Source organism: Ruditapes philippinarum, unplaced genomic scaffold (genome assembly GCF_026571515.1).
Source record: "Ruditapes philippinarum isolate M1 unplaced genomic scaffold, ASM2657151v2 ctg10661_1_1_1_1, whole genome shotgun sequence".
NCBI lineage: Eukaryota > Metazoa > Mollusca > Bivalvia > Venerida > Veneridae > Ruditapes > Ruditapes philippinarum.
The window spans coordinates 1-66705 of NW_026864135.1; the positions used below are offsets into that span (position 1 = coordinate 1).

Sequence of the window (66705 nt, forward strand, 5' to 3'; positions counted from 1 at the left end):
GCACCAAGGGAAAAAACGACCTTAATTATGATGCAGAAAAAAAAAAAAAACTTTTATGATGAACATCTCTATTTTTATTTTTTTATATTAATTGGATTTAAAGGTTAGAGGAGGATTTTAATGTTTTTATGTACGTCTATTTTTCGATATAAAATTGCACAAATTTAGTCTTTATTTGTATTTATTATACCGGTATGTGACCATACAGGGCATAATCATATGTCAACAGCATTTATTTAAACTAGGAGATGTACTGAATGATTTTCCGATATTTACATGTGCGTGATGCGGAAATACTAGTTAATGGGAGGTAACTCTTGCTTTATAAAATATTCAAGTCATCTTTATTACTCCTCTTGCAAAAGAGCCACATCTTGTTGGTGTCATTCATAATTTTCAAATACATACATTGTACATGTATATGAAACAACAAGAACAAAAAACTTCAACATTATCCAGCATTTTGCACATCGTGTATCTGAACACAACTCTGTAAGATATAAACACCGGTCTTCTCTTTTTATTCAACGTTACACGTGCATTATATTATAATATACAATGTACATGCTTGTATATATTTCGCTAAATTTACTGCCAGCATGAATCACGTACACAAATACGTCCTGTATAAAATATTAGTCCGTATAAAATACCTGACCACGAAACATTATTACATTGTAATTTATGGTAAATAAGAGTTTTATAATACAATGGGTCTTTTATGTCCGTTATTTATTTTACTAAATGTATCTATATTTAATCAGTTTAATGAAAAACAAACGTTTTTCTTTCGCTTTCTTCTTTTACTAAATGTATCTCACACACTCACTCTTTCTTAAGATTTGGCCTTGCAAAAAGCAGCGTGTCAAAGGTTTAAAAAATATATAATTTTTCTCATAACGTACAAGAACCGTATTTTATCATATACTTGTGTAAATATTCTGCTACAAAAAACTCTAGCATTTCATTGTCACAAACGACTCTTTGGGATATTATTCGGTATAACACGTAACGCGAAAACGTTCTTTAATGTTACGGAAGTAAATTCAAGAGTGTATGTATAATGTTCTATAAGAATTCCGTCTGTTGTCTTGGTTGATACTGGAGGTAAAACTAACATCTGCTAAGATCTTTGTTTTAATGACATAACATGTCATCCCCTTTTTTAATAACGTTAATAAAAAGAATATTAACATTTCAATTGGCAAGACATTAGTATAACTATGTGCCTTTCATTAGGAAACAGTTATCGATTTTACTTTCAGTTGTGAATGCCGTTATAGTAAATGAATTACCAGCTCGGTATAACCTATATAATTATGATCTTCCTATAGTGCTAGATTGGTAAGCTGACCGGTCAAGGTAGGAGCTACAAAAAGTTCGAATCCGCGGCAGTGGCTTGTAACTCAGTTACCAGTATATTACAAACACAAACGACATTGCAGTAAGAAACAATTCTGTTGTTGTTTTTGTTGTTGTTGTTGAGGAGGAGGAGGATGATTCGCTGTTGTTTTTCGTTTAAAAGTAATTATATCATATAAAGATTTTGTTAAGAAAAAAAAACAACGATACATTTGCAAGGAAAATATTTTTATTTAGTAACAAGATTAAAAATTTGTACAAAACAAGTTTACATAAAGGAAACAAAACAATATTTACTTCGTATATAGAAATGACTAACGAATTTATGTCATATTATTCTTTTCCTTAACAAAATAATTATTTACAGCTTAAACATATTCATAATACCTTCTATGAAATAATAAAACTATTATGCTATGACAAACAAAAACAGTGATGAAAATAAGGACAATATACATTAAAGTTTTCATTATCAAAATAATATTGTGTAATCCAATGTATTTTCATATTTATTTCTACTTTAATATTTGTATTGACTAAATTAATTCTAGTTTTACATCTTAAACTTATTCAAAATTGACTAATTTAAATTACATTCCTGTATTAATATTAAATTTTTTCCCTTTTCTTCATAAAATACATTCTTCAATCAGTATCTATTTACACAAAGTTCAAATCCTATAGAATACGATTATATATCATTATATCCATAAAGACTACAGTCACTTACTGTGGACTTTGACCATCTTCCTCCTCCGTAAATGGTACCACCTGTCGGTCTTTTCTAGTGTCCCTTTTAAGATGCTCAATTGGAATCAAATGTTCTTTTGGTGCAATAACTGTGCTCGGAACAGGAGCCTCGATTTGAAGAACGCCATCCTCGGTGAGACATGAACTTTAGCGTTTTCTGGATCAAACATTTTCCGGAAGTAACGCACTCCCTATAAAACTCTTGATACACTTTGCGATTCATATCTTCTTCGTGCACGTGTTTTGCGTGCACGCGAAGTCGGCCGTCATGTGTCTTCACGCTTATTTCGTCCGGCTTGAACTGACTGCAGTCAAAACGAAGGGTGAATTTGTGCTGACCTTCGGGATCTATAAAAAATGAATTAAAATCATATATGTACTTAGATATTTTGCGGCAAAGTATATACATAAAGCTATGTGTGTAATTTTCATTTTGAAAGAAAGGACACTTTAAAAATGAAAGAAATAGGTATGAGCAAATTGCGCATGCACGTCATCATTGCTTACTTAAGAGAGAGAGAGCACTGATATAATTATTTTGCTCCAGGACATTTCATTCGTTAGCATATCAACTCATGAAGACCATAAAATTATCGAAACAACATAACTTTACTGTTCATACAGTGAAACGTAAGATATTCCATATCGATTTATTCATGAAAATATACATAAACACATAGACCTACAATATTTACCATACTGTCACCTCTATAAACATGCATTTTACTATATTATATATCTTCCATTGAGTGAGGACCTAGACTTAAATAAAATATAGATCTATTAATATGAACAAAAAAACAGTAAAAAAATCTATGGATCAACTTACCTGTTATAAACGGATTTCGTAAATCCATGTTGATAGGCTGGACGTCCATTCTCTCCATTTCCCGTCGGACTTTTTCCAGCAGACGACCGAACCGAAGCCGAGAGTCCGTGTAATTTGCCATGCGCCAGTCATTATTAAACAAATGCACCCAGTCCGGAAATAAGTCCATCTGTCGGTCAAAATATCCAAAATTCAACCTCGAATGCGGTAGCATAGACATTATTACTTTTATTTTGTGCAATTTTATTTAGTTTTTGGCGAAAATCAACTGTTTTGAATTTAGTTTGACTTCCGTGCGCATGATCGCGGTCTATTTATATATATCGGCGAAAAGACGGAAAATACCTAGTTAAAAATAGAACATTCGCGAACATTCAAGGACGTTAAACATGTACAGCATATTGGATGCTTCTAGAGAATTCTCTCTGACGCAGTATCCGTGTTACGTAAACTAGTGAATCAGAAAAATTTAGCCATTTTATCGATCTATCTTTCCTTTAATGTGACAGCATCAAAATTATTGAAAATTAATTGTTTTATATGGCTAAATGATAAGTTTTTGCAATCATTTTTTTATTTTTGAGATAAATTTAGCGACGGCGAATGCGCATGCTCATTTTTTTGTTAAAGGTGAACAATCTATACTAAATATTGCTTCAGACAACCGGGCTGCCTTCGATTGCTAACGCGGGTTTAACACTTTCGACACGGGTAACAATCGAACAAGGTAGAGTTGAGTAATACGTCATCAGTTTTGCGTACCCGAGTAACGCGGGTTGGACACTGCCTATCAGCTGGGTCAGAAGTGTTAAAAATGGCGGCCAACAACGTTGGAAAGGAGTAAGTGAGAGGATTTTTTATAGTTTTTCTGCTTTTGTTTGTTAATAGAATCTAATATAGCCTTTGAATTTATCTTTACTTTATTTATATAAAATAGTTAAAGTAATTCAAGCATTATTTCCTCCGCCCAAAGGTATTGAATGCCAACCGCATGTTAGTAAATTAAGAAACAGTTCGTCATCAAAATTATTCGTACTAAATAATATGAATTTAGGTAAAGCCAATGGAATGGGGAAGTCATACAATAACAAAATATGAGTTTTCTTGTATTTTTAGTACAAATAATTGAGATAGAAATGCATATTATATTTTCAAAGCTAGAATTAAAAACTTGATCACTGAATATTGTTTGACTTTGTGTCAGAGATTTCAATCCAATATGGCGCCCCCATGAATGGCAAAATGACATTGAAAAATTTTCTGATGGGTATATACAGTATATTTTTTCATTAAATTTATGTTTCTTTTAAAATACACTTAGTCTATGTCTATACCCGGGCAAGTCAGTCCAGGATGCCCGGTCTTTGACTTCCCTGTTTAATTAATTCGCTATATTTTTCAAAGCAATTTGATCAAATGTTGCGACAGACTTACATAAATAAGTAGATATGATTAAAGTAATATTTCCTTGATGTTAATTTTATTAGGTACAAGAGGGTGTTCATGGTGATGGAAAATGGGAAGCAAGACTGTGTAGCTTTAGAGGAACCACTTGTTCAGCAAATTTCAAATGGAGGTAAGGCCTAAAAAATGTTGTGGTTAGGGTAACTTGACACTACTGTAATATTATGTGGTTTTGTATATGAGTTTAACAAGTATATAACATATAACTCTAGTGAGAAATAAGAGACACAAGTGTGTTCTATGACTTCAAGTTAAATACAGGAGATTAACTCCTAACAAGACCTGTTGTACTACTTTCTAAGCATGCGCATGTACACATTGATATAATCAGTATCATGTTACAACTAGTCTACCTGGCAAAACCTTCCGACCCTAAATTTTTTATGTTTATTTTTCATCTGTAGACATGCATTTGAAATGATGCAACATATACTATATATAAAAATTTTATTGATATAAAGATACATTGCTGTATATCATCATGGAAATAAAGTACTATAACTGGGTTAAATTATGGCATTTAGATATGTCAGTATGAATACCTTTGTAAGCATCTTGAATGATTTAAAAAAAAACCTACCTACCCTACCTATTTCAAATGGGCATGTAACCCTAACCACAAGATGTTTTTTTCTTGTCCTAATTAATACATGTTTGTAATACTAGTAATCACCAATCTGTACTACATAGGAAAATCAAATGTTGTACATACATATAGTGTGTGCAAAACAGGAAAGTAATTCTATTACTTTGAAATGAATACGTCTGGTTGCAAGTTTGATCCCTGGTTACATCTGATGTAAATTGATTATCATAAAGTATACATTCTACTGTATGTAAGTCGTATTCCCTACATGACTTGTAATACCGAACTAAGGCGGTGATATATGTAACTGAAACTATCGGGGGTCTGCTTTACCTGAAGACTTAAAATGACACTTGTTCAAATTTGAATGTTACTTTTATTCATCATTTGATCATTAAAACTATTAGAATAAGCATAATGACCAAATTTTTAAACACGGGTTGAAGTAAATTGTGTAAAAAAATGCCTGTCAAATGCTTTGTTTCAGATCAAGAGCTGGCTTTGAAAATCATGAAGGCCTACAATGAAAACGCACGACCTGCTGGAGGTAAAATTTTAATAAGCTTACAGTTATGGACATTATTTGGCATATTTACTTGTTAAATGTGTTTTTGTTAAAATACACAAAAATTGATGTGTAACAGGAAAGGAAAATGTATCCCAACCTCTTGCTTGCAGGTAAGGGGCTAACCGGACATGTATCACAGACATTATTTGCACATAAATGTGCACTATTACATTTCTCCCTTCAGGTTTTTAGTGTTTTTTTTTAATTATGTTATTATACAGGTAATTAAACAAGGTAATTGTACCACCAAAGACACCTTAGGCTAATCAGCCATTGCTTCATCAATGCGGATTTCAAAGCCAGGTACTAATCACTCGTATGGCACCAATGTAACAGGAGAAGAAAATGTGTCGCCTAGCAAGGCACTCGAACTGGCAACCTTCTGCTTGCAAGTTTTATTCTCTATTATTTTAAACCAACTGAGCTAACTGGGCATATATCACAGACATCATTAGATAGACTGTTATGTGACAATAGAGTTGTAAATGAATATTACTGTGTAAAACTGACATGTTTTAAGAGACTCCCTGTCTATTCCTGAATGTGAAAAAAGTTCAACTGACTTTGACACTTGTACCATAGTATAATCTAAGTTCCTCACATCACAAGACAAACATGCTTCTACTTAATTATTATTTTTCATTTTTCAGAGAGTTTGGTTGTGTCAATTATTGTGCCAGAAGTAGGGCCACTACCAGCCAGTAGTCCCACTCCCACACTCTCAGGTATTGCAGAATAAATATTATATATTTTGTACAACTTTCTGGGAATTATACCTTTACAATTCATATTTTACTGCCATCATGATGGAGTGATTAAGACTATTGATTGATCTTTTAAGGGTCATATGTTCAAGGAGTTCCACAGACCAACTTTTCATGCATGAATGTACACAGTTTTAAGGGATTGGTGTTGCCTGGTTCTGGTTTAATTCTAGGAATAGTAATGAGTAGCCAAGTAATATGCTGGCCTTTTCACAACTATTATATTTTCAAAGTAGATGCTAGACCCTCCCAGGATTTTTTTTATTTTTGTTACTTGTCTGTTCCACTACAGACTGGTGTGTAGGCTAGAAGCCGCAGAGTAAATTGGGTATGGTAATAGGCCAGTATTTAAATGGCTGTTAAGTACTGTTAAATACAATTGACAAAATGATAAATGATAAATAACTTATTTTCAGCTACAGTCTGTGACACCAGCAGTGAAGAAAGCCAATGTAAAAGCAACCAGAGTCAAGTCCATCAGTGGAAAGAAAGTGAGGAAAGGTTACTAATAGATAAAAGAGCATCACTTGATGACAAATTCAACCAAACCAAGTCTCATAATGTTCTTTGGAACCAGATTCAGACAGAAATGGAAAAGGAAGGAGTGCAGGTTTCTGCACAGCAAATAAAGGATAAATGGAAAAACTTAAAACGAAAGTACATGGAAATTGTAGATTTAAATGGTAAAACTGGAAATTGTAGAAACACCTGTAAATATTTTGACATTTTCAGTCAATTGTATGGCACTAAAGCTTCAACAAAACCCAGTTTTGTGCTCGACACATCAAACACAGAGAGTGCAGCTTCAGAAGTGAATGTTGAAAATGAGGTAAATTGTGTTCCTTGTAATTCAAATGGGTCTGTACCAAAAGTAGTTCAAAGCAAGGAAAATGTCAATAAACGAAAAGTGACATCAAAAACTGTCAACTCTCCACGAAACAAAGTTGTCAAGCTTTTGGAATGTATTGAAAAGAAAAATGAGGATTTCAATGAATTTGTGAAAAAACAAGAGGAACAGAAAATGAAAAGATTTGACAGATTTTTGGACTTATTTGAAAAGTCACTTGACTCAAAGTAGACATAACTTAATCATGTTATGGTCACTAAGGCCATTCTCAGATATTTTAGGTTACTTTTAAAGATTTTTGTAAACAGTATTGGCAAGAAGAGATTACTTTTTCTGGCAATTTGATTTTTTTTTCAACATAGGGTTTTTTTTATGCCCCCACAGAGTGGGAGCATATAGCGTTGCACTTGTCCGTCCGTCCGTACGTCCCGAATTCTTGTGAACGCAACTCCTCTTAAACCGGATGGCAGATTTTGCTTAAACTTCTAGGGATGAACAACCTTAATGTGTAGATGGTAGTAAAGGAAGGAATTTTTGCTGCGACCAAATTTAACAGAATGATGGCCCTTTGTTGATTTTTAGTTTTCAACTTGTGGCACATGTAGTCCAAAAAATATTTGACCTAGAGTCATAAGATTGACAGAACAGTGGCGTGTGGGGGCATCCGTGTCCTATGGACACATTTCTAGTTATAAATTGTATCAATTAAAATATTTAACCTTAATAGCTATTGCTTAGATGCATATAGTGTTTAGACATTCTTAGTTGAAAATAATTACTGCAGAAAGATTTCCAATTTTTATTCTGAGAAGAAAAAAAAACAGTGTTTTCATATGTAAGGTAATGCTCTTGTATTTGTTCAGTGTAGTTAAAGGAATTTCAGGAGAAAAGCAGTTCTGGACTGAATTGAGAGAGTTAAAATTTCCTTGGTAGTCTGTAGTGAAACCCAATAACCTGTCACAAGCCTATTTCTTTTTCAGGTGCAGTTGTCAGGGTGCTACTTGGATACACTTCCAAATGACATTTTATTGCACATTCTTGTATTTTTGAATGTGACAGACTTGATAAGGTTGCAGTTTGTAAGCAAACGATTTTATCATCTGTGTGTAACAAAGTATATCTGGCAATTTTTCACAAATATTTCACTAAATTTAAGTAGCAGGTTAAGAAATGCTGAAAGATATCTTCAGCTTGCTACCAATTTACAAGCTCTGTACTTGCAAGGTGCATTATGTAGTAGTTTGGTCTTCATTTCTAGGTTGACAAAACTTAAAATTTTAGTCATTCATGGCTATTACACTAGATTTGATGGTTTTGATTTGTTAAAAGTTTTATATCACACAAATCTTATAGGACTTGACATTAGTGGATTCAAGGTAAATTTAGTCTGTTTGTTTGAAATAAGCAGGAAACTGCCACAACTACAAGCTTTACGGGCAGTTGACTTAGGCCAGTCTGTTGAACCATACATACTGGAAGCAGTTTTACTAAACTGCTCTTTACTTAAGTCTGTAGATCTGGAACCATGTGGTAGTTCTCTTATGTGGGCAGATATTGTAGACAGATACAGTGACATTAACTTTAGTCATTTAATACTGGACTATATCCCCGCGCTCTACCTTAAGTTTGCAAGATGCTTTTATGTTTTTCCTAGAGTTGGTGCTCCAGATCTTAAGTGGAAATAACTGAGAAGCATCTAAGAAATGGGATACGTTGCTGACATATAGGCCTGTTTTTAATACCTGAAATGTATTTTTTGTGTCATTCCATTTTGGTGATTCCAATAAAAGATAAATGCGACTGTAAACCAGATGTTGGAAGTCTGTTTGATATTTGTTTCGTTTTTATTTTTTTGTATAAAATGTTTTTGCTGTGATTAAATTTAGAATATACTTTTGTTAGCTCACCTGTCACAAAGTGACAGGGTGAGCTTTTGTGATCGCTTTTCGTCCGGCGTCCGTCCGGCGTCCGTCCGTTAACTTTTGCTTTAAATGACATCTCCTCATAAACCACTGAGCCAATTTCATCCAAACTTCACAGGAATGTTTCTTTGGTGGTCACCTTTAAAAATTGTTCAAAGAATTTAATTCCTTGCAGAACTCTGGTTGCCATGGCAACCGAAAGAAAAATTTTAAATATCTTCTTTTAAACAACCCTAAGAGCTAGAGCTTAGATATTTGGCATGAAACATCTTCTAGTGAGTGTCTACCAAGTTTGTTCAAATAAAAGCCCTGGGGTCAAAATTGGCCCCGCCCCAGGGGGTCATTGATTTTCCCTATATGCATATAGTAAAAACTTAAAAAATCTTCTTTTAAAGAACCCAAAGAGCTAGAGCTTAGATATTTGGCATGAAACATCTTCTAGTGAGTGTCTACCAAGTTTGTTCAAATAAAAGTCCTGGGGTCAAAATTGGCCCCGCCTGGGGGGTCATTGATTTTCCCAATATGCATATAGTAAAAACTTAAAAAATCTTCTTTTAAAGAACCGTAAGAGCTAGAGCTTAGATATTTGGCATGAAACATCTTCTAGTGAGTGTCTACCAAGTTTGTTCAAATAAAAGCCCTGGGGTCAAAATTGGCCCCCCTAAGGGGGTCATTGATTTTCCCTATATGCATATAGTAAAAACTTAAAAAATCTTCTTTTAAAGAACCCAAAGAGCTAGAGCTAAGATATTTAGCATGAAACATCTTGTAATGAGTGTCTACCAAGTTTGTTCAAATAAAAGCCCTGGGGTCAAAATTGGCCCCGCCCCAGGGGGTCATTGATTTTCCCTATATGCATAAAGTAAAAACTTAAAAATTCTTCTTTTAAAGAACTCAATAAGCTAGAGCTAAGATATTTAGCATGAAACATGTTCTAATGGGTGTCTACCAAGTATGTTCAAATAAAAGCCCTGGGGTCAAAACTGGCCCGCCCGGGGGGGGGGGGCAGTCATTGATTTTCCTTATATGTGTATAGCAAAAACTTAAAAATCTTCTTTGAAAAAACCCAAATAGCTAGAGTTTAGATATTAAGCATGAAACATCTTTAAGTAAATATCTACAAAGTTTGTTCAAATAAAAGCCCGCGGGTCAAAACTGGCCCTGCCCCAGGGCTGTCATTGTTTTTAGCTCTATGTATCTTTTAAAAAACCCAATGAGCTAGAACTTAGATGTTTAGCATGAAACATCCTCTTATGGGTGTCTACCAAGTCTGTTCAAATAAACAAATAAAAGCCCTTGGGTAAAAATTGGCCCGGGGAGGGGGGGGGGGGGGCTATATACAGGTGAGCGACCTCAGGGCCATCATGGCCTCTTGTTTTTTTTAGCTCACCTGTGCATTAAAATAAGTGTCAAGTTGACACCCATAAAATTGCATCATGTTTGATAAGTTTCATGTTTTGCTTTCATATGTAATGTACCCGTATATATGTAAGAATTGTAATTACCAGTGTTCCAAGACTAGTTTATGTACTTTCACATTATGCAATGGCAAAACAAATGTTTGTGTTGTTCACATTGCCTTACTGATAAGGTCAGCTGAAACTATACATTTTGTACAATCAAGTTTTTTTCTTAAAAGCTTGTACCCGCTTCCAGCAAACAAACTTTGGTTCACATGTAACTTAAATTACACTTTTTGATTAGGCATAGCCAACCTAATTGTATTGCTGTCAGTGTTATACTGTCAGTGTTTCTATGGTGCTAGTTTGATTAATAGACCTTGGCCTGTACGTGCTCACAGATTTTTTAGAAATTACATGCACTTTTTGTTGTGTGAATGTGATCTAATTGAGATATTTTTTTAGAAATGTTGGGTCATTTTTAGCTCTATTTTTCAAAGAAAAAGTCTAGATATCATAGGTTGGTGGTCGTCTGCATCAGTGTATGCGTTGGTTAAATTTTTCTATGGTGTCCATTACTCAAAAACTATCAAAGGTATTTACTTGGAATAAATGTTCAAAGAGGAACACATACTCCTTTTTCGACTTAGAAAATTCACTGAATTTCAAGAATTTGTCTCTTATAGAACTATTATGAGAGATATTCTCTTCAGACTCGGAATACTTCTTCACTATGAACATGGGAACACATACCAGCAAGGGAGATAATCCTAAAAATATTTTGATTTAAAGAGTTCTCTGGGTGATGTGATGTTGATTTATTTTATCCGGAGTAACAATATCAGTCTCAATGATTGTGTAAAATTAAAGCAGATGTTGCAAATTCTTGATACTGCAATAGGGTAAATGAAATTTGATGGTGTTGTATATGAAACATAGGGGCAATTACACAAACTAGAAACAAAATTGAGTGAAAAGGTATAATAATACTATTCCAAATTGAATCAAGGTAGCACCAGTAGGGGACGTGTGTTGTGAACAACACCAGTTACTTGTTTTATTTTGTGTATAATTTATTTTATTGCACAAGTAAAGACTTGTTTATTTTGTGTATAATTTATTTTATTGCACAAGTAAAGACTTGTTCATTTTGTGTATTATTTATTTTATTGCACAAGTAAAGATTTGTTCATTTTGTGTATTATTTATTTTATTGCAGATCTAGTCAAGATTTATTCATTTTTTGTATAATTAATTTTATTGCAGATCTAGTCAAGATTTGTTCATTTTGTGTATTATTTATTTTATTGCAGATCTAGTCAAGATTTGTTCATTTTGAGTATTATTTATTTTATTGCACAAGTAAAGATTTGTTCATTTTGTGTATTATTTATTTATTGCAGATCTAGTCAAGATTTGTTCATTTTGTGTATTATTTATTTTATTGCACAAGTAAAGATTTGTTCATTTTGTGTATTATTTATTTTATTGCAGATCTAGTCAAGATTTATTCATTTTGAGTATTACATGTATTAATTTTGTTGTGTATCGAGTAAAAGTTGCTCATTTTAGTTAAGTGTTATACTATCACACTGCAGTAGCAGTTGACATTTTATAATTTATGTTGATTAAAATCATTAAACTTTCTTATTGTTTATCTCTTCTCCTTAATTAGTTCAGCTTTTGAGATGAATATCAGTTTTGCCCCCTTACAACATAGAACTTTCTTTTCAATATGAAATTTATATGTTACTGTCGAGGTGTTTAATTTGGAAACAATCAACAGAACTCTGATTATATATTCGATTGTATAATGCCTGTTCTACTTTTCTACAAAGCTTTCAATTAGACTTGAGCATTGAGAAAAGTCTTACGGATAGTTTTTATGTGATTCTAGAACGTTTGAGCACTTTCAAGTCATAGGAAAGATATCTTGAATGGGAAGCATCACAATTTTATTGTGGTGAGGAAAAATTTAAATACTTAGTAATAAACTTCAGGAAATTTAATGAGTAGAACCTTTAAGTTGAGAATTAATATAAAACAAATTCATATAACAAGTGAAAGTTATACAAGATGGAACATTCAACTGTTTCCATCCTCTGCATTTATTCTACAGTAGTCTTGAAGAATAGGTTACTGTTCAGTGGGAGCACTTTTCAAATTAATTGCACAAGAGTGACTTCCGTCAAACACTAATTACGTTTAAGGTATCAACTGAAGAAGTCTTTGTCGTTTAGCATCACCTCCAATTGCATTTCTGAAAACATTAGGATACCGATTGGGGTTTCCATTCAAATCGTTCGCATTGTCTAGAAACTGATCAATGTCATCATGATTTATGATACAAAGATTATGAAGTGCGCAGGCAGCCATTATAAAGTAACAAACACCTTCCATGGTATATAATGATATTTCTCGTAATCGGCGAAAACGTCCTTTTAAATGACCAATGGCTCTTTCCACATTTTGTCTACAGGAGGAGAGCATTCGATTGAATCTTTTCTGTCTGCCAGTTAAATGACCATTGTCTCGGTAAGGTGTCACCAGCCATGTGCGTAAAGGATATGCAGAATCTCCAATTATATGCCTCTCAGGATTTACAAGGTTGCCAGCATTTGCTTTGTCATAGATACCTGAATTACGTAGTACCCTTGCATCGTGCGTGCATCCTGGCCAACCGGTTTGAGCACTTGTGATGAGCATTTCATGATCAACAACCAACTGAAAGGAAATAAATGAGACAAATATTTGCCAATATGAAAAATATAAACTAAAACTTATAAAGACTTCTCAAAATCATCCCATAAGGTATGATTGGCCTGTGTAGTATATATTTTTGATGTTAATTTATTGTTCAGAACATTGATGATTATTTTGATTCTACACTTAAGTTACCTTATCTGTGTACCAACTAACATATGGTATTCAGTACAACAAAAAAAGTTTAGCAATCAGTATAAAGCGAGACATGCATGCACATGTATGCACACAATGTACTATGTAATAGATTTTGATATGCTCCTAACCGTCACAATAACAAAGGAAAAATTAATAAATAGTCCATTTACAAAATTCAGCATAATAAGGGTAACTATTGCAGCAGATTCTCACCTGCAACTGAACTGAAGGATATGACTTTCTATTGACATAATCCTGATCCCCATTTGGAACATGTGAAAGCTGAATGTGGGTACCATCAATGATGCCAACAATATGTGGTATTCCACTTTGAAGTTGGAATTCTCTTTCGATTTCCACTTGTCTGTTCTCGTCAGGCCATTGTATAACCTTAAATATAATTTCATGAGATAAAGTTGTAAAATATATCACTGTAAATTGAGTCTCAAGTTAGCAAGTATTAACTACAACTCCTTGAAAGAAAGGAATATAATTTACTTGATTATTATAAATCGTCTTATAATAGAAGGGATTCTCATACAGCTTTTAGTATCAACAACATAATAAAGATCTTTCAACAATTACAGTATTTTTTTTCATATAATTGCCAACAGAGACAGATAACATCATCTATGTCTCTGGTGCCAATGACAAGGAAATGATTGCTAATGCCTTGATTTTTACTATGATATAAAAACTATCTAGCAAAAAAAGTTGTTTACCGTTTTAAGCACCCTGTAGATAATTTTGCTGACTCTAGTTATTATTGCATGGACGGTAGATATTGAAACCTTGAACAGCACACACAATTCTCTCATTGATTCCTGATTGGCCATGTACCACAGAAATAACAAAAGCTGTTTTTCTGGGTTACTGGAGCCTTTCCTCCAATGTGATTAAAGACCAGATGTGGACGGATCCTTTCCAAAATAATCTCATAAGTCATTCTTTCAATTCTAAAATGGCTTTTAAAGTCAAATGCAGACATAGCTGGAACAATATCCTCTGCAAAAAAATCCACCTTAGGCACGGCATCCCTTGGAGAACAAAGATAAACAGATATACAGGCATGTAGCATTGTTAGCGTCCGATTTCTTTGAATAACCAGTTCTTTTTGTCCAGATTCAACAAAGTACTGCCTTAGAAATTCTAATAACGCAAATAATTCCCTGGGCGCAGCCATATTTGTTTACAACCCGATCAACTCGTGCTTGTTCGATTGCTATTAAAGGTACGCATGCGCATATGAGCTTTTCCGGTATCGACACTACTTACACGGGTTAGGCAATCGAAGGCAGCCCCGGAGTAAAAGATAGATTGGTAAGTACTGTTTATTTATTTGCTCTCAAAATCATGCAGACATGTAACAAAATATGTTTAACATAAAATAAAATCATTCATATAAATTTGGATTTGTGATTACACACCATAGAAAGAAAGATCAATCCATCTGTCGAGATAGTTAACCTTTAAAAAGTATTGCTGTCTAAAAATAGAACTACTGTTTTCTACTTTTTTTCACCTCGATGGTAGAACCCGCACGAGAGGTAAAATCACCGTACAACATCGAGTGAACATCCTGCAAAAACATGTCCTGGGATATTGTGCCGCTATCAAAGTGGGATTTTGGATACTTTGACCGACAGCGAGATTTGTTCTCGGAATGGCTGCATCTTTTTGACGATGACTGGCGAATGGGGAGTTTTGAAGAGTCCCGAATCCGGTTTGATAAGGAACTGGACAAGATTCGGAGAGAAATGCTTCGGATGGACGAACAACCAGTGAATCTGGATTTACGACAGCCTTTCATTACAGGTAGGCTTAATGCATTATGTCAGAATGATTTAAATTCACAATGATTTACATATAGAAAACAGCATCTGTTAATACAATTACGATAAGAAAATGAAATTTAATATCTTCATTGTTTGCATCTGATCTGTAAATAGCGCACAGTTGTGCCAATGTTTATTCAAAATTGTGTTTCAGAATTTTTTGCATGGCATATATTATTCGTTCAAATATGAAACGGTTCTACTGTACGTACGTGCGTACGTACGTACGTACTTAATATAGGTCAAGGACTGCGTGGGGTATATACATGATCTTCTAATATCATAACAAGATGTACATGTCACGTATCCATCTTTCATGGTAGATTCTATTATGAAATTATTAGTGAAATACACAAGTCATGTTTTCAATATGCATAAATTATGTCGGGTTTTAGTGCAAGCGAACTCACTTTCATGTTTTACTTCACTAATAAGACATTTCATTGTTATTCATGTAAACACGATTTTGAGAAAAGATATATTGGTTCATTGCCTTTAAGCATTTAACTACATTTTAATATCTTATCAATCAATGATTTGATTCTTTAAAAGATTTATTTGTTTTCTATTTGGTGTTTTAATAATAGATCTATGGCTGCAGAACAAATATATGACAACACATTAAAAAAAATGGTGTTGCTCTTGTTATTTACATTTTGTGTAATATTTGAATAGACTTGTGTATACAGTACAGTTTAACCTGTGTTAAGGACTACCTCTGGATAAAGATCTCAAATAAAGACCACTTCGTCTTGTGTATAAAGGCCATGTTTTTTCTCACCTTAAGATGACTTTTCACAGGTTCGATATATTTATACAACAATGAACATGAATTAGGATTTATTTAATTATTTTTTTTGCATTTTACCATTGATGATATTTAAAAAAGTTAAACTCACACATTATAAAGTAATTGGTGGAGAGTTTTTGAATCAATATCTTGATTTAAAAGGTTGCGCCCGGTCATTGACCCTGACCTTGATATAGCTGTTTATCTACACACCTAAAAACTTAAAAAATCATTGACTTGAAATGTACACACTTCAACAAAAATGTACGCTAAGTTTACCAGTATATTCAATTGGTAGATATGTTTTGAACTTTTGATGTATTGTTTTAGTGGCTACTACATTGTACTATTAATTAAATTGGCTTTTATGGCCCACTGTTTCCGTGGTTCATGGCACATTATTTTCTAAACTAATCGATGATTATTTATACTTAATTATGTCTTTTGTGTAAATAAATCTGGGCGTTCCGAAATTTTACTGTGCGCCCTATACAACATGGACGGTCTAAAATATCCTTTCCCGTGCAGTGTTCTAGTTAACGGACGTATGTGCGTGATTTACGCATATAGCACAACTTGCATGTAGAAGAAAAACTTAATAAGAACTAAATTTTGCGCTTATTTATCTAGGGGTATTTCCGTTCTGATAAATAAGCATTACAAAATTACTGTCCGACAAGGATTTTTGGCATACCTAACTGTAGTCCAATAGATTAGACGTTACAGGCTTGTTATAGCCTGACGTCTAATAGTTATTGCTCATAAACGCGTAGCATTTTGAAAATTTTTAAAAATGTCGGTTGACTTGCCTTTCAAGCTTTATTCAAAAGCCTATCTTCTGTTCTTTCAATTGCATGGTCTATCATTAACAAAAACTTTCAAACAATGTACTTATCAATTAAAAATAAAATAAAATATCCAACTACTGTAGCTCATCGCCTACTGATCTAATTAAGATGCCGAGTTCCTGGTATACCAAGATTGATCCCATTATATGAAACGGAAAAGAGTATCGAGCGCAACCTAACTGACGTGCAATTGAGCAATTTTCTAAATTCGAATATGAAATATTAATCATAATGCCGCGCCATTTGTAAACATCGGTGCCTGCCACAGAGCGAGTTTAACAAAGTGAGAGATTGAGATCTCATGATATTTTACGGATAGTGACTAATGGTATTCAGAATACGTTGTAAACAGAAATATTTGTAATATTTTTAAGTCTATGTTCATTACAAAATAGGGCAACAACTCTAATCGTATATATTACATCGCTGAGCTTTACATGTTTTAATCTAGTAGAATGTAACTCGAGCATGTACTAGATGATCAGTTTTTTATAGCTATACTACGAATTTGCAAAAGATCTTTAATTGGAGGTAAAAAAGATGACCAGATGTGAATGAAAAAGATTATTGTATGATAGACCAAATGACAATATGATAAGAAAAGATGATACAGAATGATCAGATCTAATGAATGAGATAAATTAAAGATCATGTAATACAGGGGCGTCCTACTGTAGTCATATATAATATGAGTGACGCGTAAAACCTACATTCTTACATGAAGTAACTTCGAATGTCAAAAATATTGATCTATAGGGTCTTTCGTACGCCTTGTAATTTAACTCATGATTTCTTCATTAGATATGAATGATCAATGTAGATCACTCTAAAGGTCCATAATACGTATAGCTACCTGAATAAGTTGAAGCAAGTTAAAGCTATACTTATCTAACTGATCGAATGCCTAATCTTAGTCTTAGAACTATTTGTATGACTTATATACCTATGCTGCATTGCCCTTTGATGGAGCGTACTAGTTAGTCAATGGATTGATATTAGCTCTTGGAAGTTAAGAAATAAACTTCAGAAACCAAGACGACAAACATATCGAAGTATTTCTGTCAGTGTTTGATTATTTTTCAGCATCTATTATGTCAGATTACTTGTCTAGTCAATATACCCTTATATGGGGGTCAACCTAGAACTAATTACAAAAGATTTACATTAGATGTCATAATGATTTAATTTTTGGACAAAGTTATGGATGTGCAAAAAAATACTATGCATGATCGTGATTCGTTGCCCGCAGTTATTTCGCCCCACTCAGTTATCAAGAACTTTAAAAACGCCGTCTCAGAGAAAAAATCTCAATTTATTAGTAATATTAAAAAGGTAATTATTTTTTGAATTATCGAAATTAAATCTTGTAAACGTCTGTCCTGACACATAAACATGTATTCTACGAGGCCTCTTGGAAATTTAATGAACGGAAAATGTGTAAATTTATATTACTGATGCGGGTATTTAGTTATTTGCCTGGTATTTTGTAAAATAATAGAAAAGGCTGATTAATTAGTTCAACATTCGAAATTTCATCGCCGGAACACACGGTACAAATTCCGTAGTCTATTTTACCGATATCAATAATACCCGAGGCTGTTGAAATGATTGTTCAGAAAACCTTCATCGTGTTACTGTGTAATTGGCTTATATATTGTTTAGTTTACAATTTAATTATATATAAAGCAATTTAATTTTAATGATTGTTGATGCACTGAAAGGTGTGCAGAATCCAACTTTTTATGTTAATAAAAATTGACACAGAGGTCACGGTCAAAATTCGACGATAAAAGAAAACGCCGCTCTTTGTCGCTCAGAACAGCTTACGATATGAATTTATTTGTGGACAATCATTAAAACTTGCGAACTGGCTTTGTGTAAAACAAATGTATTTTGTTTACTTCAGATCCAAAAGGGCAACATAAATTTAGCCTGAGGTTTAACTGCAGCAAGTTCAAGCCAAATGAAATCACCGTGCAGACCCAAGACAACACATTGAAAGTCCATGCAAGACACGCTCACGAAGAAGATGGCCGTAAGTTTTACCAAGAATTCTTCAGGGAGTGCACGCTTCCGGAAAACGTGGATCCGAAAAAGCTGCAGTCCAGTCTAACCAATGATGGCGTTCTCCAAATCGAGGCTCCAGTCCAGCCGACGGTTGTTGCCCCTAAGGAGCATCTAATACCGATAGATCATCTGAAAAAGGATTTGAAAAAAGATAAACAAGTTGTGGCAGTTGAAAAAGAAAGGGGAGATGGGAAATAAGACCCTATCAGTGTTAAAGAAGTTTTGTCAATGGTATTAAAATCTGCAATTTTGAAGTAATGAAAGATAACTCCTGACATCATGAAATTATTCTGTAATGAATACGTAAGCAAACGTTTATAAATATGTTTGAAGTTATTGAAATAATATTACACCACATGAAGAAACAAAAAAAAGTCTGTTATAAGACAAACCATAAAGAATGAAGAGCTGAGTTAAGATTCTGTTTGCAGTGAATGTGTATTAGCAAGAGGCAAACCATTGACATATAGAAGACCAAATGCAAGATTACGCTATCATAAGAGATCTAAAAAAACAATGGGGGAAGTTTTGTTTTGTTCATTAAAGACATATATGTTCCATGTTAACAAACATTTTTTTTTCTTCTAGTTTTTCATGTTTTAGAAATTCTGATTTAATTTTCCAGTAAGCTTCATTTGTCTGGCCTATCCACATTTTGGCTATTGCTGCAGAAAATGATCGCTTCTTGATACTACAGGTGATAAGGTGAAAGAGAAGTATGTTAACAATGGCATCACTAACTACTTTTTATCTTGTCTGGCAGTTATTAATCATTCATTTATTGTTGGCCACAATTAGAACAGGAGCTAACTATCCACAACCATTGTGCATGAATAGGTCGAGCGAGAAGTAGAAATAGTTAAAACAGCGGCAGATTCATCAGCCTTTAGTACTTATTACATTAATATTTAATAAAATAATTTTTCAATTTAGTAAGATGGACATCTGAAGATATAAAGTGCCATTTTTCAGCCATAGATCTTTCAACCTGTATTAGGGTTTTACAAAAAGCTGCCATAATATAATACATTATGCTACTACTACATGTATATTTAAACATTGACATAATATTTAATTATATTCACTTTATGCAACCAATGAAAATACCTGTTTGATTATGATAGAAGCAAGTGGCAAGATTGTAAATATCAGTTTGATTTTTTTATAAAGTTTATTACTGTTAGAAAGACGGTGTTTAAAGGCCCAATACTACAACATTATTATATCACTTCTTAATATTTATAATTCATGATTGAAGGCATGAAAGACTGGCAACTCATGTAAATCAAAATTATTCCTGTTTTTTAGCTCACCTGAGCTTGCTCAGGGTGAGCTTTTAGGATCGGTGAATGTCCGTCGTCCGTCGTCCGTCGTCCGTCCGGCCGTCCACAATTTCTTGTGAACACTCTAGCGGTCGCATTTTTGCCTCAATCATCATCAAACTTGGTCAGGATGCTTATCTAGTTGAAAGCTCGGATGAGTTCGAACATGGGTCATCTCGGATGAAAAACTAGGTCACAAGAGCTAAAAATAGAAAAACCTTGTGAACACTCTAGAGGTCACATTTTTGACCCAATCATCATCAAACTTGGTCAGGATGTTTGTCTAGGTGATAGCTCGGATGAGTTCGAACATGGGTCATCTCGGATGAAAAAAGTAGGTCACAGGAGCTATAAATAGAAAAACCTTGTGAACACTCTAGTGGTCACATTTTTGAACCAATCATCATCAAACTTGGTCAGAATGCTTGTCTAGTCAATTGCTTGGATGAGTTCGAACATGGGTCATCTCTGATGAAAAACTAGGTCACAGGAGCTAAAAATAGAAAAACCTTGTGAACACTCTAGTGGTCACATTTTTGACCCAATCATCATCAAACTTTGTCAGGATGCTTGTTTAGATAATAGCTCAGATGAGTTCGAATATGGGTCATCTCGGATGAAAAACTAGGTCACCGGAGCTATAAATAGAAAAACCTTGTTAACACTTTAGCGGTCACATTTTTGCATCAATCATCATCAAACTTGATCAAGATGCTTGTCTAGGTGATAGCTCGGATGAGTTCGAACATGGGTCATCTCGATGAAAAACTAGGTCACAGGAGCTAAAAATAGAAAAACCTTGTTAACACTCTAGTGGTCACAATTTTGACTCAATTGTCATCAAACTTGGTCAGGAAACTTGAATAGGTCATTGCTTGGAATAAATCGAACATGGGACATCTCGGATGAAAAACTAGGTCACATGAGCTAAAAAATAGAAAAATCTTGTTAACACTCTAGTGGCTACTGTTGTGATCCAAATATTCTGTTAATTGGTCTGAAAGTTTTTTTTTGATGATTTCTAAGTCAAGATCAAACATGGGTCATCTTGGATGAAAAACTAGGTCACACCGCCCCAAATATGGAAAAACCTTGTTAACATTCTAGTGGTCACATTTTCGACTCGATTATCATCAAACTTGGTCAGGATGCTTGTCTAGGTAATTGCTTGGATTAGTTCGAAATCGCATGTGAAACTAGGTCACCGGAGCTAAAAATAGAAAAAATCTTGTTAACACTCTAGTTGCTACTGTTTTGATCCAAGTATCCTGGAAATTGGTCTGAAAGTTTGTTTTGATGATTTCTAGGTCAAGTTTGAATATGTGTCACCTGGGTAAAAAACTAGGTCGCACTGCTCAAATATGGATAATCCTTGTTAACACTGTAGTGGTCACATTTTTGACTCACCTGTCATGAGACTTGGTCAGAATGCTTGTCTAGGTAATTGTTTGGATGAGTTTGATAATTCAGGTGAGCGATCTAGGGCCATCATGGCCCTCTTGTTTAACAAATGTTATTTGATCATTTATTACAAGTATTTTCTTATGTAGAAATTGAAGATTATTTTCATTTTAATTAAATGATGTTTGTGTCTTAAGATATTTCGGTATGGGCCTTTAAAATAATTTTGTATACTGATTTTATTCCCTACATTTGTGTTTTTGTTAAAGGATATCACAGTTTGTGTTCTTCAGAATATAATTTTGATTTACACATTTGTTCAGGAGGTTGTTAGCTTTTTACCGAGAGAATGTATACATGTAAAAAAGGCTTTTACAACAACTGATTAGTATATTTTATTTAAGATATCTTAATATTTAAATATATTCAGAGGAAATTAAAATACAGGCATTTAATATATTACTTAGTAAGAGGAATTTGCTTACTTGATTTTCAAGATCATGTCAAATATTTGAAATGTTAAGAACACTTTTTTTCGCCTTGCTATATCATTATCAAGTAATCAATAAAAATCAGTTTGCTTTAAAACAAGTTGTTGCTCATTTAACCACATCGTTTTAACCAGTGGACATCTTACCATTTATAAGAACACATGCACTTTTTAGCTCGACTTTTCTATGAAAAGGGGAGCTATCCTACTCGCCCCGGCGTCGGCGTCGGCGTCACACCTTGGTTAAGTTTTTCGTACCACCCCACTTTATTTCAGAAGTATTACAAGTATGGCTTTGAAACTTACCATACTTGTTCACCATCATAACCTCCATCTACAGACAAGAGTACATAACTCTGTCAAGGTTTTTGACAGAATTATGGCCCTTTTTTGACTTAGAAAGTGTATTGAGCTTGGTTAAGTTTTTTGTACCACCTCACTTTATTTCAAAACCATTGGAGGTATTGCTTTGAAACTGACCATACTTGTTTACCATCACGACCTTCATCAACAGACAAGAGGACATAACTCTGTCAAGGTTTTTGACAGAATTATGCCCCTTTTTGACTTAGAAAATACATTGAATATGGGTAAAAATCCACTTATTGCCTTAACCCTTTGAGATATTGCTTTGAAACTTTTAATGCTATTTCACATCATTACCCCCATCTGTACGCAAGAGAAGGTAACTCTGTCAGGGATTTGTTTTAAAAATTAAGGCCTTTTATCGACTTAGAATCTTGGTTAAGTTTTTTGTACCAGTCAACTTTTTTGACTGAACTGGTTGAGATATTAAATTGAAAGTTGGAATACTTGTTTACCATCATGGTCCCAAACATGGGCAGGAGAAGGTAATTCTGTTAAGGATTTTATTTGAATTATGGCCCTTTTTGACTTAGAAACTCAGTTAAAATTTTCATTCTTGTCCACTTGTTGACCTAACCATTTGAGATATTACTTTGGAAGTTGGAGTTCTTATGTGCCATCATGAGACCTATCTGTAAGCAAGAGAAGATAACTCTGTGAAAATGTTTCTTGATTTGTACTTAGAAATTCCTAGTTAAAGTCTTGTGTGCCCTTAACTGTCAAAGTTTTGTTTTATAGGCAAGCACTAAAAAAAGTCGAGCGCGCTGTCCTTCTGACAGCTCTTGTTAGTGACTCCACTGAGGTTTGCTTACTATTTGATGTCTTTACTCGAGTGCAAGATTTCAGATCATTTGCACACTCGAGTTTTTTTTTCAAATTCGCGCACATACTCGCTTAAAAAATCGGTTACTACAATCATGCTTTTTGACAATACAGTACAGATGCGGTTTTATCTGAAATATATAAAAACTGATTTATCATAATTGCAGCCTTCAACTCCGTCTCTCCCGTCAATGTATGCTGCAAAACTCAATCATCATCTTGGTTAACAGTTGACCAGAAACCTTAATTTAAATACCCGGCCCCCACACCCCAACATACTCGAACCAGCTTCAAATTTCTAAGCCTTCCCACGGACTTAAAGACTTGAGCCCCAGTCTCGGAATTTTCTCTGAGAGACTTGTGGTGGGTGCCCTGTATATCTATATTTGCTTTTATTCGCTGAACTTCCTTCTTGTCGGTATTCAAAATGTTCTCCAACTTTACAAGGTCTTTAAAATTCTATTTCTAAACAAGCACCAGCCAGTATAATCAATTGTAACATCTGCATGGATGTGGAAATTTAAAGGATCAAATCGATCAAAACTACAATTCTAGCAAGCCTTCGGTTTCGGTGGAATTGTGATACATTCTCGTGTCTGAAACAAACCCCCATCATCGGCAAAACAACTTTGAGCAAGAATCTTTAAATTCATTGCTTAGTACTGGTAGGTTCCAGGAGGGGTTCGGAAGTGTATCTATAAGCTTATTGCTTCCAGCCAACATGAAGGTTCCCGGCCAAAGTAAAAAGACAACCAAAAACAAACTATACTTAAATTTAGTAATAATAACAGCGAGACCGATAGCTTAAAAACATACAATTGTACCTTTTAGTTTTAATTTCAGGTACATGGACTTCTAATATATTTGTTATCAAAACGGGAGTCAGGGGAGGTAACCGCTGCGGGGATTTAGTTAAAGTTCATATTGAATAGTTGTGTATAGTTGAATATCTTTAATTATGTTTAATATGCTCGCTGAAAATTTCGAAGTAAATAAAGGAGATGTAAGGCCGTGTAATATATGCTTGCATTGTGATTGCAGTAAGAGGCTTCCATTTGATCACATTTATACGGAAGCGTAAAAAGATAACTCCTACGTAGGACTTTGTACATAAATTCTACGTAGGACTTTATAACTCCTAAGTAGGAGATAAAAATAGCCTAATTAGGACTTCATAAGTCCTACGTAGGACTTCAAAACTCCTATGTAGGACTTTTTTTATAGATACGTAGGACTTTCTAACTCCTACGTAGGAGATAGAAAAACCTTATTAGGACTTTATAACTCCTACGCAGCGGAACACATATAAAGTCCTACGTAGGAGTTATAAACTCCTACGTAGGACTTTTAAACTCCTACGTAGGACTCCTAATCAGGCTTTTTTAACTCCTACGTAGGAGATATAAAGTCCTACATAGGAGTTTGTAAGTCCTACGTAGGACTCCTAATTAAGTTTTCTTTTTATCTCCTACGTAGAAGTTACAAAGTCCTACGTAGGAGTTATCTTTTTTTATAGAACATATTAAAGTGGCACCAGGACGCTTCCGTACATTTAGCATTTCTTTAACTATCATTAAAAATACACACACAATTTTCCGTAAGAGGATCTAAGATTTACATATAGCCGCAGACGACACGGTCTGTTCTATAATTATCCAGGAGCATCTAATGATTACTTACATGTGATGTCATACTTACATTGTTTTATGTAACCTGATAATATAAATACAAAATGTTATGAAATAGGTCTTTAATGAGGACATTATATTGTAATGAATCGTGAGGCGTCACATGACCAATACCGTCTACAAGATCTCTGTCCTGACAGAGATGACAAAACCACGTGATGAATTAATTTATCTCTAACACGTTGAAATACCATTTGCTGATGAATCTCAAATACAATATATTGCTTCTACCTAACTCATTTTCATAGACTATACGGATAAAAAATAAGTTTAATATTACATGTATTTGCCGATTGTTGTTTTGCGACGTTACCCGTACTCCCCAAGTGTGTTTGGTTCCTTATTAGTAAAAAAAAAAGTAAACAAGTTATATGCACGTGTTGCTGTTGTTTATCCTGCTACCATAATAGTTTAAATATTACATACTGCCTCACGCGAAGGTTGTTCTTATATGATTTTTATAAAAAAAAACATGAAACAAAAATGATATTTTAGTCGATTTCGGAAGATTTCGTTACGTTAATTATTCATCGTCATACGACGAATTATAAACTATAGTGCATGTATGTTAACGTATGTTCCAACATGATGTCTTATCTTTAGGTCAGGGCAATGACCTTGATTTGATAAAGCAGTGCAGTCGTAAGTTCCTTTCAAAGTGAACACTTGGCACAGTGACACGAACAGCCGGCATCATGATTAAAATATTCATCGGAATAATTCTTTCTTTCCATTTCCTAGCCGCAAGTGCCAAGTTTACATGGACGAATTGTGGTAAGATTCTAATTTAAACATTCTTAATAATATGTATAAACTAATTCACGTGAAGTAGGCAAAATAACTATTAGCTCTAACACATTGGTAATGAGTTTGAATATGTTGACTTGCTAAAGCTTGTACAACAAAATGATTAAGGCCTACTTGAAGACTTCTATTTTCAATTTAACAAGTCATGTTGATCACTCGAAAATTCTCATTTATTGTCGTTGGTTCGACTTAAGCCATGATTCATAATTATGACGATGATCCTAAGGTCATAATTTTTTGCAACAAAATACATGTCCTGTTAAAGGGAGACACAGGCAAAATTTTCATTTCTTTGTTTTGATTTTTTCATTCATTATTCCGCAAATGCCTTAAAAATGAATATATTAGACAGTCAAAGGAACAAAACTTTTCTCCATATAAAGAATGAAATAATGATTTCCTAAAAGAACATGTCAAATAGAATGACTTAGACTTGTTTCAATCATACAATATCCACAATATCTGTTATTGTAACTTCAAGGGTTTGTTCAAGTCATGTGACTTGTTTTAAAAATATTTGGTGATTCTATTCTAAATTTTGTTCAACCTTTATACCTCAAACCCAAAATATAAAGAATTTAAACAGAAATTCATGCTTAAACTTCAAGAAATGTTATTTAGCGTGATTTGAGTACATAAATATCATTTTTGTAATTCTTTTTTTTTTTTTTTTTTTTTTTTTATTGGGGGGGGGGGGGGGGGGGGGGGGGGGGGGGGGAGGAGAGAGCAGTAAAGGTCTTACTCTACAAAATGAATAAAGTCGATATGAATTGGAATCTGCCAAAATAATTAAAACACTATAGATAACTACATGTATATTACCGGTCATGGCACACTTTAATTTTATACATGTATATAATAGTACTAATTTAAGTAATATAAAAATAGCTATTACCCAACATACGATAAATATCATTGTCAAAATGAAGAGCATAATTATACCCCTGAAACGAAGTTGGGGGGATATATAGGAGTCACTCGGTGGTATAGGAGTCACTCGGTGGTTGGTCGTTCGGGTGGTCGGTCGGTCAAGCAGTCCGTTGCATTTTCCTTTTGCGGAGCATAACTTGAAGACTAATGATTGGAATTCAATAATACTTCTTATAATGATCAAGCACAATGAGAGGAAGTGCAGTGCACAAGAAACATAACTCTATCTTGATTGATTACAGAGTTATTGTCCTTCGTTACTTTCCCTTTTCTGGAGCATATCTTGAGAATTCAAATCAACTTCATACAATGGTCAAACACAATAAGGGGAAATACAGTGCACAAAAAACATAACTCTATCTAAAGTAATTACAGAGTTATTGCCCTTTGTTACTTTTCCATAGCTTTCTTTTGTCCGTACCATAAATTCAAGAGTTATGGTTGGAATTCAATATAACTACATACAATGGTCAATCACATTGAGAACAAATGCAGTACACAAGAATCATAACCTCATCTTGACTAATTAAAGAGTTATTGCCCTTTGTTTCTTTTCATTGTCTGGAGCATAACTTGAAAATTATTCGTTGGAATTCAATACAACTTCATACAATCATCAAGCTAATTAAGAAGAAGTGCAGTATATAAAAACCATAACTATATCTTGACTAATTACAGAGTTATTGTCCTTTGATACTTTTCCTTGTCCGGAGCATTACTTGAAAAATACTGCTTGGATTTCAAAACAACTTCATACAATAGTCAAGCACAGTAAGAGGAAGTGCAGTGCTTAAGAACCTTAACTCTGTCCAGAGTAATTATAGAGTTATTGCCCTTTGTTACTTTTCCATTGCCTTTTTCTTGTCCAGAGTATAACTTGAAAACTACAAGTTGGTATTCAATACAATTTCATACAAAGGTCAAGTATTTTGAGAGAAAGCGCAGTGCACAGAAAGTGCACAGAAACCATAACTCTTTCTTGACTCATTTAAGAGTTTTGCCTTTTGTTACATTTTATTGTCTAGTGCATTACTTGAAAATTAGTGTTTGAAATTCAATGAAACTTCATACAATGGTCAAGGGCAGTGAGATGAAGTGCAGTGCACAAGTACCATAACTCTTTTTGGACAAATTAAAGTTATTGCCCTTTGTTACTGTTTTGTCTAGTGTATAACTTGAAATCTAATTGTTGGAATTAAATACAACTTCATTCAATGATCAAGGGCAATGAGAGGAAGTGCAGTGTACAATTACCATAACTCAATCTTCAGTACTTGTAGATTTATTGCCCTTTGTTCTTTTTCCTTGTCCGGTGCACAGCTTAAAAACTTATGTTTAGAATTCAATGCAATTTCATACAATGGTCAAGCACAATTAGAGGAAGTGCAGTGATCAAGAAGCGTAACTCTTTATGGACTTCTTACATTGGAGTAATTCAATTAAATTTCATAAATGGTCAACCACATTTAAAGAAAATGCAACATACAATAACCACAATTATCTTTAATTGCCCACATCCCTAACTCTATTTCAGTTCTTTGTTACAAGTAACTTCCTCATTTCCGAAACAGTCTTGTTGCGAGGGTATCACATTTAGTGATAATTCTATTTTGCAATGTTTTGAATACAGTCATGTTAATATCTTTTCCAGCCCCGCCAGACGCTATCCTGAAAGTAAGCAATGTGGAGATAGGGCCGGACCCTGTTGTTATACCAGGTGATTTGGTGATGACAATGGCAGCCAACAGTACCGCCCCTCTTGGAAGTTCAACTCTTAACCTGTCAGTCAAGAGGAAAACATTTCTTGTAGATATCCCAATACCGTGCATAAGCCACATTGGATCTTGGTAAATCAACCATTACGGGTTAATTTAAAGTGTGTTTGCCTGAATGTATATGAGGCGGGACATGTTTGCCTGCGTGTGTGTGTGTGAGGCGAGGCGAGGCATGTTTACCTGCGTGTATGTGAGGCGGGGCATGTTTGCCTGTGTGTGAGGCGGGGGCATGTTTGCGTTGGTGTGAGGTAGGCCTGTAGATATCCAATACCGTGCATAAGCCACATTGGATCTTGGTTAAATCAACCATTACGGGTTAATTTAAAGTGTGTTTGCCTGAGTGTATATGAGGCGGACATGTTTGCCTGCGTGTGTGTGTGAGGCGAGGCGAGGCATGTTTACTTGGCGTGTATGTGAGGCGGGGCATGTTTGCCTGTGTGTGAGGCGGACATGTTCACGTGCGTTTATGTGAGGCGGGGCATGTTTGCCTGTGTGTGAGGCAGGGGCATGTTTGCGTGGTGTGAGGTAAGCCTGTAGATATCCCAGTACCGTGCATAACCCACATTGGATCTTGGTAAATCAACCATTACGGGTTAATTTAAAGTGTGCTTGCCTGAGTGTTTATGAGGTGGGACATGTTTGCCTGCGTGTGTGTGTGAGGCGAGGCGATGCCTGTTTGCCTGCGTGTATGTGAGGCGGGGCATGTGTACCTGAGTGTGTGTGAGGCGGGGGCATGTTTGCCTGCGTGTGTGTGAGGCGGGGGCATGTTTGAATGCGTGTGTGTGAGGTTGGGCATGTGAAATTGGGATGTGTTAATGTTAGTTGGGGACAGACTTTGGTTAAGGGAAGTTGGATGTCTTGTCGCGATTATCTGGATGACTTTCGTATTCAGTTTTTTAAGTTGTCAGGTTGAGCACTGACTAGTAATATCAAGGACAAAAAACTGTTTTGTTTAACAATAATAAAACATCGCTAATTCACTCGCAAGTTCGCAAATTGCATTCTTTAAACACAGTGTCTTACTGTTTCAGCTCATATCCAGACTTATGTACCCTAGTTGATCAGATGATTAACGAAAATTGGCTGGGTGTCACTTCCGGTATTGCTACACAGCTCAAGACCATCCTTGCCAACAGTGGTATAGATGCATCCCGATGCCCTCAACCTGCACAGACCCTCAAGATTGACCACCAGTCTATCCATCTTCCGGAAATACCATCAGCACTTTCACACTTTGCTGCAGTAAGGATATTTGTTTGTTTGATTTTTACGTTTCACCACACAATATAGGTCATGGCGACTACTCAGGTTTTCTAGTGGAGGAAGACAGCAAATGCCCTTCCGTACATTATTTCAGGCACGAACGGGCACCTGAGAAGCACCTGAGTATAGAAACACGTTCCGTTAGCTGGCTGTTTGTTTCCTCACATAAAAGAATCCAAATTCCATGTCGGGATTCGAATCTACAGCAGTAAGGATGTTAAAATATCGAAATAATATACCGGTAGAAAACTGTGAGTAAGATTGGGTAAATTTCTCATGTGAAAGAAGAACCAAATATACATGGAAAGATCTGGTATTTTTTAAAATCAGTGATCCGGGTCTTCCGGCAACGGAGGCCCGATGATTTCCCGTATATATTATATGGGTAACCTCAACTTTTCTGTACTTGAAACTACGAGATTGAGTACGAATATCATTACAAAATTTATCGATAACCAAATATAAAGCAAAACACGTCAGTAATTTATATTTTTTTCAATCACAAATGCAATAAACAAATTAATACATGTATAGTCCATTTTTCTATATATTTTTCAGGGGGATTATCATATTAATATTCAGTTAATTGACAACGTTAGCAAACAGATGAATTTGTGTGTCGATGCCTTTCTCACAATCGAGGAAAAAGAAAAATGTACTGGAATTTTTTGCATTTTTGGTTAGAAATGTTTCGATGTTGTTTTTTTATTCAAATAGAAGAAAAAATAAAACAATATCACTGCGTAAGAATTTTTGTTTATTGAAACATGCAGTCAATAAAAATTGGCACCTTTGGGCTTCAATAGAATCCATATCTATGTCATAAATTTGGGTGTGACCCCAACACCAGGCATGATATATAGGATGCTCCGAGGAGAATTTTGGACTTCACCATTTAGTACCTATTTGGATTGAGAGTGTATACCTAGAGTGGGTGGGAATGGGGCGTACGAACTCATGAAAATGCTTAAAAAATAGTTGGACGTGCTATTAGCTAAAATATGTTACTTCTCTCATACTTGTCACAGATAATACTATATTTATCTTAAAAATATACCCTTATTTATTATTTTAAATCAGAAATTAACTATTCAGAACCCATTTCCTAAACAATATGTTTAATACACCATCCCCTGGAAAGCGGGTAAGTGGTTTTTGTGCACGCCAATCACCCATTGTACGACTCTACAGATTGAAATCATGAAAATATTCATATACATCTTTATTTTAAAGTTATGTTGATTTTTTTTATAAAAAAAGGCACAATGAATCAAAGAATATATTTATCCACTAATACTGAATATAATAAAAAAAATAATGAAAGAAATTAGAAAAAAATATATGTTGAGGATTTGAACCTGCAACGTCGCGACTGTTTGTTTGTTTGTTTCATTTTATGCCTTTTCCCAACAGTATTTCAGTCATATAGGCGGATAGTTTCCTAATCATCGTTCCTGCAGAGTTACACCAGTACTAGACTTCCTTCCTCCGCGCTAAAATACCAAAGGGATCGAACACACGCCTGAGAGGTAACTGGATTAGACGTCATCGACTATTACCCTCGACCACGTAGGCGGTTCATCGGGACGTTAGTATTAAGTCAAGTATGGGACAATTTCATATCCTTAAATTTAAAAGTTATGTACATCGTAATAAATTACGGAAACTAACGAAAAATTTTCCGAAACTTAATGAGTCTCTTTTCAAAACATATTTGTAAACATAACATTGCACTAGCACGTAAAAAGCATCAAGGAATTGTTTTCAATAACAAAACGCGAAATAACGAGTCAGACATGTTTTATTATGCAAGAATTGTGCTTATGAAACTTGTTTGTGCATTATCATCAGCCCGATTATGCAGGGCAAAGTTAGCTTGAGTTCTTCTGCGGACCAAATGTCCGTTCACCCTCTAATGATGAAATTTATGAACACAATCCTCGTGATCCAAAAGAAAATACATGTAGGTTGTACATGTAACTGTAGTGTCCGAAGTATAGCCACGAAAACCCCGTGCAAACCGTGGCTCTGTGTACACCTGGCTATTCATGTACAATCGTGGCGTACTGTTGAATAATCCATTTAAAAAAGGTGTGAAAGATTATTTACAATTAGTATATACCAATATGGCTGAACGGAAGTACACAAGGTTTCATCGGACGGCGTTTGATAGATTCATACCTTTCCGGCCGAACTTGGATGTTGAAACGTCACACGCGAGACTTATGCTGCGTTTACCGGACTGTGCAGAGAATGAACTTGGTCAGTTCAAGAGCCCAGTTACAAAATCGTACGCTCGACTTTTGTCAGAAACAACGCATGTGGAGGATGGAAATGTTTTGCCGATATGCAGTAAACCATTCGCAAGTATGATTTTTCCATTGTACTTTTTTATTAATTTTTGTCGATGAATGATAAGGACAAAATAAGTGTTTGTCGAATGTTTTTGCTGTTATTTTTTTGACAATTTTTTCCTAGAAATTACCGGTTTTAGTATACATTACCTTGTGTTTTACATATTAACTATTTACATGTATATAATACTGCTTTGTATTTATAGATATACAAAATATTTGTTGCAGTACTTTAAGATTATTTCGTTGATCAAGCATTGTAAATTACTATTTTGCAGTATTTCTAGTATACAAATACGCACAAACAATGACTGTGAATAGTGAAAAAATGTAAAACACAGTACATTTGTGTATACACAATGCCATGTTTTATTTATACACGAAAAAAACCGCCCATAGTCATTTGAACAATTATCTGAGTATAATAACTGTTACATAAAGTAACTGCATATTATGCACGAGGAAAACAAGATAACTGTTCATGTGTACTTGTAACTGTAGATTAAAGACAACTGTATGTCTATTTCTCTATACTTTTATTAACTCCCCTGAGCACAAAGTGTTCAAGATAAGCTATTGTGATCACTCACTTTGCGGCGTCCGTCTGTTCGCAATATTTTGAAGAACACCTGCTACTAAACCATTGATGAATGACTTCAAAGATTATAAGAATGATTATCGGACAAACTTTTTTCATTATTGTTAAAAAGAACATTCAAAGCAGAACTATTGTTTCCGTGGTAAACGAAAGAAAATACTTCTCAGTACTAGAGCTTTGATATATCCTACGTTGAACATTTTGCAGCGGGCCTGTACAAAATTGTTCATTTGGTCTGTGGTCAAATTGGTCCTACGTCGGGGGTCAGGGATTTTCTTCATATGTTGTATATAGTAAAATTGATTTTTTTCTCCTCTGAACCACCAAAGTCTAGCACTTAAGATATTTGACATTTGTCCTCTGCAGGTCCTTTCAAAAAGCGATTGACTCAACTATTTCCTACAAGACCAGATGAAGGGTACAGTTCTCCAACAACTGACAAAATCCGAAGTATTCCGACATCACCAGATTGCATCATGGACATGCCAGGACTTAGAGACGATTTTTGTAAGACCAGTAACCAAGTATATTTTGTATATCTGTATGTATATGTGCTATGAAATGTGTTTTTAATTCCCTGTTTAGGGGCGTCCGAGGCTGAGTGGTTAAGGTTGTTGACTTGCAAACCACTTGCCCCTCATCGCTGTGGGTTCGAATCCCGACAGGGACTTTGGAAGCTATCCAGCTAGCTTAAGGAACCTCTGTGGTTCAAATCAGGTGCCGGTTCGTGCCTGAAATAATGCACGAAAAGGCACCTTAGGTCTTCCTCCACCAGTAAAGCTGGAACGTCGCGAAATGACCTATACTGCATGTGTCGGTGTGACGTAAAACCCAAAACAAAACAAAAAGATCCCTGTTTATGAATGATTCCCACGTACTTCTCTGGTAAACTATTGTGCAATCCAGGGTGTCTTTTCATAGGACTTTCTTCAGAAATGCTTATGTTTTATGGTAAGATATATAACAATGTAAAGACTTTTCAATGTCTCTTCTGACTGAACGGTTACCTTTAAGGTTTGAGGCATCAGAATTGCAGCCACCAGTTATTCCTTCGTGATTAGGTTCGAATTACATGAGTCTATGCATCTCTTTGCTCCAGCAGGTGAGGTGTTTTTGTCCCTCTGGTGTTGCTTTTAGCTTGAGAACCCGAAGCTTTCGTATTTCTGCGCCATATGACCTTAATTATGTTGTTGCGCCATAAAACCAACCAAAACAAAGACTATTCAAAATATTAAACGTATTTTTGATTTTAAATATCACAAATGAATGTCACATGTATGAGATCAAACATAAGATATCTAATATCTCCTTAATATAATTAATTGTCCCACCATAAAAGACAAAAAATATAATGGGCTTGTATCCTTAAAACTCTATGTAGTATTGTCAAATATAACACAAAGGTTAATTTATGTATTTTTATAACCTTTTTTTATTCCAGACACAAATTTGCTAGATTGGAGCAATAAGAATTTAATTGCCGTTGCACTGTTCCAGTCAGCATATGTATGGGACGCCGAGTCCAAAGACTGTCAGAGAATTGAAATACATTTTCCACAATCATATTACTATATATCGGCACTGGCCTGGAGTCCAAGAGACAAAGCATTGGCCATATCTGATAACGACGGAGAGATAACGGTAATAACCTTAGTAATAAACAATCGTAACTTTTCGGCCCTTTCCATTAAACTTCGGATAAGGACGGCATAAAGCATCGGATCAAAATCGAAGAGGAGATTGCATCGATTGTGGCAACCCGACCATATTAGGATTCGTCCTGGCCTCAATGTTGTTAAAAACAATTATCTAAGATCTGTCTCAAATAACATGATGTTTATTGGTCAGTGTACATTTCGTGGCAGTTTCTGACCAAAAAAAACGAAATTCGATTTTGAGCCTAGAGAATTCTTTATATCCTCGGCTAGCCATGTACATGTAGTTTTCAGATATTAGTTTTATTACGGGCAATATGAATTTTAAAAATGAGCATCGGTAAAAAGAATATGTGAATTTCCGTTGCCCCCATCCATATTTATGGAGTTCCACCCACGTGTTTATATTTAAATGTTTATAAAGTTTAAGTGGGATCCTGAGGAAGTAAATGTATTCCATAAAGTCAGAAGATTCCTAGGTACAATTTTTGAATGGATATCAAAGATCTTAGTTCAAATGGTTCAATGTTTATGCTGTCTTTTAATGTACAAATCTCTTTGTCTGTTTAGAAAACAAAAGCTGAAAAGTCCGACGGATAAAGTGTAATAATGCTTAAAAAAATTTAATATTTTACAGATTTGTGACGTTGAAAAGTTGCAGTCTCAGAGAAAATTTGTTCCACTTAGACAAAAATGTTCAGTTGGAGCACTCAAGTGGACAAACTACGGAATTATAAGGTATGTTTTAGAAAACAAACTTATATGCTGTGTTTTTTGTTTGTTTGTTGAGTAATGTATTTGTGCAGTGCCCTTGTAACGCATTTGTCTTCTTTTTTTTCAAATCATACTTTGTATCACAGTGCCGCTGAAAAACAATATGTAATTAAAAATGGTATGTAATTATTGAACAGATGATTTTGTAAAACAATTATTCCCAATTTGGCGACATAAGTAATTTGGTAAATTACATGTACGTTTATCTTTGTCACGTGTTTTTTTATCTTTAACGTTTGTTTTTCGAAATCTTCTTAACAATATGTATTTGTTTACTATCATACAAAATCATCTAAGGGTATCGCAATGCTTTTCAACGTCGCATTTTGTAAATGTCCATTTGTATTTACGACGCACGGATTTTTTTGCGTTGTTTGACAATGTTTTACTTCTTGAACTATTTTTACATTATTAATACGTAATCGTCATACAATATTTTTTACGTTTTAGCGTTGTTTTGTGCGTTTACGTTTTCTCACGTTGAATGTTTTCTCACGTTGAATATACGTCAACCATGATCGCTTTTCAAATAGTTAATAACTTGAGTATTGTACAATATTTTCTACGTTTATTCACAGTGATATAGTGCTTTCACGATTTTCACGTTGCATATATGTTAACCTTTATACAATATAGCACGTTTTAGCGATGTTTTGGTTCGTTATCGCTTTTCATATTGTTCGTATATACTAGTTTCTCAACCATTACGGAACATTAACGTTTTCACGTTAACGCTTTTCACATGGGCGCTCACCATTACGTAACTTCTACGTTTTTAGCGTTGTTTTTTCAGCGGAAACCGGAGGGGCGAGATACGGATTCATGATGACAGATGTAAAGATAGTTCGGCGTTAAAATGCATGGATGGACATCACCGGAAAGACGTATGCGGATTATCAGTCTCATCTGGCACGTCATATTTGGCAAGTGGAGGTGACGACGGCCATGTTAATATTTGGGATCTACGAATGATGACAAACTGTAAAACTATTAAGGCCCATTCTGCGTGTGTTAAGGTATAAATGTGTTTTGTGTGCAATCTTATATGTTTCAGATGAAGAACAGAAGTTTTTCATAAATATTTCTGCTTATTAGTCTATATATAAAACTTGCTGTTTCTTATAATGATAGATTAAGAAAGGGACAGTAAAGTATTAATATTTATCACATCGCAGTTGTGCGTATCTCAAATATTCACATCTTAAAATAATGATAAATGGATTGGCATTAGAATTTGTTTGGCCGTTTTGTTTCATACTTATACTTAACAACACCTTAGACAGAACTATCACGAGGCGGAATTCAACTGTGACCTTCACTTTTAAATAACCTTGGCCAAAATAAATTAAATGGATTGAAATTTCATTAAATTGGCAAAATTTGACAACAGAATTTTTGCATGAAGTCTACTTGCGAATATCGGAAGAAATAAGACATGATTCATGAATGACATCTATATGCTAACGTCATTTTTAATGCTTGCTTAACTTGGCTGTAATGAACTTTCAGCGTCATTTGTGGAAATTTAATAATTTTTGATTATAATTTGGACACAACGACATGATTAATAACATCATCATACTGTCTGAAATGAAAAATTATGATTCTAAATGACCTTGACAATCAAGGTTATATCTTGATTATTCATTAACTTTGCAGTAACCTGTTACATTTGTACATGTATTTATTGATGAATTTGATTTAAACTTGGACAAAAATCATTTAGGACCAACCCAAACAATGGTTATTTTAAATTTCACATCGACCTTTGAAAGAGCTTAAACAAACAAAGCTTCTATCGTTTGAAAACAAAAAGGTCATGTAAGGCCCATCTTTGTGGTACCTCTTGTTTAAGAAATCAAAGCTGTATATGTGTGGGTATTAATCACGTTCAGCAATAGTTCTAGTTGGAATTATTTTAAATATGTTTATTGTTGAAGGCATTGTCTTGGTGTCCGTGGAGACAGAATGTCATAGCGACAGGTGGTGGGTTAAATGATGGTAACATACGGCTATGGTACGCACATACGGGGGAACAACTTGCAGAAACCGCCACTAATTTACAGGTTGGAAATAAGCAGACATTTTAGACATAGATGCACATTTCTGACAGCCTTTTAGGGTTAAATATTAGGTGTTTAGGATAGTTGACTGTTATACTTATTCCAGAAATGATAGAAGGAAAGTTTCTTGCTAGTAAAGCGATAGCTCAGACTGCTCTTACAGCTCTTGTGTGAAATGATGCTCGCAGTGGGATCTGAAATCTTACATGGAAAATCACTACTTAATATTAATATTAATCGACTTAATTTTCTGTCTTTCCGTTTATGCGCGAAAATGATGTTACATTGTATTTCCGTTGCTAAGGATATTTCAAAATGTAAAACAGTGTGGCAATACCACGTGACTATGACGTCATTTTCGGCATCATTTCCAAGACAAATATTGCTCGATTCGGAAAAGAAAATAGCCGTAAATATTTTATTTCTGTACCAATTTCTTTGGGATATGCACCAGTCTACGGGGAAAAATATAAGCTTTCCACAGAATGTTGGATCTTTGTCAGTTTATAAGCCGTTTTATCAAACACTTTGCATAACCTTGGAATTTGCTTGTATTATAGCGGGCTTCAGTTGCAAGCTATTTCGTTTTCTGACGTTATTTGGTCTATGCCATGATTAAAAAGTCAGGTTTACATCAACCGGGAGTACGGAAGGCAAAACTCTACCTAAATATGTTCATATTTTTATTATGAATGACATAAATCTTACATTTTTCTTCAATTGTCAATTCTGGCACCAGTTCCAAGTCGAAAAAAAAAGACTACAGTTTAAAGCAGATTTTATAATCCGTTGCAAATGCGAAGCAACATGCCTACCGATCTCTTTCTACAAGTTAGTTTTTTCATTGTTGATCTTTCACAGGGAAATTGTGAAAAAACTGATTGTTCCTTAAAGTAAATGACACTTACTTGTATCGCAATAGTGCACGTCAAAACACATAGATTTAGTCCTTCCTATCGAAAAATAATATTTTGGTTTCGTTTTGAAGATGTTTAAAGTATTGCTCATCTTATCCTATGTAGTAAAATATGTTTTATTCTATTTCACACTGGCGAAATTGATAAGAAATATATGTGTTCTCAGTGAGAGAAAGAGTTAAAATAAAAAAACAAACTTTTGTATGCTACGTAAAGGGTTACACTTTAACGCGAGTGTTGTAAAGCTTAAGGTAATTTTTCAGTCTATTTTTTGTAAAGAGTAACTGACAAACACTGGTCACACTCGTGAATGTGACGAATAGGTTCTTCTGTCCTCAAAAGAGAGACTTTTAAAAGGTATATATTTTTTCTGGAATTACCGTATAATAAATTTCTATAGAGTTTGATAAACGAAATCACAATTTGAAGTACTATGCACATGTATCATGTATCGGAATTAAAGTCATGAATCTAATTGTCACGCGCATTAACATGGCGTTGACATTTTATGCTTATTAAACTATAAGCACTTTCATCATCAGTCAGATTTTGTTCTTTGTGTAGAACAATTTTAAATTTTTAAATATCATTACATATAACTTGGAACTTTGCCGTGTAAACCTGATAGTATTGTTACTTAGTTGCATTACTTATGATTCTCTATTTATCAAAAAGGCCCAAAATAGCCATGAGTCGCCAATAAAGAACGAGAATGGACGCCATGTGGAGTAAACAAAGTAGAAAATAGTAAACAGATAAATGATTTTACAAACCAACAGCCATCGATCACAGTCAAATTTCTTGAAACAAAACATTCAAAAAGACGGAAATAACAATGATTATCAATAATTATATAAATATTTACATTAACATCTGTAATAGCAACACCGGCAAGATCTATGACTGGGGTCCATATGACACTGATGCGTCCATTGAATAATTGATAGCTAACATAAGCTAAGTAAAATTACGATTACATTTGAAGAGTATATTCAATTTTTATCTATCAACTGTCAAATGACTTACTTCTTTATTTACATATCAGATAATTCACTTATTTGGCATATGCATTATGTTTATCATATTTTAGATTTTAATATGTGGTCCTTTTTTTTAAATCTTAAAATGCTACAAAAATCCTGTTGAGGACATCTGCAGGTCATGCCGCGTGCAATAATCCATGCATTTACAGCCAATGACCACATCGATAAGAAATAGTCCCAAATAGCCCTATCGTTTTTATTCAGTTGATAGAGACATTATTGTTAAAACATTCTACTCTATTTAAATGTTTTCAAACCCCTTCCTCTCTTTACAATGTGTATTGGTGACCTCTCTGATAAAGCTGGGTTGACTGATATAATTAACTTAATTTGTCAGATATGCAGTTTATCAACAGAAATAAATTCAATAATAAAATAAATAGTGTTTAGTGTTCTTAAGTGAACGAAGTTATATCCAGTTCACGAAAAACGGTTACCGTGGGTATGAAACCAGGATGTAAAAATATTTTTTATCAACGAGTGCCACTGTGTTAAAAAGCTGAATCTATCATACAGGTTCTTTACCAAGTATATATATGAAATAACTCTTTACAAAAGAATAACCTTTGACTTTAAAATTGCCGCGTTGAGGCGTAACGCTTTTCACAGCATACAAATGGAAGTGATCCTAAATGTGCACGTTCATTGGCCAGGCTAGCTAAGTCAAACCGAGCCTGCAACATTTTCAATTTTGCCGTTTTGGGCGATATTTAGGGTTTCTGTTTTCTCTCTATTTTGAATATTCCACGTTTAGTATTGCTACACATGGCACTAATAGATACCGTGAAAAGAGCAAATCAATTTCTTTACAAATACAGACAACAATTTTACGACTTTTAAAATCATTTATAGCGCAGCAAGTATAAATCATTTAAATATTCATTTGTGTTTATGTAAATTGTATAGTAAATAAAATGTGTTTCATGGTTAACATAATTATAGAAAGAGAACGGAAGGCATGTTTCTTTGCATTTGCAACGGATTATAAAATCTGCTTTAAACTGTAGTCTTTTTTTTCGACTTGGAACTGGTGCCAGAATTGACATTGAAGAAAAAGGCAAGATTTACGCCGTAAATAATAAACATATAAACATTTTAAGGTAGAATTGTGCCTTCTGTACCTCCGGTTGATGTAAACCTAACTTTTTAATCATGGCATAGACCAAATAACGCCAGAAAACGAAATAGCTTGCAACTGAAGCCCGCTCTAATACAAGCAACTTCCAAGGTTATGCAAAGTGTTTGATAAAACGGCTTATAAACTGACAAAGATCCAACATTCTGTGGAAAGCTTATATTTTTCCCCGTAGACTGGTGCATATCCCAAAGAAATTGGTACAGAAATAAAATATTTACGGCTATTTTCTTTTCCGAATCGAGCAATATTTGTCTTGGAAATGATGCCGAAAATGACGTCATAGTCACGTGGTATTGCCACACTGTAAAAGAGACTGATTATAAAAAGATAGCTTATATCTTTATACTTTAAGCTTATTATTGTGGCTATGAATTCATACTTAAATTAGTTTATTTCGTAACATAGATTATACAAAAATGCTGGAAATAACAAATGCTGCCTATCTTCCTAACTTTACATGTTCGGAAAGTCCGTTCGTGTGAAATTAGTGATGAAAAAGACAGTAATATCTACTTGTCTTTTTAACCAGGTTTGTGGTTTGTTGTGGTCAGAAGAATACAATGAACTGGTGTCGGCCCTAAGCTCTCAGACTCCCGATAGAAACGACCTGGTTGTCTGGAACATGAAGAAGTTCGAATTTGAAGCTGTGGCTAAACTCCGTCAACATATGGCACGCCCGCTACACATAGCACTTAGTCCGGATGAAACTACCATAGGTACGGCTCAATATACATTTGAGCCGTGCCACGACAAAAACAACATAGTGCGTTTGCGACCAGCATGGATCCAGACCAGCCTGCACATTCGCGCAGTCTGATCAGGATCCATGCTGTTCGCTATCAGTTTCTCTACTCGTAATAGGGTTTGTAAGCGAACAGCATTGATCCTGATCAGACTTTGCGGATGCGCAGGCTGGTCTGGATCCATGCTGGTCGCAAACCCATTATGTTGGTTTTGTCGTGACGCGGCTCATTTGTTACAATTTATAATGCTTGGTCAATTTAAGTTCGTCTGTTTCAAAGAAAAAGTCGAGTTTTATGATCGTTGCGTCGTCGTCGTACAGGTCAACTAATCATTGCTACATATGTTACATATCATAACTCTGCGCATTGTTGTAAAGGCCTGTATCTGTGTTTTTGCATTTGATACTAAAAAGTAAGGTTTGTCCCCGTTTTTTGGCGACTCTTGTTTTAGAATTGAAATGTGTTTTTTATTCCATTTAGTGATAGTTTTAGTTTATTTCAGCTTCGGCGGGCGCTGACGAGGCCTTGTGTTTGTGGAATACGTTTCCAAAGCGGTCAAGACGTAAGCAATGGTCACCTTGGGATAAATCCCCACTGAACATGTATAATTATATAAGATAATTATTTTTTTCTCTTTTGAAAAAAACAAACAAAACAAACAAAATCAAACAAAACAAAGACTTCCATCACAATGGACGACGAAACAATAACAAAGTATCTTGGAAATTCTGTGTCAACTAACACTGTGTACAATATTTTACTTTATCAATTTTCAAATACACAATTTTCCTTTTTTATGCTCCCCGAAAAATTTCGGGGGAGCATACAGTCGGCACCTTGTCCGTCTGTCCGTCCGTCCGTCCGTCTGTCTGTCTGTCCGTTGTGTTTTACGGAGCATAACTTGTAAACCCGTGGAGATAATTTGATTAAACTTCATACAGTGGTAGAGGGCATTGAGGGGGGGTGCAGTGTCAAATAACCATAACTCTATTTTGCCCGGTTTTTGAATTATCTCCCCTTATAGAAAAAAATCTTGTCCGGGACATAACTCTAAAACTATAAGAGATATCAACATGAAACTTTGTAGGTGAATAGATCTCAATGGGTAGATGTGCAGTGCATATGAACAATAACTCTTTTTTTCCTAATTTTGGAGTTATTGCCCTTTGTTAATGTTAACACTTTGAACTTTGTCCAGAACATAAGAGATATCAAGATGAAACATTGTAGGTAGATAGATCTCATTGAGTAGAATTGCAGTGCGAAAGAACCATAACTCTGTTCAGGCTCATTTTTGAATTATCTCCCCTTTTAGAAAAATCTTGTCCAGGACATAGCTGTAAAACTACTTTTTATAAGAGATATCAACATGAAACTTTGTAGGTAGATATATCTCAATGGGTAGATGTGCAGTAAACAAGAATCATAACTCTGCCTTGCCTAATTCTGGAGTTATTGCCCTTTGTTTATTTTTACTTTTTTAATTTTGTCTGGGAAATTACTCTAAAATTATAAGATATATCAACATGAAACTTTATTGGTAGATTGATCTCATGCATAGAATAAAAGTGCAGTACAATAAAACCAAAACTCTGTTTTGCCCAATTTTTTAATTATCTCCCCTTTAAAAAAATCTTGTCCGGGGAAATAACTCTAAAACCACAAGAGATATCAACATGAAACTTTGTAGGTAGATGGATCCCAATGGGAAGATGTACAGTGCACAAGAACTTGAATTCCACCTTTCCAAATATTGTAGTAATTGCCCTTTGTTCATTTTTACATTTTGAAGTTGTCCGGGACATAACTTGAAAACCATAAGAGATATCAACAAGAAACTTTGTAGGTAGATAGATCACATTGATTAGAAGTGCAATGCAAAAAACAGTTACGTTGCCTTGCCTAATTTTGGAATTATTGCACTTTGAACTTTTTCCAGGGACATATCTCTGAAACTACAAGAGGTGTACTTTCCTGTGTCCAAAACCTATTCGGGGAGCATCACCCGGCTCAAACCGGGCTCTTGTCTGAGTGTGTCAGTCATGAGTGTATTGTCATTTCAAGTTTATTACATTCGACTTTAAGTCAATGATACTTGTAGCTGTGCAAGCATATATACATTGTATAAATATATTATGATATTTTTTTTTCAATTATTCAAAAATTATTTCGCATTATATTGATAACTTGTGATGTGCCATGTACTAATGAAATAGTCAAAGATTGTTACGATACCTTATACCGGTATATTCTCTTTTTATATACATATTCACTTGTTATATTTTTGGTGTTATCTTATTTTCGTAGCAAATGAAATAATTGCTTTACATATACATTGTATCTAAATTTTGTTGTTAAAAAAATGGCAGTTTTTGTACTATTTAATAATTTGAACAAAGTAATTAAATGTCTTTTGTTCATATTTTCCTCAGTTTTGAAGATGAAATATTACCATAAAAATCACTACTTTAAACCTTTAAAGTTTGTTGTTGTTATTTACTTATTATTGATGTTGTTGTTAGTGGTGTTGGTGTTGTTGTTGCTGCTGATGATGATGTTGATGATGGCGATGATGATCAATTAGATTTTTAGATAAAGACATTATGAAACATTTATTTTTATTACTGGATATACAAACATGTATTTTAAGATAAATTCGAGAATGACTAATTATACCCCGCCACATAATGTGGAGAGGGCTATACTTGAATCACTTTGATCTCACCATAAATCCTTCACCCTTTGGAGAAATTTCTCCAAACTTGGCTCAAAAGTTCACCTCAACAAGGCGATATAAATTCATGCCACTGCTGTTCTGGCTGAAGCTCAGTGTCCCCGTTTAAGGTTAATGGTCAAATATCAGATAGTCGTGTTCCACTCTAAAAATCCTATACCCCTTAAAGCATTTTCTTTAAACTTGGCTCAAATGTTCACCTTAACAAGGTTATGTGCAGAACTCGTGTCACAGTTGTGCCGGCTCAAGGTCAAGGTCAGCCTTAACCCTTTCCCCCATGAGCATATTGTGAAAAATGGCCATTTTCACTGAAAAGCCTCCTCTTACAAGTTCAAACTGCTATGAAACTATGAAAAATGCTTCAATACTAATCAAAATTGGCACAAATATTGACTGGACCATTGCCCTTGTAACGACATGCTTAGTGTTAAATTTCCTGTTACCATGGCAACGAGGGGACATCTCAAAATTGCCAAAAATCACTTTTTTGCCTCGATTTTTTCCATCAAAATTTACTTCAAAGTGCTGCAACTTCTCAAGGGATTGAGATAGAGTCAAAGGCTTTTCAGCGTTGGTTACACGTTACCTTATGATCAACCTGGGGTCATTTTAAGCCTCTCACAAGTCCAAAATTTTCTTGGCGATGAGGGGGACTCCGCCCCCCTTCAAACCCCCCAAACAGATGGGGGCACATCCCCCTTCTGGCAACCCCCTGATGTATTATTCGGATGGGGGACAGCGCCGAAAAAATGGTCACTTTTTTTAACAACATTTCTCAAACGAAAAACAGTGTTTGGGGTCTAAATAGGACATTTTTTTCACTGTTTGAGGCCTCAAAAAGGGGGGGGGGGGCAAAAAGCCGTCGAAACACGCTTATATAAGGGAAAAGGTTAAAGGTCAAAGATTAATTGTCAAATAATTTTGTGTGACTGGATTAAAACGTTCGATGTTGTACCTGATCAAGAAAAATATCATGAATAGCCTCCCTTTCATTAATTTTCACGGAATTTATAAGTTTTAGCTCTTATTTCGCATCCTTAAAGAAGAAACAAATATTTTTTTACTTTTTTAAAAGGGTAAACATGAATTTCATAATGTATAAAGAATGTTTTCAAGAGAATGTTAGATGCTTGTTACCTAAAGAAAGTAGCGATAAATGTGAAACAATTTTTCATATAAAATACTAATATCACTATAACTGTACTTATCGCCATTTGAAAAGCAACAAATGAAGAGATTGGCCTTTGAGTTTCTTTTTGGATACTTTAAAAGTGCACCAAAATAAAACGCTTTTGAGAAACAAAAATAAAAGCATTTTTGAGGCTAATAATTAAAGCAACTTAACTGGATTATGAAAAGTCTATAGAATTACCATCATATTTTACATAAAAGGACCTTTAACGAAAGAACATACATACACATACCTTTCTAAAACAGCAAGATGAACAAAATACATGTATATCGATTACGTAAGTGCAGATCTTAATTAGCATTTATTTCTAACAACAAGTAGTTTTTTCTTTACCATGAGTTTATAAATCCTCCCTAACTTCTCATAAATCATTATCAGGTGTAACATAATTATTTTGAGGATATAAGTTCCATGTAAAATTTTATTATGCTCCCCAAAGGGTGAGCATATAGTCGCTGCTTTGTCCGTCCATCCGTCCGTCCGTCCGTCCGCTAGTCTTGTCTGGGACATAACTTTTAAACAAGAAGAGGTATCAACATGAAACTTAGTAGATAGATATCACTGAGTAGGTGTGCAGTGCACGAGAACTCTGCCTTGCCTAATTTTTTAATTATTGCCATTTGTTTATTTTTACACTTTGAATATTGTCTGGGAATATAACTCTAAAACTATGAGAGGTATCAACATGAAACTTTGTAGGTAGATAGATCTTATTGAGTAGGTGTGCAGTGCACAAAAACCGTAACACTGCCTGGCCTTATACTTGAATTATTTCCCTTTGCTTATTTTTACACTGAACTTTGTCCGGCACATAACTCTAAAATTATAAGAGTTATCAACATGAAACTTTGCAGATAGATAGATCTCATTAAAAGTAGGTTTGCAGTGCATAAGAACCGTAAATCTGCCGTGCCTTGCCTAATTTTTTAATTATTGCCCTTTGTTTAAACTTTGTCTGGGACATAACTCTAAAGTATAAGAGATATCAACATGAAACTTTGAAGGTAGATGATCTAATTGAGTAGAAGTACATTGTTAAAGAACCATAACTCTGCCTTGCCTTATTTTGGAGTTATTGCCCTTTGTTCATTTTGACACTTTGAGCTTTGTCCGGGACATTACTCTAAAATTATAAGAGATATCAACATAAAACTTTGTAGGTAGATAGGTCTCATTGTGTAGAAGTGCAGTACTAAAGAACCATAGCTCAGCCTTGCCTTATTTTGAAGTAATTGCCCTTTGTTTAATTTTACTCCAAAACCTTTAGAGATATCAACATGAAACTTTGTAGGTGTAGATTCTATGATAAAAATGCAATTTCTAAAAACCTAAAAGCCTTGTTTAATTTTTTGTTATTGGCCCCTTTTTTCTTTTTTTCACTTTTTAATTTTTCCCGGGACCTTTAAATCTGAACTTTTAAAAGATATTTATCAAATAAATTTTATTAGATAGATAGTCTCCTTTAAAAAAAAAGTGCAGGTTTCAAAAAACATAACTTTTGCCTTGCCAAAAATTTTTGGGGTTTTTTTCCCCTTTTTTAAATTTTGTTTTTCCTGTGTCCAAAAAACCCTTTTTCGGGGCAACACCGGTTTAAACGGTTTTGTTTTTTTTTTTCTGTGACAAAATTCCCCCGGTTTGAAAAGAAATTTCTTACAAACTAAAAAAAATTCATAATATTTGCTTGCTTTTTTTTCAAATTAACAAATTTATTTAAAAAAAAACTCAAAAAAAGGGGAGTGTTTTGTCGTGTCATATGTACCATTTTTCCCAAAATTCCCTTTACGGTTTTCTTCCCTCTCAAGGGGTGCCCTTTTCCCCGGGAAAAAATTTCGGGGGGTATAAAAGTGGCAAACAAATGAAAATTATAATCCACCTGAAATAAAAGGGCCAAACTCATGGTTGTTAATAAAATTTTCAAACAAAAACATCTAAATTGCAAAAAAAGCAAAAAAAATAAAAGATTTAACCCCAAATAAATACTTCCAATTTTGAAAAAGGGTTTGGGGGAAAAGAAACGGAAACTTAAAAAATTTCATGCCCCCAGATGGCCCAAAAATTTTTTTTAAATTCAAATTAAAAAAAATTTTTCCCAAGATTTTTAAAAAAGGTAAAAAGATTTAAGTTTAATGTAAATTGGTTTTGCCCCCGATTGAAGATGATTTTTCAGTTTTAAAATAGGGACTAAAGCTAATGGCTATTTTTTTCCCATTTTGACCTTTTTTTGATAATTTTTCGTGGTTTTGGGACGTGTTAAATTTAATTTTTTTAAATTTCCCTTTACAATTTTTTTTAAAAACCCTTTTTTAAAAATTTTTTATGGTTAGAAGAAACTGTTTTTTTTCTCATTTGTAGGTCCTGTTCAGAAAGGGAAATATCTTAGTTTCATGTGAAAAAATTTTGGGAAACAAATTATTTCCTCTTTAAAGGGAAAAAACCAATTTTAAAACATGGAGCTTTTAAAAATTGTTTTTGGTTTTTTTTTTCCTGTTGCTTCGGGAAACTCTTCCCCGTTTAATCTTCCATATAAAGCACTGGTTGTAAAGGCCCCTTTTTTTCTCCCCTTTTTGCCCCGGGGAAAACCCTAAAAAATATTTAATTTTAAAAGGGCCGGGAAAGGGTTTAAAAAAAAATGAAAATTTTTCGTTTTTCCTTTTGGGGGATGGTTTTAAAATTTTTTTAGGAGAAATCCCATTTTTAATTTTAACCCCTAAAAAATGTTTTTCTTTTTAACAATTTTTTTAAACAAACCCAGCGACAATGGAAAAAACTTTTTCCCTCATCTTTGCTTCAATGCCCCCCAACCCCTTTCGTAATTTTAAAATTTTTTGTTTTTATTAAAAGACTATCAAAAAATCAAAAAAGGTTCCCTAAGGAACAAATTTTCTCAAAAAAGTAAAAAAATGTTTTTGTATGTGTATAGGGGACAAAAAAAAGGTTTCCCGTTTTTTTAAAAAGCTTAAGGTAGAAAAAAGAAATTAAAAAATTTAAAAAAAAACCCAAAAGAAAGCTGGTATAAAAAACATACCTTTTAAGTGTTTTGCATTATACAGTTTTAAGTAATTCCCCGGCGGAAAATGGTTTTGGTTTTCCTTTTAATTCATTGACGGCAACCAATGTGAGTTTGACTGGATTGCACGCAATGAGAATCACTTTCTCCACAGGTAAATAATGAAAATCACCATATATCTTGGGTTTGACTTCCGTTCGAATTACACGCAATGAGAATCACCGTATAACTAGAACTCTGGCTAGTAGTGTAACTTTAAAATGCAACAAAACCAGTAAAATGAGAATCAGAACAACTGACCTGAATCCAAAACTCTTCATACAAACACTCGGCTGTGTGTTTCTGGGTTTCCCAGGGTTTCGGTACAGCACATAAGTCAGCGCCAGTCATCATAAGTGATAACAGAGCTTCCCGATGCTCCTTTAATTCATGTCAAACTCTTCCTTCTCCAGTAAGTTTTCTAAATACTTCTGATTCCCAAAATAACAATGCTAAAATCTGTTGCGATAATGACATGCCTAGAACAAAAGACTTAAAATGTGCACATGTATTCAAAAACGCATATTAAAATTTAGCAAAATTTTGACAAAATGTATTTTATTTTAATACATGTATATCAAATTGTATGGCATATATTGTGAGCGAAGCCGAATTTGAACTGAAATATGGCCTCTCTGATTGGATAAGAAACTAGGACAAACTGTAAAAAAAAACTTTGTATTGTTTGTCCATCGTAGAAATTTAAACATGTGGGGCGAATTTCATGCAGAGCAAAGTAATCACATAATAAGAGGTATAAATTGTTAATTAATTTCATTTTTACATAGCTAGGATAGGACACGAAGTAAAATAAACTTCGAACTTACCTAATTTTATCAATGACATCTTTGTGTTCGTCTGCTGTCATGAACTCGAACATGTCATGTCCCCTCCGCGTGCAAAATAGTTATCGTCTGGTGGTAATGGTGGCTTTCCATAATGGACGAGGAGTACAGGGCTGCGAGGGGAAGGTCCATTTTCTTCATGAAATCGTTGTTGTATCCACGGTGGTCAATATCATGGCAAATTGCACCAACGAGAAGAGCTATCTTCTCATGAAATGTGAACTTTTTGCCTTTTGACGTTATAATCATGCGCCAGATGGCGTGAGCGACGTGAAACGCATGTTCCCAGTTATGGTACGAGACCGGACGGTAATTCTTGCGGACAGTGAGTGTAAATCTACAAAGTGTGTCTATTTTGAACCGATCATCACCAAACGTGTTGTGGATCATTTTAATGTACAGATGTGGCAAAATTTCGTTATAATCGTATGCACAGAAATCAAGGTGTAGAAATCTGCTGAATATTTTCATCTGGCAGACGATACTCAGATTTCAGTGTCCCTACATCCTCCTCAGTACTGGAAATATGGAATTCTAACACTTCCATAGCAACCTGTTCCAAAGATATTGATGATTAAATAATGGAATGAAGAATGGATAAACAATATATTTTATCACATACCCGTGCAGATTTTGTGACTCGTAAAAATAGTATGCACGGCCGTAAATATATTTTGACGTGACGTCATTTTCGTTATATAAACATAGTGTTAAGACGCTCTAAATAGCGATATACTATAGGCGCGTCAAAGAAAAGTGTTTCTTTCTTCACTTCAAACGGTCTTTATTTTTGGTATGTGATAAAAAGAATATTAAATTCGTGTCAGTTTAATACTAAATTTATTTTGTGTCATATCGCTGACGTCATCATGAATATAATACTATTTAAAGGCCCACTGGCACTTATATAAATAAAGAAGGAACATATTCATGTCAGGTATAATATTTACAATAATTGTTATTTATTCCTAATATTGAAGCTCGTAAGTTATGCTTATACATGTATATAGTATTAATGGTTAAAGTTAATCGTTAAAAATTGTACTGTTACATACCTTATACATGTGTTTTGTTACGTGTAAGAATACTGTAAATTCTGGGAATATTAATAGAAGCTGCTAAAGCACAATAAACAGCGCATAAACTTTGAACGACTCCTCGTCATCTTTTTGGTGAAATAATTTTCCGTCAATCCTGAAGGAAAAACAATAAACACATAAATAAGTCAAGAAGAAAGGAAACAGCAGTTCCATCATGCCACTCACACTCACGCACCCACTACAATTGTCAATTATTTGATTAATGATTGAAAACTTTGTAGCGACATTTTTGATCTTAATTTATTCTATGTTTGAAATCTCTTAAATGCCATGTGACAACAGCCACGACCAGCCTGCAGACTTCTGTAAAGTCTAAACGCCTTCTTTACTGGGTGGTGGCATTGTTAAGCATATAGGTATCAATATTAATATATTATATAACTATCTATTTGAGAGAAATTGGTAATTTTTCATATTTGTGGGCGGCCATTTTGGACGCCATCCCCCTCCCCCTCCCAAATAACCCTTGCAACCTCTACTCGCGTTTCTGTTACTATTATCTATAACAGATAACTTTTAGATACCTTTAATAGTCAAACTGAATACTCCCGACGTGGACAGATTCTAGACTATATACTGAAACATAATGAACAAATCCAATAAAATTCCAGACCTTCAGTCACAACTGCCTCCATCCCTGTTAAGTTTCTAAACTTTACTGGTGGAGTAAGATTTCAATTAAAGAATTTCTCATTGGTGATTGTTATTTGGGGGTTGGGGGTGGTGTGCTGGGGGGTTGGAGGGGGGAGGCGCAGCCGAGCATATTTTTATAGCTTTGTTGACCCGTGACAACCATGCTCAATAAACGTCGTTCACCTCATTTTATCCATTTGAACCAACTCCCTCATCCACGCCTTCGTTTCCTCGGAAATTGTGCATACAGGAGGTATGTGTGGTTTGGGAGGATAACATCCGTCGATCATATAATCTATATCACGGATTGAATCGAGTCAATATCTTTATTGTAGGCGAGTCTTTTATATTCCAGATCTGATAATGAAACACAACATTTTCTGAAGTCAATAATGGTACAAATCTTTAGCGTTTTTTATACTAATTCGGTTGACATTTTAAATTGGCTTATGAGCCTAATCCAATACGTTTATACATTTATGTTGTTTTTAAAAAAAAGCCAGCAGTAGAGTTCAAGCTAACAGTTGTTTGTGAAAAACGCTTGCATAGTTCAGAATGTCCCAATACGTTTCAGACATGAACAGGCAACGCTTCATATTTCCATTTTATTTGCCTTTTATTTGCTTGAAGAAAACCAGGTAATCACAACTCCACTCGAGGTGTTTTTTGACATGAACAAGTAACTTTTATTATTGAGATTTGTGTTCCAATTTGAATGCCAAGACCAATACTACCTTGCACGCTGACGAAAAATCAAAATATCAGATCAATTCCCCCCAATCACACTACCCGCTTTTCCTCCCTCACCTCACCGTTTTCCAGAATAATATTTTTTTCTTGTGCAAAAAAGACCCCAAAAAATGAAAGGCGTATTTTCACTTACTTCCTAGCTAAGAATCGTACATCATTTTTAATTCTGAGTTTTATTTCTTTTTTCATATTGTATTTTAAATTTAAGCTATTTTGACACTCAGGGGAGCCCAATATAAACACGAACAGTTCAGCATCTGCAAACACAATTTTAATTGGGCAATTCTGAGTAGTATGGTGGGTATTATTTATAGAAGGGCGGTGGAAGACGCAGTACTGGGGACGAAATATTGTTTAACATAATTATACCAGTATTTAAAGCATAATATTTTCTTATCTCCATTTACAAAATTGGAATAACCTTTTATGTTTAAACCATGTTATTATGTTACATACATACAATGCAGCTTCTTAATAACCAAACTGTTAACTCACTTTAATAGACACAGGGTTTTGTTGTCCTTAAATTAGACTTATTTGGTGTATATTACATTGACTGTGTATGGTTTACAGTACTAAATACAGTGTCTTCAATGAGCTGACCCTTAATACAAGTATAGGGGTGTGGCATTTGTATTGGTTTTAACGAAACACGGCATTTGCATTTAGATACCTTTAACGGAGTTTTAAGATTGTTCTGCGAGCAACGAACGTTTCAATAACATTGATGTCATTTGCCTCGGGCCAGTTTCAGCGGACATGTCCTGCTATCCCTTTATTTTTGGGGGAATCTAATTGGAAGGATACAATTCTATTGTTAACTTATTTGTAGTTCCATAGTACATTCATTATTATTAACACAATCGTCACAGATAATCAAGCAGAGGATAAGTAATCTCACTTATAAATATTATGAGTTTTTGTTTTAGAGAGAAAAGTAAGACAAATACCCGATGGATTGGTTTTTGTACACCCGGTGAAAAGAAACAATGATACCATCGCATTAACTTTTTAAGCGGGTGAAGGTTTTGCTTAGTATATATCAAATATGTTCTGACTGGCGTTAAAAAGATTTTGATTTGTTGATTAGTTCGTATGACAGTATAATCTTGGCTCACAGATTCTCTCCCTGAAGTCAGTTATTGAATTCTCTACCACATAGCTTTAAATTCAACAAGTATCAATATTTGACATCTTTCCTCTTTACTATGATTTGCATTCGTTCTCTTTTACCAATTTGATTATTTCGACTATTTACAAGAATCCCAATATTCGAAAAAAGTTCAATCTCTACGTACCTTTCATCATCGACGAGGAACAGGGCACATCTGTCGGCGGAGACGAGGTTCTTGGTGAAGATCATGATGTGGTTAATAAGCTGGTCTATATTGTACATATCGTCAAACATTACTTTCGTCGTCTCCAAGAGAAAATCGTTCAAAGCTTCCTGGATCTTCATCATCTGGTAAATCAATCAATCAACAATCAATCAATAATTGAGTGAATGAATGAATAATTGACTGAATAAATAAATAATTGATTGATTGATTGATTGATTGATTGATTGATTGAGTGAGTGAGTGAGTGAGTGAGTGAGTGAGTGATTTAGTGAGGGAGTGAGCGAGCGAGCGTACGAGCTAGCGAACAAACGAACAAACGAACGAATGAACGAATACTTTTGGTAAATAAATAAAAAAAATAAGTGAATGAATGAATGAATGAATGAATGAAGGAAGGAAGGAAGGAAGGAAGGAAGCAAGCAAGCAAGCAAGCAAGCAAGCAATCAAAATAAATAATCAACCAGCACCTAGTAAGGTCGAAATAGATACTAAGCAATGTTCATTTACCTTAAACTCAAAAAATATTTGATTTTAAAATAATTAAACAAATAGACAAATAAATAGTATTGTTTACTTAAGCATCTTTAATTCTACTAGCGATACTTTGGGAAACACATTATAATTATTTATTAAAAAGAGATTTGGTATTATAAATCATATGTATCTTGTAGGCAAATGTACTAAAAGCAAGATTTATAACAATATGTTAATAAATTAGGGCATTTCTCTGAACACACTGCGCCTTGAACCACAGCTAAATATTGCATTTGTAAGCCTCAAAATCTTCATTTCGTGGAAACAATTGTCAGCTTTCTTGTCCATCCACAGCGAAAAATTTCGCGCCTACAGCAAAACACCGTCCATCATCTAGAAGAATATGGTATGGCCCATGACATGTGTGCGCAGTGTCGTTCAGCCTAGGGGCTATATTCCTTTAAATGAATAAGAATTTAGCTTTAGAAATAAAATTACTATAGGTATCTGTTTTTGATAACTGAAATGTTAGTTTTTACAGATTGGTTACTTCTTTAATATTATTTCTAGTTAGCTATATGTAGATGTGTATTCAAGTTCAGAGAAAATGTATAAGTGATTTCAAGTTTACCAATAGTCATCTCTATATGCATAATTCAACAATCAATTTTCTCTTATCCTTGTTGTCATTCAAAGAGCTTACATGTAACGCACATCATTTTTTTGTATCTTTATTTTGAAAATTTACTTACTGGAGAGGAATTGATGATAAGTATTGTTAACTTGTTTTTCAATTCGTCTGATTTTTTCTTGTTGTGAACTGTTTTATAAATGTTTTGTTTATGGTTATTCTAATCTTTTTGGATATAATAAAGTTTTAATTTCTAAGGGACAGTACTTGCGTTTGTTAACTTTGCTTGTTTATCAGCTCTTTACTCTTGCTGAAGATTTTAGAATTTTTATTTTTTTTCAAAAAAAATGAAAAGAATAAGTTCCTTACCTTTTGAAATTCTCGTCCTGTGGCAAATCTCCATGATGTTGTTAGTGCTTTTTTCTCGAGATTGCGACATTTCGGCCGGACTATGTTACTGCCCTCCCAACAGGACCGACCAAATTCCTTAAACCCTCTCTTTTTCAGGTTTCGAACAGTTTGCCAGGTCCTATACACCGTTTGAGCTTAGTAAGTATAAAGCCATAGATCACACGTCCGATCCAGGAGGCTTTGTGTACCGATAAATATTGACAAAATATTCATAAAATCCCATATAACACAGACAACCGCGTCGTCAAATCATTGTAATGAATTGGTTATTTTATTCGATGGCATAACTTCTTCTATTCCATCTCAGATTTCCGAATCATTTTATTATCACCTAATTGCGGCACGTTTCTGTTTTTATCCAACACAGAAAAAGTTCATATTTTGATCGCTTTGTGTTTTCTTCACTAAGACACTTCCTGAAGGTATTTCAGCAGATTTACATTTTCTCATGTAAAGAAAATCCTCTAGAACACGACGGATACAAGATGCAAATGATACCTCCTTTACCTGGATTTGAGACATCTCCTTTATAAGGATTTGCTGGTTCCATCTATTTGAAAGCTTTTATTCAAACGTGGAAGCGGCTGCGACCCGCCCCAGACAACAAACTACGAAATGGCGAACTCATAATTTATCCCTCCCTCAGAAACACCACTTAAAAGGCTCGGATCGCAGATTTATTATTTAACTTCTGATTAAAGACGATACGTTTCCTAACTAATACCGGTTGCTACCGTATATGTACGTCATTAATCAACGTCACATAAGGGTAGCATGACTATTGACGTCCTACGACGTAAAAGCGTATAACACATTCAGTAGTTCATGGGTTCTAGATGGTTGGTATATAATGGCAGAAATTCCAGCATGAGCATGTTTTGGGATTAAAACCCACGTAGACAAATAAATTTTATAACATATTATATGTTTACATTAATCCAAGCAACAATTATACAACAGAAAGAAGGCAATCGTTTGATCATTCTTAGGTATTACATTAATAATAAATTTACGATTCATTTTTCATTTTTGTTAGCTTGATTGGTTTTTTATGTCTCTGCGCTCATATAATGGCTGGGCACTATAGTGTTGCCTCTCTGGTTCCTGTTCCATTCCGTCCTCCCGTCTCTCCCACGTCATTCTGCCAATCCCGCATCACTCATAAATGTTAATACCGTTATCATTATCATAGAGAGGAGATGATTAGCTTGACATATCTCTCCTACACTTAAAATTTTGACTTATATGGATATGTCTATGAAGTAAAGACTAGGCAGGTCAAGGTTTCGAAATTTTGGTCATGGGCGGTTCGACTGCATTTTAGGAATCCAGTTATCGCTCCTTTCTTACTCTTGAAACATAACATATGAACATTTTCATCTGTAACCACATTACCAACCCTCAAATCTTACATATGCATGTCAAACGAAATGCGCCAGCGCCAAGTTCGAATCTTGGCTCATGGCTCTTCATTGAATTTTTTTTGCAGGATTCATGCCCCTTTCATTTGAAAATAATATGAAATTTTCAGTTTCTGTTTTATTATCTCCCCAACTGTTACATATTCAACTTCAATTTAATACAATGGACTATGTTTAAAGGAGATGCGCGAGGTAAAGTTCGAGGATTTGGTCATGGTTTGATCGAATTTTGGAAGAGTTGTGGTATCTTTCAACTTTGAAAATAATATGGAATTTATTCAGCCTCTCTTGCTTCATTATTCTTCTCCCTTCCACCCCCGGATTGTACTATTCCAACTCAAATTTTGACACTAGGATATGTTTTTTTAGAAATGCGCAGAAGTCAAGTATCCAATATATTTGGTTCTATGGTTGATGAATATTTGGAAAGAGATAATGTTCCTCTATTTTCACTTTGAAATTCATTTGTAATATTGAAATGTGTTCAGGTTTCCGTTCATTATCTTCCTCTCAGAGTTATGTAGCAGCAGGTGGTCAACGATGCAAGATTTTAATGATATGGGGTACGGATCAAGAAATTATCGCTCAGGTTTCAGTATTCCCATTATAGATCATAAAGTATACGACATAGATATAATATGAGTCAGAGTTATGTCCTTAACTTTTGGTGAAAAACCAAAGAGTATTTTCAGGTTCCCATTCATTTAACTCCCCAACAGTTTGTTACATATTCTCAACTCCATTAAGATATGGATATGTCATAGAGAATGCACTGGTCCAATTTCGAATTTGGTCAATGGTTTTGACGATAGTGACAGAGTTATCCCTCTTGAACTTTGAAAAAAATCTAGAAATTTTTAAGTTTCTGTTCATTCTCCCATTGGTTGTACATCCTTCAACTAAATTTTGACATACTGAAGATACATTTTAGAAAAAGTCTAGTTCAAGTTTTTAATTTTTGGTTTTCGTGGTTCAATGATTTTTGACAAAGTTTCTTTCTTGAATGTTGGAAAATTTTGAAATTTTCAGGTCCGCGCCTCATACTTTTTGTGCGAAGTGTATTGTAGTCATCTATTTTGGCTTACAAATCATACAATATGCTCAAATTAATATACAAAAAAGTTTAACACTGAATATGTTTCAGTGCTCTGATATTTGTTCCTTGAAATAGTTTTGCGTGTTAACAGTTGAATAGTTTCTTTAAAGGGCTTTTGAACTTTTAATGAACAAAATTGTGGCAAGACAAATTTGGGAACTAGAATATTATAGAACATCGGAAATTTTTGGGGTCTGCATGCGGGGGCATCTTGGGTGACGTTGACACATTTCTAGTTTATTCTGCCATATACTTTTTTTAACAACATCATATGACTATAATGCATTTTCTATATTATCGAAATATAAATATATTGTTTTCTTTGCCTATTTTTTTTTTTTTTCAGAAGTTTAACGAATTGCTTGGACTATTCAATCAACTGAGAGAGCTTTTAGGTGAACTGTGTGTACGAAAGATGAAATAAATATGTTCTTTAATTAGGTTTTTTTATTAACATTAAAAGCTAGCATAATAATCATATAGAGTTAGTTGTAAATTGTTGTTTACTCAGGTTCTACCCTGTTTGTTTGTTGTTATTGTTGTTGTTGCTTGCTGCTGGCTGCTGCTGTGCTGCTGTGCTCGCCTGCCGCCGCTGAACTTCTGATTGTTTGTAATTTTAAATGTTTAAATACTAAGTGATTATGGGTGGGATTCTTACTTATTTATACTTATTTATTTATTTACTTTATTTATTTAATTTCTTTAATTTATTTACCATATTCATATATATTTCCAATTATCATTGCCATTAATCGGTATATAATATACATAATAATAAATAATAATTTTTAGTGTGATTGATTATTTACTATTGATTGATGTGATTATTGATGTGATTATGTGAGTGGATTGATGTTGATGGTGGGTTGTGGGATTATTGATTGTGGCAGAAAAGCGTGTCGCGTGAACTTTATCCATTAACCGTCTCTTCTTCTTTTTCTCCTTCCGTCTATTGGTTTGAAATCAATGGTTGTTCGGGATATAAGCAAACTGGGTCGACAACATAATTGAAAGAAAGTTTGATCCATTTCCGAAAACATTATTCATAAACAAAATAAGTATGAAAATGAAGAACTCGTTTGATATGAGTACTGTACATAGAGAATATGAAAAGACGCAACATCTCACAACACACCTACCTAAACGGCTTGAGCGGTAACTATATTTTTTACACAATTAAAGTGCTAGGAATCAATGATCCGAAGACCAGAAAAAATTTACAACACTTAAGTGAAGTACGGGGCAATTTTTTTAACAGCTACCAACAAACGGCACTTGACATCCTGCTGTTGATGACACTATAAAATATAGGTAAAGGGCTGCGATCCCCCTCTCGGAAATCAATAAATAACAAAACACAATAAAAATATGCAGACTTCCCCATCTTCTAATTGAATATGTACATGAGGATAAATGAAAAAAGCAACATCTCTCGCGCCCCCTAGCACCGGCTTGAGTGATACTCAATTTTCAGCTCTTAAAGTGCTGGAATCAATGATCGCTAATAAGGACCAGAAAAATATAGCAGACATTTACGTCTGATGTTTTTGGATTTATACGCGCGAATAAGGAAATCGAAGTTTATAAATTTACTAAATGAAGACTTTTATTTTGGTCATAAAATAAAACAGTTATTTATGATTATTTCGTCGAAATAGATGCATTATATTGTTAATGCGTGAATACGATATAGCACATGTCATAACGCGAAATAGTTAAAAAAATGTTTTATAACAGAAAACAGAGGTCAAAGGTACTAACATTAATTCTAACACGACCCGCATTTTTCCCTATTGAACATAGAAGAACAGAAAGTGTGTGTTATTATGCAACAGATGCACAGTTTGACGTTCTATATTTAGATCGATGTTTGACTAATCATTATACTTCGACCGTAACCACTAAAATGACCGGACGCGCTGAAAAATAGTACGGAAACAAATAAGAGACGCAATTTGTCTTATGCTATCAAAGTACTGCAAAGATTGTATTTGTTGATGTCGTGTTAATATCGAATTATAATTATTCCAAATTAGTGCCTTTTATCGCTGATTTAACACATACACTGTAATTGTCGTTTCGGATGCCGCTACATTATAATACACTCCGGAGACTACGCCTCGTGACTATAATTCCTCGCAATCCAAACTCAAACAAGTGGCTAGTTAATTGAGAGGATAAAAATCACTGATTACTGGGATATTCTTATTTCTTAACACATGATTAAGCATACAAGCAATTGAATGATAGTTAGGAAGAAACAAGCATATATAAAGAAAAATATTGAGCCGTAGTCAAGACACGAAAAAACAACAATAAAATAAGGAAGATATTTAGCGACAAGCATGAATACACAGAATCAAAGCCATGATGCATCCGCCCCCGCCAAGTTCTGATCTTAGGATCCATGCTGTTCGCTATCAGTTTAGAGTTTGTAAGCGGACAGCATGGATCCTGATCAGACTGCGCGGATGTGCAGAATTGTCTGGATCCATGCTGGTTGCAAACCCATTATGTTGGTTTTGTCATGACACGGCTCAAATGTCAAAACATCCCTCGAGTGAGACATGGTAGCTGTGCATTGAACTTCTATTAATAATATATAAATGCTCCATGACGACCTTATCAAAAACTCAATCGTTAATGAGTTCAATACACAGAAGAAGAAAAAATCGTATAGGATATGCATAAAATGAATGTTTGTATTTTAATTAAATTTGCTTTTAGTTTCTGATAGTTTTAGATTATGATTTGAACATGTGAAATTGGCCCCATATCACCTCGGTGATTTATTAACCCAAGAACCTACATAAATTGTTTACATGTATTGTTGCGAGAGGAGGTGCATGAGAAATTTACCAATTAATTAAAGCGTTTTGAACCTGCATTTTTCAGTTTATTAGATGAAATGAAATTAAATATAATACCTAAATAATTACTAAATAATTCATAAAATTCAATGAATTAATTAAAATTAATCAAAATGAATGAATTAATAAATTAATTAAAAAATAATTATAAAATAAATCGATAATGCGTGCAACTACTTTCTTTTTTTAAATTTCTATTCATTCATTTATTTTATTATTATTATTATTACTATTATTATTATTATTATTATTTATTATTGATTATAAATTATTATTATTATTTTATTATTATTATTTTATATTATTATTTTTATTATTTTATTATTATTATTATTATTATTATTATTATTACTATACTACTCTAATACTTACTACTAATTGAAATGTTCATGATTATAAAACCGAAATATTAATTGGCCTTGGTGAGATTGATCCTCTTTGTGCCATTCTAGATTTTCATGTAAATTGGTAATAAACCATTTAACATCATGTTTCAAAGTATTACGTTATGCCTGGTCAAACTTTTTATCCAGTTTTATGTAATAAAAAGTCAATGTTTCAGTAATAAAGCAGTTTTTGTAAGTTTATAACTTGTTTGGTTTGCAAACTTGCTAACCTGGATAGCAATTAAATCTCGGTGTAAACTTCATATAACTTTGGTTTCTATCAAGGTTAAGGCAGTAAAGTAAATTAAAAATTCCTCCACCAAACTAAGCTACACTTTTCAAATGAATAAGTATAAACTTTCTATGAGATTTAATTTCTTTCTGATAAAGATCTTAAAATTTACAGATAGAATTTTATTTTATGTCTAGTCACGTTCATAGGAAAGTTATAAATCATATCACAAATTCTCTTACATATAGCTTGTCATTAAGGTATAAACATTTTGAACTATTTATACTAAGAACACTAAGCTAATTTGAGAATTTATGTATTTTCTAAGCCTTGCTTTTTAAAGTATTTTTTCAACTAAAAGATTACTTGAAAATATCGGTCCGTTATAAATGTCTTATTTAATTTTTGAAATTCTTCTAATAGTTGTTGAGAAGATGAAATGTGATCAAGCTGTCCGTTTAACAGGTGATTTAACACAAAAGGGTTTTTTTTAGTAAAAGACGCGACCTTGGCTAAGACGTGACCATATTTTATGTATTAACATTTTAATATATTATTATATCTTGACAATAGAATTTCTGTTTTGCATTGATGTCCGGATAAATGTGTGCGATTATATGAGAAACCTATGTCACTCTGGGGTTTTCAGGAGGTTGGAGGAAAGTCATTTCCTTCGTCAGTGCACCTTACGCAGGTATTCCAAAAATGTTCTAAAATTTCACGAAAAAATAATAAAATTAGACAGGTGTATAGATTAATCATTATTAATTATTTCTAATAAATATTAATATGATATTTAATTTTTCTAGACTACTTCATAAGAAACCAGACGAAATTCAGCTTAATTTAACACACTAGGAGTGGTATAAAACTTTAACAAATAGAAAACCTTTTTACTATAAACAATTATAATAAATACTAAAGAACGAAACATGGCCATTAACACCTTGAAAAAACACAAAAAGAACTCACTGAATCTTTTTTCACAAACATTAAAAGATGTAGCTATTGAGAATGTAACTCCACGATACAGTGATGTGTGGTGTCTTAGGTAGCTGTAAATGTTTTAAAAATAAAATCTCAATTAAAGTAAAAGAAAAGGAAATCATGTAATGTAAAGTATCATTCATATCTGACTAGAATTTATATTTGTATAGTATATAAACAGTAAACCTGTAGTTTAAGATCCCAATCCGAAATAGATCAACAATGTAATAATTGCCACTAACCTGACAATCCCTATCATTGATTAAGCTGACGGGATACTCACTTAAACTCCTGGAAGAGCCAGAGGAACTAACACAAGGTAAGCTTACCGGGGTGAATCACGGGGTGAATGTTATCTGCTCCCTCTGCGGATCATCACTTACTTAGCAGCACTGACGGTAATTCCCAACTAACCATTCCGAGGATTTGTGCTCGGAACCATCGGCGAGCTCATTGTGAAGCTACGGTTTATACCGATGCTTCCCCGGTCGTTCCCGGATGACGCCGGAAGAGCCCCGGTTGACTCAAGCAGAGCCACGGTCGATCCAGACAGAGTCCCGGTAGAACCCCGAATACGAGGCTAAAATGGTTGGCGCTTAATTTTAGCAGCTCTGAGATATTTTGATGTTTTTAGTGTTTTATGTTCGGAACTAGCAAAATAAATGTAAATTTTAGTGATATGGATTAATTAAAACGCACTGTAAATAAGGAACAAACTAAAACAAATTTTTGAAATGAACGGACCTTTGCCGGGAATCGAGAGACCCAATTTTTTTGTCCGCGTACGTAGCTTCATCGTTCATCTTCCGGGGCTTTAGCCGGTCATCCTCCGGTGGCTCTCTGCCGGTTCTAATTTTTCACCGGGGCTTTGAACGCCCTTCACCGGGTCTGCTCCAGCATTTTCACAGGGCTGCAACCGTAGCTCTAACTGGCTTAATATCATGCCCTCGGATCATCTCCCTGGTACGGTGCTTCCCGGTATAACTACGGTCGTTCGATGAAAGTCCTGCAAAGCTTTTACTTCCCGGATCATTACGGCACCAACCCGTGATATACATTCGGAGTCGAATGCTGAAATGTTCTCGATCATCCGGACGTTGCGGCATTTAGTTCACGGATGTTTCTCCGGTGTTGTGTGCGGTGATGTACCATAACCGATCGTATTGTCCGCGGAATCACCACGGACGATCTACAAGAGGCTCTGCCAGGGAATGTTAGTGAGACTAAAGTAGTTAAAGCAGGAAACAAGAGATATAACCCAAATCCAAACGTAACTCATTTCGTTTATAGGAAAGGGATGTTGTCTGGCTGTCTCCACTATCAAGGTAGGAAAATTAGGAACCAACAACAAATATTAATAGGAAGTAAAAACGGTTGCTTTTTGTCCTGTTTTTTAAATGTTTGTTGTTGTTGTTTGTTTGTTTTCGTTGTTGTAACTGAGTCAGTCTCCTCGTTCGGAAACTGAACAGTAAGAAAAGTAGAATGCGCTTTTTATAACAGTTTACACCTTATACATTAATACTAAATAAATGATTTCTATATATTAAAACGACAATAGCCATATAGGAAAATAAGGTATATTGATACTTTTTATCGAAATGGTTTGCATAAGAACATTTGTGGTTACATACATGGTACTACTTTTGCCCTTTCACCTTCGCTGTGGTTTTTCGAGTCGACGAGGTGGACTTATGGAATTCTTTCTGTGAGGAAGCCTATACCACCTAAGCTATTCGGCAAAGCCTCGGTGGTTTTACTCAGTGTGCCCGTTCTGTGCCTGAATCATAAGTACAACGGAAGGGCACCTAAGGTCTTTCTTCTCCACCAGCTTTTCTTCCTCCCCAGTAAAGGGCTGATAACGTGCCATATGACATATTACTGTGTTCGGTGTGATCGTTAAAACTCAAAGAAACAAACATTACATGACACAAATGTACATTTTTAGACAATAAATATAGAATAAAAATTTCCATATTTGAGATGTACTGAATAAGATGCTGACTCAAACCATAAAATAGGGAAAAAAGGTTAACTAATAATAATAAATATATTATACATATACATGGTTCACAGAAGGGATTAGGGGAATATATTTTTGGGAATCAATGGTCTTGATTAAAGATAACGTGAGCACTGATGACCTAAATTGTTTAATAACCATAGGAACTGTAAATAAACAAAATAATGTCCGTCAAGCAGTACATTTACATTTATTAAAGGCAATTTCAAAGAATCGACAAATAATACTGACATAATACACAGCTTCACGGCCACTTCTTTAAAACAAATGCTCCAAAATCAAGTTAAAATTGGGGTATTGACGCAATAGTCTATACACTATGGCCGCAAACTGACGCTTAATTTTGATTTATTTAACCGAGGTGTAGTCACACAAAATCTGATATTCGAACCAATCTGGGTCCCAGCCGACATAATATAAACTTCCTTGTGGGACGTATAATATAATCATGCCAATATAGTTGTAATTAAAGTATAAGATAATCACACACAATGAGAATCGATTTAAATATAAATGCGGAAAATATACCAACTTATTGGATCAGAAAAAACTTACTCAAAGTTGACACAATATATTATACCTGACGAAATGCACACCTCCGGTCACAATGTTATATCCCGCATTCGCTTGCTATACTCTTATAAGTTAAAATATCATTCTTACAATAGTAAAATGACAATGTATTTATTATAACTATAACTATTTACATAAAAAATTTAATCAGTATTCATGACTAGACGCTAAGTACTGCGTCAAAATGTTGCTGCCTTTTATTAATAGCTCTGTCGGATGCGGCGGGAGCTACGGACTGTTCAACGTTTTATTAACAACGGAAAGCTGGAGATTCCCGAAACATAGATGTACTTTACCGTCGGACATAATGTCGTGATTTTAATAGTGCATGGACAATAAAGATTATATAATTCGGGGAATCGGTGGGCGAAATATTATTGCCTCAAAAAGATTGATGTAAAAAAACACTGGTACTAAATTATACGCCGCGGTCTTCAGTCTAAATATAAGCACACGGGAAAGGAAAAACAATTATCGGAATATAGGGAGGAGGCGTTTCCTTTTCTGTGATTAAGCTTTATGTAATTTATGATACACATTGATTGTTTCAGATTATCTCAATAATTCTATTAAATCCCCTCAAGTTATTGGAACTTCCATCCTATTTTTATTATTATTATTATTTATTTATTATTATTTTATTTTATTATTATTATTATCTTCAATATTTGTGCGAGTCTGTTTGAATTTTTTTTATACTTTAGTAGTTAATCAGATAGCAACTATTGTGAATTGCTGTGTAATAGAATACACATAGCTTTTACTAAATAAATTTCCCGAGTGTATATGTCGCATCATGATTTATTTATTTACGTTATTTCATGCATTTTTAAAGCATGTTCGTCACGCGCTTTAAATTTTCGTCCCTTTTTTTATTTCATTATTAATCTTTATGCTAAGATATAGTACACACTTTTTATAATTCAATCATTCGCTGAAAAGAACGTTATTGACATTAATCCTAACTTATTATATAACTCACAGATAAAAGAATATATTTTAACTTTGTTATTAGTCTTTTATTTCTTATAGAACAATTTTGTTCCTTAGAAACAGAAGATTAAAGTGTGATTTTGGCCAAATAATATAGAATAGAAAGACGGTTTTTATTTTGTTATTTATAATTGTGTTTATGTTTGTTACTTATTCATGTATAATGATTTTCATTTTGCTATTTATTAATCGTAGCTCAGTTTGTTTGCTATAATAATTACTTCTATGTGTACAAGTTAAGAATATACCCTGTTCTGTTCTGTTATGTTCTATACAGCCGCTGGTCTTATGTAAATCGCTGCTCATTTTCTTATCTTGCAGCGACAACCTAATAATCACTTTCTACTTAATAGTCAGATAGATATGAATTCAAAAACCATCTTAGACTATACACTCACATTGTCCACTATCGCCACACGCGTTCTTTCTCAATATTTATCTTTTAAAAACAGGATATGATATTAACAATTAAGGATAAAAAAATAAGATAGAGAGCAAAAATTATGGAACGCAAGGAGTCAGCATAATGAGTTATATTAGGGTACACTTTTTCCCGATTATTAAAATATCAAATTTGCCGAAATGGCAATTCTGTTTATAGATCATGTCTCCAGCTCATTAGATAGCGATTGGTAGGTACAATTTAAAAAAGAGAGAGAGAAAAACTACCTAAGCTTATTATAACTTATCTGTGCACTTGTGTAAATTATTAAGTTCCATACGTGCAAAATGTAATATATCCGAAATATTCTGGTTTAAACTCAAAATAATTAACGAGATCTATTATCATTTTACTTCTAATGGAAGGATATTGAGAATATTGATGAACGTAAAATGCGTTTTTTTTTAATGTTTTCATGATTGTATCCATCTTGTATAAATATTTAATATTTCAACTGCAGTGAAACATATTTTTTCCGTATTTTTTCACTGTGAGTTCTTTTGTCCGGACTACTTTTCTTAATTCCAGCCAATACACGCATATCTTAAAAGGGAATTTCTTCCTACTAAACCAAAGGTAAAAAAGAGGAAAAAGTATATATAACAGAAAATTCATTTTTTTCTAATTAATACAAAGATTCATTTTCATCTTGTGGTATGGAAACTATCAAATTTTGTGGTCACTCAGTGGCTAAATGCCCTCGTAAAATATTTATTTTCATACCAACTCGATGCAAATAAATTCTGTAAATTTATAATAGAAGAAACTTGAAAATATCAATTTATTTATTAGTAGCACCTACGTTGAACTACGACAGACGTAAGTGAACAGGATGAGGAGTGATGGGATTGATTGATTGATTGATTGACTTCGATTGATATGATTGGATTGATTGAATGATGGATGAACAATACATATATGTATTTCTAAAAACTCATGCCACAGCTTTAACACCGAGTCAAAGTCTGTGTCCCTCCCCGAAGTGTTGATTAAGATGAGAAGGTCGCGGTAGGGGAGTTACGGGATTAACAATAATTAAAGCATAAGAGATCCAAACTTTAAGATTGACAGCCCCATGGCATTATGATGGTCAAAATAATATCTAAAAGATTGTAAAATACATAAAGAAAAACTATGCGATTTAAGTGTTTTTGTTGCAATTAGTGTGGAAGAGCTGCTGAGATGGAATGAAGCAAATTTGTATTTACTTTTGGTTTTGCAAATTCCTTATACTTTCGTCGACAAATTGTAAAATTGTATTTTTGCTTTTAATGCAACATGCTCACAGTTCTCATCTTCTTGCGGGGCTGGTTCCGTACAAACTTCGGATAAGGCCAAATTTTCGAAGTAACGCCAACGCGTGCTGCTCCCCCGAAAAACCTCACACACTACCACCAATCACGATAGTCATGTCCATAATTGTAAAAGCTACATATAAGTCCACCTA

The 66705-nt window shown here is 34.2% G+C and overlaps 4 protein-coding genes and 2 pseudogenes across 5 annotated transcripts; 4 read left to right on the forward strand and 2 right to left on the reverse strand.

The window, feature by feature from the left end:
- Positions 1–1745: 1745 nt before the first annotated feature.
- Positions 1746–3321, reverse strand: LOC132724526 (body wall muscle protein HR-29-like; annotated as a pseudogene).
- Positions 3322–3413: 92 nt separating this feature from the next.
- Positions 3414–22247, forward strand: LOC132724527 (heat shock protein 27-like). The gene is made up of 4 exons (XM_060709394.1): positions 3414–3605; positions 14694–14713; positions 14927–15208; positions 18773–22247. Exons 3-4 carry the CDS (start codon positions 14983–14985, stop codon positions 19129–19131), a joined length of 585 nt encoding a protein of 194 aa, XP_060565377.1. The 5' UTR covers positions 3414–3605; positions 14694–14713; positions 14927–14982; the 3' UTR covers positions 19132–22247.
- LOC132724524 (uncharacterized) lies at positions 3612–12138 on the forward strand. 2 transcript variants are annotated; one of them, XM_060709391.1, is made up of 6 exons: positions 3612–3781; positions 4429–4517; positions 5479–5538; positions 6210–6284; positions 6740–7152; positions 8151–12138. In XM_060709391.1, the coding sequence occupies exons 1-6, from the start codon at positions 3756–3758 to the stop codon at positions 8853–8855; spliced, it is 1368 nt and encodes a 455-aa protein (XP_060565374.1). In that variant the 5' UTR covers positions 3612–3755; the 3' UTR covers positions 8856–12138. The 2 variants fall into 2 exon arrangements, with proteins under 2 accessions (XP_060565374.1, XP_060565376.1); XM_060709393.1 differs by lacking the exon at positions 3612–3781 and adding an exon at positions 3800–4208.
- On the reverse strand, positions 12480–14679 carry LOC132724525 (uncharacterized; annotated as a pseudogene).
- A 3388-nt stretch (positions 22248–25635) lies between the features above and the next one.
- LOC132724529 (uncharacterized) lies at positions 25636–30547 on the forward strand. Its single transcript, XM_060709396.1, has 4 exons — positions 25636–25796; positions 28411–28606; positions 29566–29776; positions 30356–30547. Exons 1-4 carry the CDS (start codon positions 25718–25720, stop codon positions 30479–30481), a joined length of 612 nt encoding a protein of 203 aa, XP_060565379.1. The 5' UTR covers positions 25636–25717; the 3' UTR covers positions 30482–30547.
- Positions 30548–31805: 1258 nt separating this feature from the next.
- Positions 31806–41760, forward strand: LOC132724528 (cell division cycle protein 20 homolog). The gene is made up of 8 exons (XM_060709395.1): positions 31806–32164; positions 33116–33256; positions 34191–34390; positions 35042–35142; positions 35972–36194; positions 37119–37244; positions 40869–41055; positions 41585–41760. Exons 1-8 carry the CDS (start codon positions 31846–31848, stop codon positions 41701–41703), a joined length of 1416 nt encoding a protein of 471 aa, XP_060565378.1. The 5' UTR covers positions 31806–31845; the 3' UTR covers positions 41704–41760.
- Positions 41761–66705: the final 24945 nt, after the last annotated feature.

What these genes read in the sequence shown, in the direction of transcription:
- LOC132724524 (XM_060709391.1), top strand. Translation starts at nt 3,756, where the DNA reads ATGGCGGCCAACAACGTTGGAAAGGA. An exon ending in GCCAACAACGTTGGAAAGGA is followed by an intron (nt 3,782 to 4,428) that starts GTAAGTGAGAGG and finishes TAATTTTATTAG; the next exon opens with GTACAAGAGGGTGTTCATGG. An exon ending in TCAGCAAATTTCAAATGGAG is followed by an intron (nt 4,518 to 5,478) that starts GTAAGGCCTAAA and finishes GCTTTGTTTCAG; the next exon opens with ATCAAGAGCTGGCTTTGAAA.
- LOC132724527 (XM_060709394.1), top strand. Translation starts at nt 14,983, where the DNA reads ATGTCCTGGGATATTGTGCCGCTATCAAAGTGGGATTTTGGATACTTT. An exon ending in ACGACAGCCTTTCATTACAG is followed by an intron (nt 15,209 to 18,772) that starts GTAGGCTTAATG and finishes TGTTTACTTCAG; the next exon opens with ATCCAAAAGGGCAACATAAA.
- LOC132724529 (XM_060709396.1), top strand. Translation starts at nt 25,718, where the DNA reads ATGATTAAAATATTCATCGGAATAATTCTTTCTTTCCATTTCCTAGCC. An exon ending in GTTTACATGGACGAATTGTG is followed by an intron (nt 25,797 to 28,410) that starts GTAAGATTCTAA and finishes TATCTTTTCCAG; the next exon opens with CCCCGCCAGACGCTATCCTG. An exon ending in ATAAGCCACATTGGATCTTG is followed by an intron (nt 28,607 to 29,565) that starts GTAAATCAACCA and finishes TTACTGTTTCAG; the next exon opens with CTCATATCCAGACTTATGTA.
- LOC132724528 (XM_060709395.1), top strand. Translation starts at nt 31,846, where the DNA reads ATGTACAATCGTGGCGTACTGTTGAATAATCCATTTAAAAAAGGTGTG. An exon ending in CCCATTCTGCGTGTGTTAAG is followed by an intron (nt 36,195 to 37,118) that starts GTATAAATGTGT and finishes TTATTGTTGAAG; the next exon opens with GCATTGTCTTGGTGTCCGTG. An exon ending in TCCGGATGAAACTACCATAG is followed by an intron (nt 41,056 to 41,584) that starts GTACGGCTCAAT and finishes AGTTTATTTCAG; the next exon opens with CTTCGGCGGGCGCTGACGAG.